Source organism: Triticum urartu, chromosome 7A (genome assembly GCF_056163025.1).
Source record: "Triticum urartu cultivar PI428250 chromosome 7A, HENAU_Tu73, whole genome shotgun sequence".
Taxonomy (NCBI): Eukaryota; Viridiplantae; Streptophyta; class Magnoliopsida; order Poales; family Poaceae; genus Triticum; species Triticum urartu.
This window is the reverse complement of record NC_141879.1, coordinates 590584203-590656291: the sequence shown is the minus strand read 5'-3', so window position 1 is coordinate 590656291 and position 72089 is coordinate 590584203. Positions and strand designations below refer to the sequence as shown.

The following is a 72089-nucleotide window of genomic DNA, read 5'->3' as shown; positions in this document are numbered from 1 at the left end:
GCTCCGATCGAGCCGCTGTGCACACGCAACGAACACTCTGCGGTCCGCACCAGCAAGCACCACTCCGTGTCCAATTTGTCCATGCATGCATGTGTAAGCCATTACAACTCTGTCTGTCTGTCTCATGTCTGATCCATCAGTTGCCATGGACGCTTGCGCTTGCAGATGCACATGTGGGGCCACGGGTCGCAGTACCGGAAGGGCCCGGAGTCGCTGCGGGGGACGCAGCCGACGGCGATGCTCCGCCTGCCTTGCTACTGCTGCGCGGCGGGCTGCCGGAACAACGTCGACCACCCGCGCGCCCGCCCGCTCAAGGACTTCCGCACCCTGCAGACCCACTACAAGCGCAAGCACGGCATCAAGCCCTTCATGTGCCGCAAGTGCGGCAAGGCCTTCGCCGTGCGCGGCGACTGGCGCACCCACGAGAAGAACTGCGGCAAGCTCTGGTACTGCGCATGCGGGTCTGACTTCAAGCACAAGCGCTCCCTCAAGGACCACATCCGCGCCTTCGGCCGCGGCCACGCGCCCTGCGGCATCGACTGCTTCGACCTCGACGACGACGACCGCGACCCTTCCTCCGAGGTTGACCACACCGTTAACACCGCCGCCGCCACCACCACCAACGGCGCCGGCAGCGACCGTCGCCATTGGAAGGCCAATTAACCGATCGAGCCGGTCCATCTCTAGGGCTACGGCCTACTGGGTAAGTATATATGCATGTGAGCTGAGGTGTGGGAGCGCAAGCTATTACTGGCAGTACGTACTATCTGTATACCTGAAGCTTGCAGGCAGGCGTATATAGTTGATAGTGCGAACAGTGAAGGGTGCGTTTTAATTTTGAAAGAAAGATGGATTATACATTTGCAGCTGGATTAATCAAGGGATCGATCGGTGCATGTATGGTTATGACTTATGAGAGAGGTGAGTGAATTTCTAATTGTTTGGGTATATAGCCTACCCTAGCTAGCTTCATTGTATGTGTAGACTTTGATTTGGTATATGGTGATACAGATTATCAAATATTAATTCAAAATTTCAAAGAAGTTATCATGCATGCATGAATGCAATGGCCACAGGCTTACTGGCTTATTACTGCTACTCACTCCGTCCCAAAATCAGCGTCGTTGATTTAGCACACAAATGTAGTACAAAGTTGTTCTAAATTAGCGGCACTTATTTTGGGATGAAGGAGTACAAATTAAGTCTTGACATCTTTTGTGTTCATCTGATGTTTATAACTAATTTTATTGTTTTTAGCACTAGTTGTGGTATATTGGAGTCTTGCATGTTTGTGATCATGCTTTAATTAATTTGAAATGATTGGAAGTTGAAAGTCTAGTTATCTATAAGTTTTTTTCCCCTTAGATACAAGAAGTGATTTACTATCGTTCTATAATTGAAGCATACAAAAGCTAATTAAGTTATCGATAAACTGATATGCGTACTTTGTGTTTCCCATTTCTAGTTTAAGGCCCATGTTATCTATTAACATGGGATATTTCCAGCTTCCTGATATTTCTAATTTCCATGCGGACCATCTTTTTGGACGAAATTATGCATGTTAAATTCTTTATTGTTAAAATTTCCTCAATAGAAAATGGCTGCAAAACTAGTATTCGCCCCGTCCGTGCATGTACCAAGATTTATATTTCACTTCAAGTTTATTCAACAATATAAAATTTGATACAACTCTGGTATTGCTGGAGATATCGATTTTGTATCAAAGATGTATGATGAAAAGCACGCATGCCTGGTCATCCCCGATTATCATGCATTCACTTGATGTTGTCTTGTGTAGATAAAAGTAGTCAAGAAAAGGAAGAATCAAAAATATCTAAGGAAATCTTTATGTAGTAATATAAGCAATGGACATAATTCTTTCTTCTTCCTTCTTTCAAAGGACTTCATAATCTAGCACGCACGAGAAAAAAGAACTGTGATTTCTTTTGAAAACTAACAATCAAAATGAAACAATTGTTGTAGGTAGTACAAATTCTTTTTGCAAAAAAAGGAGTATGTAGTACAATTCTGTTTGAGAACTTGAGATCCGTTGTTTTTGGCATACTTGGCCTGTAGCTAGGAGCCTAGGACTATTGCTTGTCTACATCCTCCTAAGAATAATTTACAGAAACCCGCAGAAAAAAGAATAATTTATATAAGTTCACCCAGTAAATGTATATAGTTCTGCAGTGGATGTCTTGTATGATCCTAGAATGACATTTGTATCAAAGGTATTTTTGCACTCTGAGGGGAAAAACATTTCCTTCCTCTTGGATCATAGGGTCGTACCAGAGGAATTTCAGTAGATATGAATTTTTCCTACATGTTTTGGAGGAAACCAAACATTCGAGGTCCAACCTCATGGAAAAAAGTCTTTGAAAGTTCCAATACATCATGCGTCTTCTCTTTCCCTTCTCTAAGGGAAAATAGTGGTTACACCCAAGTTCGGTGCACCCACACAATGAACAATAAAATAAAAACAAATGCAAAAAGAAAAAAGAAAATCTGAAACACATAATCTCAGAATTCCTGTGTTTTATAGAGCACTGAAATGCTTCTACACAAGAATTCATGCATTTTTATTACATGTAGAATTCAACATACCATAAAACTCCAATCATGCATTTTCTCTATTATACCTATGTTTTTGGTATCCTGTGTGAGCTTTTGAACTTTTCCTATATTATTGCAAGACTGAAGTAACTATCATGTAGTCTTATATTTTTCTACAAAAAGTGCATATGCATTGTGAAAATGCAGACATATTTCCTCTTTGGATTACAAAAATTTGAAAACTAGTAATATGAAAAACATAGGATTGAGATGTCACATACCATGAAATCCTGCATGATTTGAAAACACAGAAGTTCTGCAATATGTGTCTTTGGTTGACGCAGGAATTTTAGAGTTGATAAGAGAGGGTAGAGAGAGATAGAGTTGGAGGGGTGCTCTTTGTAGGAATTTTGGAGGATTTGATCCTACGGGTTTTACCTATGAAAGCCCTTTGTATCATGGGATTCGAGCTACCAACTCCCATGGAATCCTTTCCTATGCACCATTCCATACGAATCTCAGCATTAGCTGAATCTTCATTCTAATTTTTCTTCAGAAGTCCAATGCACTTCAAATTTATCTTTCTATACCCTCTCTATCAATCCCCTAGAGTTATCGTGTTTGCTTCATGTGCACTATCCAAAGTTAGATATTGCAGAATTTGTGTGTTTCTAAATCCTGTAGGATTCCATGGTATACGTGACACCACAATTAATCCTACATTTCTCCTATTCCTCCATTTTTCTTCCTGCAATGCAAAGAGGCCCTAAAGAGCATCGGACTTTTCAACGAAACATTAAAATGAGGTTTGAGCTCATGTTGAGATTCCTATGGAACGGGGGTCATAGGAACAAATTCCATATGAATTTGGTATCGAAATGGCTTCCATAGGAAAACAATCCTTCGGATTGATATCGTCCAAAAATTATTCAATCCAAAGTGGCCTTAAAGGAGAAAACAAAAGGGAATAGCTAGCTAGATATAAGCTGTGTATATGCTCCATCTCTTCCGTGCATGCATGCAGCCTCCTGGTGGATCGCAATCCATGAGAATCTCATAGCTAGTTTTGCTTTAATGCTCTCTCATCTTTTGCATAAAGACAATGCTAGGCTTTATCTCTTTGAGCACCCTCCCCTAAGCCGAGAGAGAACCCTTTCAAGGATGTGTGTGAAGCTCATGATGTTAGCTTTGCCCCGATGGCAAATGCAGTGTGCTTTCAGCTAGTTAAGAATCACGAGACATGGAACTGTATACCTATCCATGTCCATGTCCAATTTGCATGGGTTAACATGAGAAAGTTAGAGAGAAGAGGCAAAGATAGCATGATTGCACAAACCTAATTAATGGCCTATATCTGCTGAACTATGCCTTTGTCCTAGTACAGTTTCTTTAATCTTGGCCCGCCGCTGATTACAGATGCAATGATCAAAGTAACAAAAGAGGTGCTTAAAGTTTGCTCTTTTCCTCTTGCCTGTTACCCATAAGCTTTAGCTCTTTTTTTAGCCTTTAGTTTGGCTACCTTTTCCAGGTTTATACATCAGCTAATTTTCAAGATAAAAAAATTCGGGTAGACAGTAGAAACTATCTACTATCGCTTTAGTCGATTAATATTGATCAAATAAATTAATCTTAATATTTTGTTGGTGGTGATGCTAATAATGGTCTATTAGCTTGTAGCATTAGTCCAAGCTGTAATGTTGGTCTATTTGGTAATGATGATTTTTCAGTAGAATATATGCTGTTCAAATGATGGTTTCATAGAAATGATTCGTACTAGATTAACTGTATATTCACATAGTGGAGACCTGTTTACTTGTCAGACATATGACGCAGCCAATGCCAACATACAGTTTTAAGCGTCATACATGACATGGTCCATGATAACCCTTTGTTTGTTAGCTCTCAGCAGTTTCTTTCTTATAGTCGACTGCCTGCAGCAAGCCTGCATATCTTGTACTGCTCTAGATCAATGTTTTACGTAGCTTTAACCCACTTGGGTTGTCTCTGTACTCTGTTAATCCCTTCTGATCAATGAATTTGGCAAGCTTTGCCAACATTCAAAAAAAAGATTGTTTTACGTAGCTCATTCTTTTCTGAAGAAAATAAAGCCTCCCCGGCCCATTTACATGTGCATATTATTGACGTACTACGGTCCCAGAGGAAAATTAAGCTAGCATACTAGGTATAGAACCTGGCAGAACAATGGAGAACTATATATATGATGGCAAAGAAAAGCTAATTGAGTTCGGACCTCAACTATAAATTATGTTTTGGCTAATTATTATCATACTTTCTTGAAAACTAAATGACACCCCACATATTGCTGGTCTGGGGATGTAAAGTATTTCAATAAATCTAGTTGTATGGAACATGAATATTTTGATTAATATTATGAGTACTGAAACTAAAGTTATATATTATTTATTATTTAATCATTCCATTTTTTTAGAAATTGAATTCCAAATATATATTATACAACTAGTATAAAAAACGAAAGCATTTTCCCATGCAGCCACCGGTACCTTTTAAGTGGACATGTTTGCATGTTGGGAGAAAATATTGGTAGGGATCACATATTTAGATATACTAGAAGATAACCCGCGCGTTTCCATGAGAATACTGTTATAAATAGGTAGAGTGATGATGTGGTTAAATAGGTTGATGAGGTGAATATCTATGAGGATTAATTATAGTGAGATAGCAGTAAAGATTGCATGGTTTTGTTGATGTGGAAGGGACACATGCATTGGGAAAATAGGTAGCAAGATGGCAAGTTGATGACGTGGCATACACGGATGGTTTGTTAACATGGAAATCTTACATGTATAGGAAAATTGGGTAATGAGTTGTAATTATTCAAAAATAGAGAATACGATATCATCATAGATAAAAAATGATTAAACATTAATATTTCCTCATACAATATGGTTATGTTTTGACAGGGTCTTTCATTTAACTGCCAATTAGCGGACTAGGAAACTTTAGTGGTGTTCGCCCTTGAGAACTTTACCTACTTTCCTTGTACGGACAGGGTCATTTTTTGTCCCTTGGTTATTGTGATAATTCAAAAGGAAACAAAAATGTCTGAAAAACTCACAATAACACATCTATGTTTTATTTCTGAGCAAAATAACACATCAATATTGATGATTCTCTTTAGAAAATATGGTAAATATAGTTACCAATTTGGTGAACCCCCTTAGATTATTTGTTGTTCCATAAGATTGCACTTTTTTACACATCTTGTTTAGTTTTCAAATTTTGGGATACTTTCAAAAAAAAAAATAGAGGCCGGGGGTTATCCATCTTTTCGAAAAAAAATTGCATACTAGAGACTAGGCAAAGTCAACAAGGACATTCTAAAACAGCGGAGAGGGTACCGCTACTACAAACTACGTCGTCATGGTCTTCAATACTGTCCAAATCAATTACTACCAACCTCTTGCTTATTTATTACGCTCTCAAAAAATTGCTAACCTCTTGTTTATGGATCCTATACAAATTAGGAAAATTCTATTTTTTTGAAAGTATCCGAAAATTCGGAAAACTATCATTTGTGTCCCCATTTATGTCCCTTAGGGGCATCTCCAAGAGTGCTCATTTGTGTGCCCATTTATGTATTTGGGAGGGTTTATCTAACTTAAGTCACCTAACTTAGCAGTGAATAACAAGTGGGCCATCTTTCGATGGGGCCTACACGCCAGCCACGGCGAAGTCAAGTAACTTAAGTCAAAGGATTTTGTCTCCGAGGGTATGGGGGAAGTAGCTGACCCTAAGAGTGTTGCTAACAATATAGTCAGTTGTTGGCTATATGATGTTGTGATGTCTTTTATAGCCAATTTAATAGTCAACATATATAGTAGTTTAGCTAAAAAGAAATGATACTTTAATTTATTGACACATGACCCCCAAGGGCATCCGATGCGGACCCTCAAACTGCCCCTATATGTCATTTCCGGGAGTCCGGACACTTTTTATTCATTCAAAAAGTTGGCCTCTCTCTCTCCTTAACCGTGACATGCACATGCATAGAAGGAATGCTTGTTGCCTGTCTGACTGACGATCCTAGTGCGATAAAAGGCTTTCCCGTGCGTTATCTACCACTCTACTTGCTCATTAGCTTGTTTCCCTCAAGACCAGTCACTAGATTCTTTCACCGTGATCAAACAGCAGTAAGCAGCTAGCCCTGCAGCGGAAGGGGGAAATACCATGATGAAAAAAAATACGCTCCCTCGAAAGTGCTAGTACTTATTAATTTCTCTGTCTCATCGCTTCCCTTGTTGAGCGCAACAGGTGGGCACTTGTACCTTGTCAATGCCGACCCCTTCTGTTCCCATGCTTGTTTCTTCTTCCATGGTCAGTCTGCCCGCACCCCAGGCACAACGCGCTGGTCTCAGACGGAGAGAGAGGGGGGGTCCCAAGGTATAGTTGTTGTCACTGCACCGGGGCGCAGTTGTATGCGGCTTTTCAACGTTCTGCTGCCTCTCGGCGGCATTGATGCAAGGGATGGCAGCGAAGGAGCGGCTTTATTATTAATATTCTTGCTGCTGCTGCTGCTTCCTGTTGAGCTCTGCAAAATGTAGTAAAAACTCAATGTAGCTTCGCCTGTGACGTGATGATTCGTTTCCTCAAAAATTGAATAGTTTGTTTTTAGCGCGACAGGTGGAACCCTCGCCTGCTGATGAGATCTTAAAAATCAAATGATTAATTTGCTCGCTTTAAGGAATAGGAAACATTGTAATAGTGCCAAAAATGCTCTTAGGGCATCTCCAACAACAACTCCTAAATTACCTGCCGTATCCGTTCGTAGACAGGGGGGCTAATCCGCGGACACGGATGCGGGAGGCCACCATCCAACCATAGCCGCATACATCCCTTTCCTCATCTTTTTTAAGTCCGCACGATCAAATAGCCGCATGCAAATGATACAAATGTTCAAATAGCCGCATGCAGCAGTAGTTCAAATTTAAAAAAGTTCAAATATTACATCCCAAGATTATTGTCCCCTTTAACCGCCCACTGATACTCAATCAGATCTTCCTTCAGCTGCTCATGAGTTGGTTGATACCGAATTTGTTGATTTGAATAAACTCTCCAAATGTGGCCGGATTCTGGTCTGAAAATTGAATAGGATCACCCATGTTCTCAAATTTCAGAGCTACAACAGCATCATCACCCTCATTCTCTACGACCATGTTATGTATGATCACACAACATCTCATCACCTCCCACAAGGTCTCCAGATCCCATTGTTTAGCAGGTCCACGAACAGCTGCAAAATGGGTCTGCAGAACTCCAAATGCCCTCTCGACATCCTTTTTAGCTAGCTGCTTCTTGTATTTGGGCAAAGTGAGCCTTTTTCTGGCCAACTGGGTTAGAGATGGTGCTGACAAAGATAGCCCATGGAGGATAGATACCGTCAACCAGATAGTAGTTCATGTTGTAGTCATGTCCATTGATGGTATAGTGGCAAGGATGAGCTTTTCCTTCAGTCATCCTCACAAACAACGACGATTGCTGCAACATTGATGTCATTGTGAGACCCGAGCATACCAAAAAAAGTGTGCCAAATCCAAAGGTCTTGTGATGCAACTACTTCAAGATTGATGGTGGGCTTCTTAACATGACCCTGATTTTGCCCTTGTAAAGCTTTCGGGCAGTTATTCCATTTTCAATGCATGCAGTCAAGAGATCCAAGCAAACATAGCCACCCTCTTGCTTGTGAGATTGCCAAGAACCTCTTCGGTGTTTGCCACAGTTGGTTCTCTCAGGTACTGAGGTCCGAACACCTCGACTATGGCAGTTGCAAACCTAACCATGGCATCTCCTCATGTGCTCTCAGACATCTGTAGGTACTCGTCCCATGGATCAACGGTCGTGCCATATGCAAGCATCCGGAGTGTGGTCGCGTACTTCTGGTAACCAGGGAAGCCAATTATTCCCACAGCGTCCTTCTTCAGGATGAAGTAGTCATCGTAGGAGCAGACGCCATGGTACAAATGATCGAAGACAATCTTGCGCATCCGAAAACGCAGGCGAAATGGTCAGCGAATAGTGCATCAGGGGCAAAGTAGTCGGCCATCAGTGTTAAATGTCTGCGTGCCCTGTTGCGGTTGAACACTTGATGACCCTTGATCGAGCCCTTGAAATTGAGAATATGCTCCTCTGCATGCTCCATGTCTTCAAGGACCGCCTGCATCACCGTCTCACCTAAGTACTCCTCCTCGTCGGACGACTCAACATACTACTTATATATGTACTCCAAATCGGAATCCATTGCTAGAAAGAAGAAGGGAAAAAATGTTTTTGGCTCTGGTGATTCATCGAACAGTTGTGGTCATGGTGAGCATAGCAGTAACGTATGGTACCTGGCGGGTGGTCGAAGGACAGGGGTTGAACGGCAACGGAGGAGAAACGGGATGGAGCCCTGCTGGAGCGCTGGAGGTGACAGAGAAGTAGAGTTCCTGTAGGGGTGTGGCGTTGCGGCCGAGGCGATGGAGCGGCGGCGAAGGCAAAAGAGAAAGAAGGAAGGAGGAAAATAGGGAGGATGAAGTTGTGGGCTCCGGGAAGGGTTTTGGATGGGCCGGGGGTGTCGGAGTCATACGTTTCGAGTATCCGGACTCCTGCAAACCTTCCCCATGTTTATCTCCAGTTTGCGAAAGAAAACGCGTCTGGACCACCCCGCAGACCGATACAGTCTCGCGTTGGATAGCTTTCGCAGTCCAGACAGCATAGTCCGGAGGGGTGCGGGTGGTTTGCGGGTCCGTCTTGGAGATGCCCTTATATTATGGAGATGCCCTCATATTGCCCTTATTTCTGCATGACACTATCTCATCAACATATGTACGTGTAATTATACATAAATGCTTCTGCCTCTTCTTATGAGTTGTATGCATAACCCAGGAACTTGGACTTGTCTTCAGTTGTCCAACATGTATATATAGATGTAGGAGTGTGGAAACAGAATCACCACACATGGTTCCAGTAGTTCTGAATTTGTTTTTCTAACATGTGGGCTATCAGCTTTTATAAGTTATGAATCAAATTATGCATGTGATTTGAACAGCATGGTTCCAGCCGCAGTCATTATGAATAGTAAAATAATAATAATAATGTCACAAAAATAACTAGTTCTAACATGTGAAGTATCAAGTATCGCGAAGAAATGACACCCGTGGTATTCTAGGCATAAATGAAAATTTTTTATGATAAAAAATGTGATGTTTAAAGTAATTTGCAGATCTAGTTTTATTTTGTTCGCTAAAGAATACCACGGGTGTCATTTCTTCACCAGATGTCACACGTGAGTAGAACAGTTGACCAAATTTGATAACCTAAAATTTTACAAATGTTTGAATTTTTTACTATTTTTTGGATTTTATTCATAATGTATGTTTGTGGAAGCATGTTCACCACAGTATTTTTCCTAAAGGTATGTGCGTATAAAATTTATAACTTAAACATGACAGTATGTGACCTCTACAAAAATGACAAAATGTAAGTTACAGTAACATGTACTGTTTATTGGTACATGCATATGTCATTTTTTTACCGGTCGCACACAGTCATATGGAAGTTCCAAATTGTACTTCTTTCTCTAAGTGATTTAGTTTATATATTTCTGAAATATATAGTATATTTCCTTTGTTCCAATATATGAGGTGTAGTATTATTATTTTTTAAATCCAGAACTCTCTGGCTTTGACGAAGTTTTACATTAAAACTATCAATATATATAATATCATTAGATTTATCATGAAATATAGTTTCCATATTTTGTTTACTTGGTATTTTAAAAAATAGGTCTTACATTTTAGAACAAATGGAGTACATTTCTCAGCCTATAAGAATTTAAGGTACAAATGTCCTGGGATAAGAAAATTCCTTCTAATATATTGGTACGCAGATCTCCTGAGCTCTGGAAAATGCATCACGTCCTCTGGGTAAATTTTGGGGATTACCATGTCATTCTTCACTGCAATTATTAATGTCAGTTATCATGCGGGCAGCAACAAGACACATAGGCTACGGACACAGAGGACTGTCAAAAAACTAAGGATTCGTTTGACAAATCACAACAGGCTAGAATCCGTACTCCGTCTCCGTGGGCGTGGTCATGGGGATGTAGCCAGTGTCATTTTCACAGAGCGGGAGGGGATATCACCAAAATGACCTGGGCAGCAAGTACAACCCTTGTGAGCTTTGATGGGAGCACGCGTTTTTTTTCATCGTAATACAAGTTTTATTCATATAATAAAGATCAAGTTACGAACCACATAAACACGACCTATAACAAAACTAAAAAAGACAGAAGACTTTTTTTCCAAAAAAAAAGGACAGAAGACTTTAGCTTTTGCACAAAGGACTATCAACCAAGAAAACAAAGCACAATCAAGACCGAAGAATCCATTGAGCTTGACGCCAACGCCTGTCACCTGCCTCCAGCACCACCGCAGCAACAATCAAGAGAAAATGTGACAAGTCACCTCTCCAACCGAGCTTGATGCAGCTCTGTCGCTAATATGCAGCTTTCGAACCTTCAAAGTAGCCTACCAAAGACGAAGCCATTGTTGTTGAAAGAATCTGGCTGGGGGAACACCCGGACACTCCATCTGATTTCTGATCTGGCACCCCCGCTCGAAAATAATGTCGGGGAGGAAACCATACATGCCTGCCAACCACGAACCCACCACATAACCATACGCGGGCTTCGACAAACCTACTGCCTGAACAGGCCACTGATGGTGCCCTTCACCAGCCCAGGCCGGGACTCGTCCATGCCTGCCTCCGTCGCTGCCCAAAGGTGTTCGGCCGTTTGCCGGGTCGAGGCTCCTACACGCACGCCTCCATTTAGTGAGGTACGGATTCATCACTCCGAAGGATCATGGCGAATAGCTCGGATGAGTTTGTTTACAATAACATCACATTCATCATTTGAAGAATCATTCGATAATGAGGATGTTGTGGTTGCTACTTTGGTCCACAATGGGTATATTTTGAGCCAGCGCCCATTGTTTAGGGGATCGATCCCGGGCCATGCTCCGGGGTTCAATCGTAACAGAGAAAACGGCTATTGCCTACTCTACAATGATTATTTTGAGCTCACAGAACCACTATTCTTTGCCAAGATTTTTTGGCGACGCTTTCGGATGGCGAGACATTTGTTAGCCGTATTCGGGAGGGAGTGATGGGGTATGATGATTAATTCAGATGCAAGTAAGATGTCCTTGAAAAGGTTGGCTTCTCCTCTTATCAAAAATATACTGCAATTGTTCGGATGCTTGCATACAGAATTCCCGGTGACTTGTAGGTGAGTATGTCCATATGAGTGAATCCACATGCCTTGAAGCACTATATAGGTTCTGCAAAGTTGTGGTTGCAATGTTTGGCCTGGATTACTTTAGAGAACACATGCTACAGATACACCCCGTTTGTTAGCAGTCAATGAAGCGAGAGGCTTTTCGGGAATGCTTGGAAGCATATATTGTATGCACCGAGAGTGAAAGAACTGTCTATTTGCTTGAAATGGGCAATATAAGGGACATATTAAAGCTTGCACAGTAATACTTGAAGATGTGGCATCACAAGGTCTCTGGATTTGACACTCTTTTTTCCAACATGGCAGGTTCTTACAATGTCATCAACGTGCTTCAGTGATCTTAGGTGTTCGCGGAGCTTTTGGAAGGCAACTCTCCAGATGTCAACTTTGAGAGCATTGGCCACCAATACAATAAGAGATACTACCTAGGTGATGGTATCTATCCTGAGTGGTCAACTATTGTTAAAACAATCTCCGAGCCCCAAGAAGATAAGAGGGCTAGGTTTGCCAAAGAGAGTGCTATAACGGATGTGAAGTGTGCTTTTGGCGTGCTCCAATCTCAATGGGCTATTGTTCAGCACCCTGCTAGAACATGGATCACTCAAAAGATATGGGAAGTTATGATAATTTGTGTGATCATGTATAATATGATCGTAGAGGATAGGCGTGTTGACAACTCGCAGACCAAGGGTGGGATTACCGGTGTAAAAAGACATTGAGCCTGAGTATGGAGCGGCTGGCGGGGGCGTTCGCGCTGAAGATCACTTGTGCGGCTGGCCTTGGAATGTGACTTTTGTTGATTTGGAACAAGGAACGGGCAGGCAAGGTCGCGGGATGCACGGGGTCCGCCGGCTTGGCGGATACACGACCCTTGCGCTCCTCTGTGGCTGCTGTGTCCGCGTCCAACCGGCATGGCCCGGAACTGATGCATGTGTGCGCGCGTTGGCATGCGTCGATGTTCTGATTTATTCGAGATAAGAAAGAGAGCGTGGGTGGTGCCTACAATGGAACGTATAACCAATTTTAATTACTTAACCCTAACCAAAGAACTCTGTGCGCATTCCTTGGACGTCTATTGATCAAGCGCACAGTGTTGTCCTGCAGTAGCAGTTTACTATTTCTGCGCTTGTGTAAAAAAGAAAGAAATCCTATAATGGACCAAGCTTTGAGCGGTTGATCTCAACATTTTCCTTGTCGGGGGATGCTCCACAATTCCATTATTCTACTTTTGAGACGAGATAGATTCTCAGTGATCTTGGCAAAGAGCCAAAGAGGCTTGAGCGAGAAGAAAGCGTGTGGGCGACATGGGGATCAAAGACAAAAGCAAAAGATGAGGAAAAGAAGAGAGAGAAAGAGCATTTCTTGGCCTCTTCTCCCTCCCTATCTCCTCCTCTTTATATCACGCAAGGACCATGGAGGATTGAATGAAAAGAAAGAAAGCCAGGGTACGTGGAGCACACGGCCGAGATCCTACTAGCGACGAATCAAATCATGGGATCACGTAGGCAAGTTAGGTTGTGTATGTGTAGGACGATGCAGGTTGCGCTAGCCTGGAGACCGGAGGAGCTAAAAACATCGAGGCTTATATGCCTAGGGTGGTATCCAATCCAATCCACCAAAGCGCGCTCATTTTTGAAAGCAAAAGCTGTGTGTACCAGTATTTTTCGAAAAGACATGACCTACCTAGTGGGATTGGGCAGCGAAACGTTTCCTCCCCCACCAACTTTTGCAGTTCCGTCAATAATTTTTTTATATTTCATTTTCTGGCCAGCCCTGGCGATGTAACTTTGTGGCTCGGTGCGCCTCTCACTATTTTTATTTAGAAAGAAACACCGATTACAACATAGAATTACAAACACACAAACTCACGCACATGCTCACACAACGCCTACTGGAGACTGATTCGGAGTTGCAGAGCTTTAAGATTGATGATGAATTCACCACCTATGCCTTGATATAGATGAAAAAACCGCCTCCTATAAAAAGAATAATCATCGTCAAATATAGGTTATTTCCACCGTTCCTTGCTTTGGTGAACTCGTGGAAAATTCTGAACACCAAAAAAGCACCGAAAGCACCACAAAGCAACACAGATTGATAGTTGGATAGAACTGAACTTATAATTAGTTTTCATGTTACCTAGAGCTGGTATTGGATAATTTTGCATTCTGTACTTGATTTGTAAATATTTTTTTAAATTATTATTAATGAAATACCGTAGAACAATTGTCGATTGGGGGTGAAATATCCCGATGTGCAGCAAGGGTAAATTTCCAGGCTTAATGGGAATTGTTAAGAACATGTGAATTGAGCACATGTAGACCTTGTTCCTTTTAAAACGAGGTTTAGACCCGACGTTAAATTAATAACACTTACAACATTCAACCATTCAACACAATGTAACACAGAAAACAGAAAACAAGAGGATACAAGGTGCTGAAGAATAACCCCACGTATTACACCTAGCAGATCAATTGGCGTAAAATGTAGCAAAAAACTTAGATTCAGCCAAGAAATCAAAATTGATCGGAAAATTGGAGCAAGGAATGAAGCATCTCACTAGAGACTAGACGTCAATGGAGGTCATGCCATCTCCATCACTCGGGGTGTCAGGCATAAAAAAACCACTCAATGCCATTGCCCAAGAGGTGTTGCACCATCGGTCGATGAAGACGATCACCCTCGAGTTTGGATGGAAATTGACGTTGAAACCCCAAAGGGAGGTCTCCGAGCATAAGCACCTCGGTGTACCTAGCTCAACTTGAGTGCACCACCGACGAGGCCACGGATTCGGTCACGAGAAGAAGAAGCTTCTAAAGAGTGAGGTCGCTGTAGAGAGAAACAAAGGAAGAAAATGACATGTCCGAAGATGAGAGTGTAGATCAGTCTCGTTGGAATCGGCATCATGTCCATGCCGCCCATGTTGTATTTCTGCAACCGGTGGAGCAGAACCTTTTCCCATCCCCTCCCATGAGAGGGGGTCCACTAGTCAGCGAGCATGCAAACACGAACCAAGCGACAAACACCCTAAAGAAATTGCGAAGAAACATTGGACCAAACAGATGCAACACAAATAGAGACCCCTTCAACCATGTTGTCATCGCACGCCCATCAACCATGCCATAATGCTTATGCATGCCCCCTCTCAATACTTATACCCTTCTCACAAAATGAAGGCAGACATGGATTTTTACTCGAGGACAAAAAAAGGGAGAGGGGAAGGTACCTCAACGACGCCTATGAGGAGGGAGACGATACTCGCATCCGTTGTTGCCATTGTAGCCGGAACCTCAAAAGATCTCTCCCAGTCTGAGCCCCACCTTATGCGGCCCAACCATTAGCAGGTACGAGCCAGATCCGACAAGATGGAGATTGTTGAGGAAGAGCGGATGGTGACCTTCCGATCTACCCGCAACCCGCATAGTCGGGCCACCCACCACGACCGACTATGAGCGCCGACTTGCACTCGCCACCCACATGATCAAGATAGGGACGTAGCACCCGCGCGCGCAACTTGCTGCAGAGCCGACGTCGTCTCACCTCCCAAGGCCGCCTCACCCCCACACGGGAATGGATCAGCAACATCCTCGCCGCCACCATCCTTGTTGAAATGTGCGACCGAAAATAGCATGGGAGCATTATTAGAGAAAACCCTAGTAGTAACGCGGGTTTTGATGCTATCAGTAGTGCGGGTGGCCGCGCTACTACTACGGCGCTACAGCTAACAGTTAGTAGTAGCATGGTCTAACCCAGCGCTACTACTATTAACTATATCAGTAGTACTTTTTTGGCACGCTCTACTATTAAGTAGCTGTAGCACTTTTCTGTCCCTGCACTGCTGTTGTATCTTTCATTTTTTTCTGCTTCCTATTGATGTAGAACAGTACCCCGTTTCAATATACTGCAATTTCATATATACCAGATAACAATATCATTCACCACAATACCATATAGTCATACAATATCATTAAGCATTATAGGTACTCATATATAGTCAACATGCATCCTCATATGAATATAGCATATATGATAATCAGTACTAGGTAGTCTTACAGCCACACATATATAGCAGTTCTACTAGGTATAGTCATACAGCCACACACACATATGTAGTTCTAGATGATATAGACGACGATCATCATCCTCAAGCTTGGGCGGTGGGTGTTCCTGATAGTAATTAGGATGGTCTATCCAACACAAAGATTCTTACCAACGAGGAAGCTCTTCCACCCAACCGAGCTTAAGTGTGTGCGACCGTTCGTGTCCATGCTGTACGTACAGGTGGTGACAGAGCCCCTTGCGGTAAGGCGTATTCACCTTATTCATCAGGCTCGATACCACAACTCACAGATAGGCTCTTTGACAATTTCTGAATAAGAAAAACATATCAATTAATAAGTAGCCTCGCACATACTCTTGCAAATATATTTCTACTAAGTATAGATTTCTATACTATCAAAAGACACAGTACTACACATTTCTACTAAGCATGAATTCTACTAATAAGTATGGATTGTCTACACTATTAACAGTTCCTTGGATTCTACACTAATAAGCATGTCATCGGACTCTACACTAAAGCATATCATCGACTAGATTCCACACAGCATATCATTGGACTCTACACTAAGCATATCATCAGATTAACTAAGCATATCATCGGATAATTTGCATTTGTAAGTATAACAATAAAGCATATATATATTGTCAAATTACTACAGTAAGTATAACATACCATATCATGCCGATCAACCATGGTACTTGTCAGGCAGGTCACGAATGGCACCCTGACAAAGTCATCACGTGGCGGAATTATGTCCCATAGGTTGCACACCTCCTCCTCGCTCAGCCTCATTCTTTGAGCATAGATGGCTTCATGAAGTGGGTCCTCATCATCTTCATCAAGTGGGTCCTCATCATCTTCATCATCTTTCTCCTTGTTGATATAAATGACAGTCAGCTTGGATCTTTCTACTCTGAAGGAGAAGCTGATCAACTCACCACCAGTAATACCCATGCAGGCGAGGAAACGGACCCATCCATCTCCTCCAATCTGCGATATATTGCGTCCTTTCTCGACCTCTATAGTGTAGGGCCCTCAGGAGCCTCAAAGGTCACGGTGTCTCTGGTCAGCTTGTTGAATTTCAACCTCACATTGCATTGGACGATCTGTGTAAAAAAGCAAAATGACATAATGCATTAATGCCAACACTAAAAACAAAATAGTTGTTACAAGTTTCATATAATTTCTTACCGCTGCATGATGAAAACTCGGCTGGAAGTAGATGTCGAACAGCTTGCCAGTTGCAAGGCTGCTGGTGCACCTTGACTTGCATGGTCAACATGTTGGTGGTGGTGGTCGCGCCATTTTCCTAAAGCAATATGAGCAAAGATGAACGATCCATTTCACAGGAAAGAAAAACAATAAAATAAAGTTCTCAATGCATCGATCTTAATCGGAAAACAGAATATTCAGGCTTAGTAACTAAAATTAACATATAAGATGATATGAGGTTAGCAACAGACATTACATATAACAAGAACTGCCATGCTACTGTTTTCAATCTTCGTTGTCTATCTTGTGCATATAAAAAATTCAAAAAACACTGTTATGCCATCTCAAAAGTCACAAATGTGTTATGCCATCTAACCTAAACTAAACAACAAGATATCTCAACACAAGCCAAACTGAATATATTCAGGTTTATATGTGATATTAACAATAGGATCTAGAGATGTTGGAATTAACCCAATCAAAAAACAGTGGTACACTAACTTCAATATAGCATAAAAAACAAGTACTGTGAGGAACACAAGAACCACAACTAAAGCAGAGCATCGATATGCTAGCTATAATCCCTAAAAACTTGGATCAGTCAACAAGCTAGCATTAGTACTAATTAAATAAGATCGATGGATCTAACAACCACATGTAGCAACTTAGCATGGGATGATCATTAAGCTCAACATGCAAACCAACATAGCAAACTAGCTAGCATCGATAAACTCTAATGCTAGACACCGCACTCTCAACATCTCTCTCGTCACCGCACTCCACGGCCGTCGCCGTCACGGCAGACAGCAACAGAGCCTGCAACCCCTACGTGCAATTCACACCGGCCAGCGTGTCCCCCTCCACGGCCTCGTCATCGGAGTGGGGGTGGCAGCGGAGGTTGGGGCAGAAGGGGGAGTGGGGGAGGTGGCGGAGTTGGGAGCAGTAGGGGGAGTGGGTATAGGCGGCCGGCGACAGCGCGCGGGCGGCGAGAGGGGGAGGAGCATTACCTGCGGCGGGAGGTGGCGCGCGGTGGTGGCGTCGGGCGGAACCCTAACTGCAGCAGCGATGGGAGGAGGAGATCGATCGAAGTGAGGGGTGCGTGGGGGGTGGTTGGGGAGGTTTTCTTTTGGTATAGTAGTAGCGCTAGGTATGGGCCGGCGCTACTGCTAAGCCCACTAGTTGTAGCGTTGGTGGGCAGGGCACACTACAACTAAGTGGGCTTTCGTTCTGGCCCTGCGGCCCATGTAACAGCAGCGCGTAGCGTGCTTTGCGACACGCGCTACTGCAAATTACCAGTAGCATGGGGTTCCTAACAAACGCTATTGCTAAACTTCTATGTATAAGCATTTTCCTAGTAGTGGAGGGGTGGTGGTGCGCTAGGATTTTGACGCCGCCCGTGTCACCCTCAGCAAAGCATCGTGGGGCGAGCGTGTTTTTCTGGTACCACATAGGCAAGACATATACTCCCTCCGTTCCTAGATATAAGTCTTTTTAGACATTTCAAATGGACAACAACATACGAATGTATATAGACATATTTTAGAGTGTAGATTCATCCATTTTGCTTCGCATGTAATCATTTGTTGGAATCTCTAGAAAGACTTATATTTTGGAACGGAGGGAGTACTCAACAGTTCATGATAGAAAAAAATCCTAATAGAAAATTTACATTGTTTGCACACTAAGAGCAACTCCAAACGGACAGCGATTTCGTCCACTTTTTGTCCGTTTGGGTCGGCCGCCCGCCCTGTTTTTGATATGGGTCGGCAGCGCGCCCAACGCGTCGACCCATATGTGCTGGCGTGGCCGGCTGGCCGCCCCATTTTACATGATTTGCATTCAACATATTGTCAAATGAAAATGTTTCACATAGCCCAAATAAATAGTATAGTTTTACAAGCCAAATACAAATAAAAATGTTTCACATAGTTTTGCAAACGAATAAAAGAAGATACATTTATTGGTTGCCAGCATGAGCCCACATATGCTCAACCAAATCATTTTACAGTTGCACGTGAGTTTCCCAATCACGCATGTCTTCATGAAATTGAGTGAACTGCTCAAATGTTGCTGCTACTCCATGCTCAGGCACAACATTCTCACCCTGAAACTGAAAGCCTTGATCGTACAGACGTTTCGGGCGCTCATCTTCTACGATCATATTGTGCATGATCACACAAGCAGTCATCACCTCCCATAGTTTCTGCGTGCTCCAAGTATTAGCAGGATTCCGAATGATGCCCCATCGAGATTGCAAAACACCAAAGGCACGCTCGACATCTTTTCTAGCACTCTCTTGCTCTTGAGAAAATCTTTTCCTTTTCTCTCCGACGGGGTTGGGTATTGTCTTGACAATAGTGGTCCACTGAGGATAGTTACTGTCACCCAGATAGTACCCTTTGTCATAGTTGTTCCCGTTGACAGTAAAGTTCACTGGTGGGTTGTTGCCTTCTGCAAGCCTAGCAAACACCGGCGAGCGCTGAAGCACGTTGATATCATTGTGTGATCCAGCCATGCCAAAGAATGAGTGCCAGATCCAGAGATCTTGAGACGCCACGGCCTCTAGTATGATAGTGCAAGCCCTGACATGTCCCTTATACTGCCCTTGCCAAGCAGAAGGGCAGTTCTTCCACTCCCAGTGCATGCAGTCTGTACTGTCAAGCATCCCCGGGAAGCCCTGCTGGCATTCATCGCCAACAAATGGGTTGTATCTTCAGCTATCGACTCTCTCAAGTACTCAGGGCCAAACACAACAATAACAGCCTTGCAGAACTTATACAGAGACTCTAGGCATGTAGACTCGCTCATACGGATGTACTCGTCAATGAGATCACCGGGCACTCGGTATGCAATCATTCGGATGGCGGCAGTGCATTTCTGATAAGAGGAGAAACCAATCTTGCCGACGGCATCCTCTTTGCACTCGAAGTAGTCATCATAGCCGACCACTCCCTCTCTAATACGGTTGAAAACATGCCTACTCATACGGAACCGGCGGCGGAATTTGTGATGTTTGAACAACGGGTTTGTTGTATCAAAGTAGTCCTTCCAGAGAAGGAAATGCCCGCTCTCTTGGTTGCGATTCAACGCTGGAAGGTGGCCCGGAATGGAGCCACGGAACAACGGCCGCTGGCTGTTGAGGTGGTGATGGACCAAAACGACAGCCAATATCTCCTCCTCCTCGTCGGACGATGAATCGTCGGAGTCGCAAAGGAAATTGTGGAAAAAGAACTCGTCGGCGGGGTCCATTTCGTACCTTGGCAAACTGTCGAACAGCTTGCGGGCGTCGACGTTGGAGACGGCCGACGAGGGGAGTCGCGGAGCCCACAGACAAGCTAGCTGCCATGCCGACATCCGACGAGTGTGACGGCGTCCGAAGAGCGTGCCGGTCAGATGTGGCAGGGGCGGCGAGGCGGCTTCTGAAGGAAATATGCCCTAGAGGCAATAATAAAGTTATTATTTATTTCCTTATATCATGATAAATGTTTATTATTCATGCTAGAATTGTATTAATCGGAAACATAATACATGTGTGAATACATAGACAAACAGATTGTCACTAGTATGCCTCTACTTAACTAGCTCGTTGATCAAAGATGGTTATGTTTCCTAACCATAGACATGAGTTGTCATTTGGTTAATGGGGTCACATCATTAGGAGAATGATATGATTGACATGACCCATTCCGTTAGATTAGCACCCGATCGTTTAGTATGTTGCTATTGCTTTCTTCATGACTTATACATGTTCCTATGACTATGAGATTATGCAACTCCCGTTTACCGGAGGAACACTTTGTGTGCTACCAAACGTCACAACGTAACTGGGTGATTATAAAGGTGCTCTACAGGTGTCTCCGAAGGTACTTGTTGGCAAAGTTGTCAGAATCGCGATTCTGTTATACGATTCTACGACTTTACGATCCAAACTAACCCCTATGATTCTATGATTTTAGTTCTTAGAATCTATGTTTCTACGATTCTGATAGTGAAGATTCTACGATTTGCGATCCTACCATCGAAGCTCCGATCCGATTCAAAATCGCGATTCTGACAACCTTGTTGGGTTGCATATTTCGAGATTAGGATTTGTCACTCCGATTGTCAGAGAGGTATCTCTGGGCCCTCTCGGTAATGCACATCACTTAAGCCTTGCAAGCATTGCAACTAATTAGTTAGTTGCAGGATGATGTATTACGGAACGAGTAAAGAGACTTGCCGGTAACGAGATTGAACTAGGTATTGAGATACCGACGATCAAATCTCGGGAAAGTAACATACCGATGACAAAGGGAACAACGTATGTTGTTATGCGGTTTGACCGGTAAAAGATCTTCATAGAATATGTGGGAGCCAATATGAGCATCCAGGTTCCGCTATTGGTTATTGACCGGAGGCGTGTCTCGGTCATGTCTACATAGTTCTCGAACCCGTAGGGTCCGCACGCTTAACGTTTCGATGACGGTTATATTATGAGTTTATATGTTTTGATGTACCAAAGGATGTTCGGAGTCCCGGATGTGATCCCGGACATGACGAGGAGTCTCGAAATGGTCGAGACATGAAGATTAATATATTGGAAGCCTATGTTTGGATATCGAAAGTGTTCCGGGTGAAATCGGGATTTTACCGGAGTACCGGGAGGTTACCGGAAACCCCCGGGGACTTAATGGGCCTTAGTGGGCCTAGGTGGAAGAGAGGAGAGGCGGCTAGGGCTGCCCCCCCCCAAGTCTGAATAGGACAAGGAGACCCCTGTGACGCCCCCGATTTGACCGTACACTAATCATGCACGCAAATGTGTACGATCAAGATCAAGGACTCACGGGAAGATATCACAACACAACTCTACAAATAAAATAAGTCATACAAGCATCATATTACAAGCCAGGGGCCTCGAGGGCTCGAATACAAGAGCTCGATCATAGACGAGTCAGCGGAAGCAACAATATCTGAGTACAGACATAAGTTAAACAAGTTTGCCTTAAGAAGGCTAGCACAAACTGGAATACAGATCGAAAGAGGCGCAGGCCTCCTGCCTGGGATCCTCCTAACTACTCCTGGTCGTCGTCAGCGGGCATCACGTAGTAGTAGGCACCTCCGGTGTAGTAGGGGTCGTCGTCGACGGTGGCGTCTGGCTCCTGGACTCCAGCATCTGGTTGCGACAACCAGAATGAAAGGAAAAGGGGGGAAAGGGGGAGAAAGCAACCGTGAGTACTCATCCAAAGTACTCGCAAGCAAGGAGCTACACTACATATGCATGGGTATCAAATGGAGTAAGGGTATCATATGTGGACTGAACTGCAGAATGCCAGAATAAGAGGGGGATAACTAATCCTTTCGAAGACTACGCTTCTGGCAGCCTCCGTCTTGCAACATGTAGAAGAGAGTAGACTGAAGACCTCCAAGTAGCATCGCATAGCATAACCCTAACCGATGATCCTCCCCTCGTCGCCCTGTGAGAGAGCGATCACCGGTTGTATCTGGCACTTGGAAGGGTGTATTTTATTTAGTATCCGGTTCTAGTTGTCATAAGGTCAAGGTACAAGTCCAAATCGTCCTGTTACCGAAGATCACGGCTATTCGAATAGATTAACTTCCCTGCAGGGGTGCACCACATACCCCAACACGCTCGATCCCATTTGGCCGGACACACTTTCCTGGGTCATGCCCGGCCTCGGAAGATCAACACGTCGCAGCCCCACCTAGGCACAACAGAGAGGTCAGCACGCCGGTCTAAACCTAATCGCACAGGGGTCTGGGCCCATCGCCCTTAGCACACCTGCACGTTGCGAACGCGGCCGGAAGCAGAACTAGCCCCCTTAATACAAGAGCAGGCTTACGTTCCAATCCGGCGCGCGCCACTCAGTCGCTGACATCACGAAGGCTTCGGCTGATACCACGACGCCGGGATACCCATAACTACTCCCGCGTAGATGGTTAGTGCGTATAGACCAAATGGCCAGACTCAGATCAAATACCCAGATCTCGTTAAGCATGTTAAGTATCCGCGAACGCCGACCAGGGCCAGGCCCACCTCTCTCCTAGGTGGTCTGAACCTGCCCTGTCGCTCCGCCTCAAAGATCCACTCGCGGGTGCTCCTACAAGCCGACCCGTCTTTAATCACCACATGTATCATGTATAAAGTATATAGTATATACCCGTGATCACCTCCCGAGTGATCACGGCCCGATAGTATAGCACAGCAGACGGACAAGAATGTAGGGCCACAGATGGAAATACTAGCATCCTATACTAAGTAAGTAGGATTGCAGGTAAAGGTATCAACAGTAGTAGTAAGGACAGGCTATGCATCAGGATAGGAATAATGAAAACAGTAACATGCTACACTACTCTAATGCAAGCAGTATAGAGGAGAGTAGGCGATATCTGGTGATCAAGGGGGGGCTTGCCTGGTTGCTCTGGCAAGAGAGAGGGATCGTCAACTCCGTAGTCGTACTGGGTAGCAGTGGCGTCGGTCTCGGTGTCTAGCGAGAGAAGAGGGGGAGAAACAATAAATATTTAAGCAAACAGATGCATAGCGATGCATGACATGACAAGTAGCGGTGCTAGGGGTGCTCTATCGCGGTATGAGGTGATACCGGTGAAGGGGGGAAACATCCGGGAAAGTATCCCCGGTGTTTCGCGTTTTCGGACAGGTGAAATAGAGGGGGAAAGTTGCGTGTTCGCTATGCTAGGGATGCGTGGCGGATAAACGGGCTGCGTATTCAAATTCGTCTCGTCGTTCTGAGCAACTTTCATGTAGAAAGTATTTTCATCTGAGCTACGGTTTATTTTATATTAATTTTAAAATATTTAAATCATTTTTAGGATTTATTTAATTAATTTAATCAACATTATCCAGAATAGTGTCTGCTGACATCATCATGACGTCAGCATGACGTCAGTAGTTGACTTGGTCAACCAGACAGGTGGGTCCCGTTCGTCATACTCTGTTTTAATTAACTAAGAGTTAATTAGGTTAACTAGTGATTAGGTTAATCTAATTATAATTAATTAACTTAATTAATTCCTTAATTAATTAATTAATTAATTTTATTATTATTATTATTATTTAATTCTTTTCTTCCTTTTTTTTAATTAAAACGTTCTAGGGCGGTGGGGGCCCTTGTCAATGGCCCATAGGCCTATCGGGTCGGGCGTGCAGGCGACGAGCGCCACCCGAATGGGCACACGCCCATGGGCGGCCAGATCCGGCGCAGCGCCGGAGCAGGGGGAGGCCGGTGGCCACGGCGCTCCATCGGCACCCTGCGGCGGCAGCAGGCGAGCAGGGGCCGCGGCGCTGAGCAGCAGTAGCATTAGGCAGCAGCAGTGAAGCGGCGATGAGCATCGACGACGGCTCGTAAGGGAAGGGCCGGTCAGCTCCGGCGAGCGACGGGGCCGGGCCGACCACGCGACAGGGGGAAGAGGCCACGGGCGCGGCCATGGCCAGCCAGGCGCGAGGGGGGGCAAGCGGGCGCGGCCTGGGCGTCACGGGGAGGCCGGAGATGGCGATGCGGGGCCAGGGCACGGCAGCTGCAGCAGTGGGAGGCGCGGGCGCGGGCGCGCGGGCCATGGCTGGCGGGAATAGCGGCACGGGGCGCGCAGGGAGGAGGCTCGCGGGGCGTGCGCGGGGTGGAGGGGGCTCGGCCCGGCGAGCGGTGGGCAGCGGCAGCAGAGCAGAAGCGGGGGCGGCGCGGGGCAAGGTCGCGGTGGGCAGCGGCAGCAGCGCTGCGGTGCGCGGCGAGCACGAGGCCACGGCACGGGGCGGCGAGCGGCCCGGAGCGTGAGCTCCGGCACGCGGGCGCAACCGAGCTGCGCGGCCGGTGAACGGAGAGAGAGGAGGGGCGCAGCGACAGGGGTAGGAGGAGGGCGGAGGCCATGGCCTCACCGGGCTTGGTAGGGTCAAAGGAGCGGGCTCGGGGGAGGGCAGTCCGGCGGGGGAGGGCTCCGGGCGCCGGCGTCTGCGTGCGGGGGCGAGGGGATCGGGAGTTCCCGATCCAGATCCAGGGGGGTGGTGCGAGTGGGGTGGGGGTGAATGGGGGAGTGGGGGGTTACGGTTAGGGTTTCACCCCCTCCTAGGAATAAGGTAGAGGCGGGTCGGCCGGCTGGGCCAGGTGGGCCGGCCTGGCCGGTGAGCTGGGCCGCCTGGCCCAGTTGGCCAGGGGGGCCATTTTATTCTTTTTTTTGCTTTTGTATTTTCTATTTGCATTTCTGTTTTTAAACCTTTTAAACTATTTAGACATTTTATAAAAATGTGTTTGCTGCCCCATAATTACCTGTGTAATATTTGGCAACCACCGAACATTTTTGTTTCAATTTTTGAAAACTTTTATTGCCGACATTAATTTTAATTTTAAATTTGAAGTTGACGCGGTTTGAACTAACAGGCGTTTAGCAACAGTAATCGGGATGATATGGCATGATTAGCGTGGGATTTCTGTAGCAAGATTATCCGGGCGTTACAAATCTCCTCCACTACAAGAAATCTCGTCCCGAGATTTAGGAGGTAGAAGGAAACAGTGCGGGGTATTCATCACGAAGACGATCCTCGCGTTCCTAGGTGGCTTCGTCTTCAGAGTGATTCGACCACTGGACCTTGACGAACTTGATCGCCTTCTGACGTGTGCGGCGTTCAGCTTGGTCAAGAACGCGGACCGGATGCTCTTTATAGGAGAGGTCTTGTTGCAATTCAAGCACTTCATGATCCACTGCTCGGATTGGGTCCTTGAAGCAGCGTCGAAGCTGCGACACGTGGAACACATCGTGAACCTGAGAAAGGTTCGGCGGAAGCTCCAGTTGATATGCCACCTTTCCACGCCTTTCGAGAATAGTGAAGGGACCGATATAGCGAGGAGCTAGCTTTCCCTTGATCCCGAAGCGGTGTGCACCCTTCATTGGTGTAACTCGAAGATAAGCCTTTTCGCCAGGTTGATAGACCATGTCTTGGTGATGACGGTCATACTGACTTTTCTGACGTGACTGAGCAGTCTTGAGATTCTCGCGAATAATGCGAACTTGTTCTTCGGCCTGTTGGGTAATATCCGGACCAAAGAGTGGACGCTCCCCAGTTTCTGACCAGTTCAGAGGGGTTCGACACTTTCGTCCATATAGCACTTCGAAGGGGGACATCTTCAGACTAGCTTGATAGCTATTATTATAAGAGAACTCGGCATATGGAAGAGATTCCTCCCATTTCTTGCCGAATGATATTACACTAGCTCGAAGCATGTCTTCGAGAACTTGGTTGACACGTTCAACCTGTCCTTGCGACTGAGGATGAAATGCAGTACTGAACGACAGATGAGTTCCCATAGCTTCTTGGAAACTCGCCCAAAACCTTGAAGTGAATAAACTGCCACGGTCTGAACTGATAACCAGTGGGATACCGTGAAGTGAAACAATTCTGGCCATGTAGAGAGTAGCAAGCTGACTAGCAGTGATTGTCTCTCTGACCGCCAGAAAATGGGCAACTTTGGAAAGCCGGTCAATGATGACAAGAATAGCATCATTACCTTTCTGAGATTTGGGAAATCCAGTGACGAAGTCCATTTCAACGTGGTCCCATTTCCATTCAGGAATAGAGATAGGTTGCAGAGTTCCAGCAGGCCTTTGATGCTCTGCTTTGATTCGGCGACAAACGTCACACTCAGCAACATAACGAGCAATGTCCTGCTTCATATTAGACCACCAGAATCTTTGACGAATATCCTGGTACATCTTTGTACTAGCAGGATGGATGGACAGAGGCGTATCATGGGCTTCTTGCATAACCCTTTTAGTCTTATCCAGGTTTTTCTTCGAACATGGTACCACTAGGCGGCCTTTGAAATACAAGGCGCCATCGTCGGCGATCGTGAAGAATGAGGGCTTTCCTTTTTTGAGGTCGCGCTTAATCTTGAGGACTTCATCGTCACATTTCTGTATCCATTTGATGGTGTCCACAAGATCTGGTTTCGCAACCAGGGTATTGAGAGAACCCTTGGAAACAACATGGAGGTTCTGTTTGGGGAAACCTTCGGGAGGGGGAGCGAGTGATCCCGGGGGAACAATATGGAGGTTCAGCCTTCTAAATTCTTCGACAAACGAGGGCTGAACTTTGTGAACCTGGAGGTGGTTGCAGTAAGACTTGCGGCTCAGGGCATCAGCCATTACATTAGCCTTGCCGGGGGTATATGATATATCCACATCAAAGTCTGCAACAGTCTCCATCCATCTTTGCTGACGTAGGTTCAAATCTGGCTGAGTAAACAGATACTTCAGACTTTGATGGTCGGTGAAGATCTCGCAACGATTACCGAGGAGGTAATGTCGCCACTGCTTCAGTGCATGAATGACAGCAGCAAGCTCGAGGTCGTGAACTGGGTAGTTTTCTTCGTGAGGGCGCAGTTGACGAGAGGCATAAGCAATCACTCTGCGCTCTTGCATTAGGACACAGCCTAATCCTTGACGGGAAGCGTCGCAGTAAATGACGAAGTCCTTCTTAGTATCAGGTGGAGCAAGTACAGGGGCTGAAGTCAACTTGTCTTTGAGCGCCTGGAAACTTTCCTGACACTTGTCTGTCCAGTCAAACTTGACACCCTTATGCAACAAATTAGTCGGAGGTCTGGCAATCTTGGAGAAGTTCTCGACGAATCGACGGCAATAGCTGGCGAGGCCGAGAAAACTTCGGACTTGCTTCACATTCTTCGGAGGAGTCCAATCGAGAATAGCCTGAACTCGTTCAGGGTTGACGGCAATACCATTCTTGGAGATGACATGCCCAAGATAGGTTACTTCGGGGAGTCAGAATTCACACTTGGAATACTTAGCATACAGTTGATGCTCTCGAAGCTTTTCTAGCACCAGACAAAGATGTCTAGCATGTTCTTCCTCGTTCTTGGAAAATACAAGGATATCGTCCAGATAAACCACGACGAACTTGTCGAGGTAATCCATGAATATATAGTTCATCAGACGAGAGAAGGTGGCGGGAGCATTCGTTAAGCCGAATGACATGACGGTGTACTCGTATGATCCATACCGAGTCACGAAGGCGGTTTTTGGGATGTCCTCCTCACGAACACGGATCTGGTGGTAACCCAACCTCAAGTTGAGTTTTGAGAACACTGATGAGCCAGCCAGTTGATCATAAAGATCATTGATCCGAGGAAGAGGGTATTTATTCTGAATGGTAGCTTGGTTTATAGGACGGTAGTCTTGGACCAATCGGTTTGTCCCATCCTTCTTCTTAACAAAGAGAGAAGGTGCTCCCCAAGGAGAGCAACTTGGGCGAATGAAACCTTTGACAAGAGATTTGTCGATTTCCTCCTTAAGCTCAATGAGTTCATGCGGCGGCATCTTGTAGGGTCGTTTAGCTATAGGGGTAGTGCCGGGTTTCAAGTCGATGATGAATTCGACAGCTCTAGCAGGAGGAATCCCTGGAAGTTCTTCTGGGAAGACGTCTTGGAATTCACGAACGACGGGAATGTTTTCAATGCCCTCGAGTGGTGCAGCGTTCAACGCGTTCAAGGCATAAAGTCGTGCCTCGGCGTTCTGAACTAGATGAGCTTGGTAAGCTATTATTTCGTCAGAAGGGTGTAGCAGATGGACGACCTTAGTGGCACAAACTATAGAAGCAGTATGCGCTTTCAACCAATCCATTCCCAGAATGAGGTCGATGCTACAGGACTTTAGTACGATGGGGGAGGCAAGGAATTCCAGTCCTTCAATTTCAACGGGAACGTTGTGACTAACCATAGAGGTTTGACACTGGCCCGCAGGGGTGTGTACCACAATCGCAGTGTTCATCTCTTCGTATTTGATGCCATGCATGAATGCAAACTCAGCTGATATGAAAGAATGTGATGCTCCTGTATCAAATAAAACAGATGCTGATACTGAATTTATGAGGAGTGTACCCATCACGGTAGCAGGCTGGTCTAGAACTTCATTGAGATCAACATGGTTGGCATGAACACGACCATAAGACTTGGCACTGTTGTTGCGAGGCTGGTTGCTTCCACGGCCAGTTGCTGGGAGGGACAGTTGATTCTGGTTCTGATTGCAATCCCTAGCACGGTGACCTGGTTGTCCACACTTGTAGCAGAGACCATTATTGGGAGTGGGAACATGAGCTTGTGGTGGTGGAGCTGGAAGTCTTGTCTGCCTAGTTGGAGGAGCAGGCAGACGAGGTGCAGCATAGGTCTGCCTTGGGGCAGGTGCATTTGGCTGGTACATACTGTTGGGAATCCATATCTTACGCTTCTGTGAAGGCGGGCCCGAAGATGAGCCCGTGTCACGGTTGCGCCTGTGAGAGCCCTGATATTCTTGCAGACCAGTTTCGACATTGATGGCCTTGTTCACCAGGGTGGCGAAATCAGCAAAGTCATGCACTAGAAGTGCGAGCTTGATGTCAGCTTGAAGGCCATCACGGAACTTCTCCTGTCTGCGTGCATCAGTTGCAATGTCTTCTTCAGCATAGCGGGACAAGTCAAGAAACTCCCGCTGATAAGCTTCAACAGTCTTGCTGCCTTGGGTGAGGTTGCGGAATTCACGCTTCTTCCGGTCCATGACTCCCTGAGGAATGTAGCGAGCACGGAAGGCAGCTTGGAAGTCTGGCCAGGTGATGATTGTTCCAGCTGGCAGAGTACGCCTGTGGCTGTCCCACCATTGAGCTGCGGGTCCTTTCAGGAAGAAGGAAGCAAAGGTGACATAGCTGGAAAGGGCTACATCAGCAGACTCCATCTCATAGGTGATGTCACGGAGCCAGTCATCAGCATCCAGAGGCTGAGTTGAGCTGCGATACACGGTTGGGTTGAGGCGCATGAAATCCTGCAGAGTCACTTGGGTTGGCGGCTGGTTCATATTGGGGCGAGGAAACTGAGCCATAATATTCTCCATGAACTGACGATTCAGCTCAAACTGTTGCATCATCCCAGCCATGTACTCAGGCGGTGGTGGGGCGTTGCCACCACGACCACGACCACCTGGTCTAACCATCCTGCTAATATTTAACAGGGGTAGTTCAGCATTGAGGAATTGTAAAAACAAGAATCATTCATGATGAAACATGCACAACAAACGTAGCACGATAGATACTACATAGTAGTCGGCATATCTTACAAAAGAGATCATGCATAGAGTTCGTTACACAGTGTTTAGTACATAGGCTAAGACATCATAGGCGACACACAGGCTCGCGGCGAATGCAGCTAACACTAATAAGCAAGTCTACATCAGTCCCATGCGGTACTGCGGAGGTAGGTGTAGCCCGATAGCTGGTAGTGACGCGAAGGGAAGACCTCCACGCGAGTAGCCTGGGGTCCACGGATACTCTGGTGCGGAACCCGATGCGCAGGTGGCAGGAGAGGACCCAATGCAGGAGAGTAGCCTCCCACATCTGGCCAGCCGACGCCCTGGGGCATCACGGTCCGGGCAGGGTAGATCGCAGAACGCGACAGATCACCAGAGCGGACAGAGGGGTGCAACAGCGTCAGAGCACGATACAGGTGCTGACGGGTGGTGTACAACTCGTGGCGAAGAGCCCGGTTATCTCTAGCCAGCCCATCAGCATGCAGAACCAGGTTCTGATGGTAGAAGGGCTCTCGGGTGACAGTGGAGTAGGCAGCAGTGTAGTATCCCTCCGCGCCAACATCGGATGCGATAGCAATGTGCCTGAAGGGGGAGGTGTCCAACTCCTGATACTCTCCACGAAGACGTGTCAGAGCAGCATAAGCAGCATCGTGGACCGCCATGTCGATGGTCACTCCAACACCATGAGCAGTGTGCAGCACGGTAGTGGAGTCATACTCCCGAGAGTAGAGGTGGACGATGGCACGGTACTGCTCCTGGTTGAAGTCCTGATACTCCTCATAGACGGTGTACTCAGGGTGCCAGTGATAACCCAGATAGGTCATCATCTCAACTAACACAACAGGTGATCCTGAGGCACCAATGGCCCTCGTGTGGCGCACGACCTGCCTCGTGGGTTCCATCTGAAAACAAAGATGTTTTCACAGGAGTCAAATGACAATGTGGATAATGTTCAAGTACTACTCTAAAGAATAACTAGGGCTTATCCAACTTTGGGGTGAATGTCGTAACGGGATTCTAGTGTCAGAGTTAGTAAATTCGTTTAACCCGAGCAGAAGAGAGTTCAGAGTCCCAGAGTAAAGGTCGAGGAGTAAAAGATCCTAGTACCACCCGATGGCGACGTGGGCCCGTAATGCACACAGCCAAGTTAGTAAAAGTTTTTGCAATGTCTAGACTCGACTTCGGCCAAGGAGTGTGGAAGGGGGGTTCCTACAGGCAGTCGGCTCTGATACCAACTTGTGACGCCCCCGATTTGACCGTACACTAATCATGCACGCAAATGTGTACGATCAAGATCAAGGACTCACGGGAAGATATCACAACACAACTCTACAAATAAAATAAGTCATACAAGCATCATATTACAAGCCAGGGGCCTCGAGGGCTCGAATACAAGAGCTCGATCATAGACGAGTCAGCGGAAGCAACAATATCTGAGTACAGACATAAGTTAAACAAGTTTGCCTTAAGAAGGCTAGCACAAACTGGAATACAGATCGAAAGAGGCGCAGGCCTCCTGCCTGGGATCCTCCTAACTACTCCTGGTCGTCGTCAGCGGGCATCACGTAGTAGTAGGCACCTCCGGTGTAGTAGGGGTCGTCGTCGACGGTGGCATCTGGCTCCTGGACTCCAGCATCTGGTTGCGACAACCAGAATGAAAGGAAAAGGGGGAAAAGGGGGAGAAAGCAACCGTGAGTACTCATCCAAAGTACTCGCAAGCAAGGAGCTACACTACATATGCATGGGTATGAAATGGAGTAAGGGTATCATATGTGGACTAAACTGCAGAATGCCAGAATAAGAGGGGGATAACTAATCCTTTCGAAGACTACGCTTCTGGCAGCCTCCGTCTTGCAACATGTAGAAGAGAGTAGACTGAAGACCTCCAAGTAGCATCGCATAGCATAACCCTAACCGATGATCCTCCCCTCGTCGCCCTGTGAGAGAGTGATCACCGGTTGTATCTGGCACTTGGAAGGGTGTATTTTATTTAGTATCCGGTTCTAGTTGTCATAAGGTCAAGGTACAAGTCCAAATCGTCCTGTTACCGAAGATCACGGCTATTCGAATAGATTAACTTCCCTGCAGGGGTGCACCACATACCCCAACACGCTCGATCCCATTTGGCCGGACACACTTTCCTGGGTCATGCACGGCCTCGGAAGATCAACACGTCGCAGCCCCACCTAGGCACAACAGAGAGGTCAGCACGCCGGTCTAAACCTAATCGCACAGGGGTCTGGGCCCATCGCCCTTAGCACACCTGCACGTTGCGAACGCGGCCGGAAGCAGAACTAGCCCCCTTAATACAAGAGCAGGCTTACGTTCCAATCCGGCGCGCGCCACTCAGTCGCTGACATCACGAAGGCTTCGGCTGATACCACGACGCCGGGATACCCATAACTACTCCCGCGTAGATGGTTAGTGCGTATAGACCAAATGGCCAGACTCAGATCAAATACCCAGATCTCGTTAAGCATGTTAAGTATCCGCGAACGCCGACCAGGGCCAGGCCCACCTCTCTCCTAGGTGGTCTGAACCTGCCCTGTCGCTCCGCCTCAAAGATCCACTCGCGGGTGCTCCTACAAGCCGACCCGTCTTTAATCACCACATGTATCATGTATAAAGTATATAGTATATACCCGTGATCACCTCCCGAGTGATCACGGCCCGATAGTATAGCACAGCAGACGGACAAGAATGTAGGGCCACAGATGGAAATACTAGCATCCTATACTAAGTAAGTAGGATTGCAGGTAAAGGTATCAACAGTAGTAGTAAGGACAGGCTATGCATCAGGATAGGAATAATGAAAACAGTAACATGCTACACTACTCTAATGCAAGCAGTATAGAGGAGAGTAGGCGATATCTGGTGATCAAGGGGGGGCTTGCCTGGTTGCTCTGGCAAGAGAGAGGGATCGACAACTCCGTAGTCGTACTGGGTAGCAGCGGCGTCGGTCTCGGTGTCTAGCGAGAGAAGAGGGGGAGAAACAATAAATATTTAAGCAAACAGATGCATAGCGATGCATGACATGACAAGTAGCGGTGCTAGGGGTGCTCTATCGCGGTATGAGGTGATACCGGTGAAGGGGGGAAACATCCGGGAAAGTATCCCCGGTGTTTCGCGTTTTCGGACAGGTGAAACAGAGGGGGAAAGTTGCATGTTCGCTATGCTAGGGATGCGTGGCGGATAAACGGGCTGCGTATTCAAATTCATCTCGTCGTTCTGAGCAACTTTCATGTAGAAAGTATTTTCATCTGAGCTACGGTTTATTTTATATTAATTTTAAAATATTTAAATCATTTTTAGGATTTATTTAATTAATTTAATCAACATTATCCAGAATAGTGTCTGCTGACGTCATCATGACGTCAGTAGTTGACTTGGTCAACCAGACAGGTGGGTCCCGTTCGTCATACTCTGTTTTAATTAACTAACAGTTAATTAGGTTAATTAGTGATTAGGTTAATCTAATTATAATTAATTAACTTAATTAATTAATTAATTTTATTATTATTATTATTATTTAATTCTTTTCTTCCTTTTTTTTAATTAAAACGTTCTGGGGCGGTGGGGGCCCTTGTCAATGGCCCATAGGCCTATCGGGTCGGGCGTGCAGGCGACGGGCGCCACCCGAATGGGCACACGCCCATGGGCGGCCAGATCCGGCGCAGCGCCGGAGTAGGGGGAGGCCGGTGGCCACGGCGCTCCATCGGCACCCTACGGCGGCAGCAGGCGAGCAGGGGCCGTGGCGCTGAGCAGCAGTAGCATTAGGCAGCAGCAGTGAAGCGGCGACGAGCATCGACGGCGGCTCGTAAGGGAAGGGCCGGCCAGCTCCGTTGAGCGGCGGGGCCGGGCCGACCACGCGACAGGGGGAAGAGGCCACGGGCGCGGCCATGGCCAGCCAAGCGCCAGGGGGGGCAAGCGGGCGCGGCCTGGGCGTCACGGGAAGGCCGGAGATGGCGATGCGGGGCCAGGGCACGGTAGCTGCAGCAGTGGGAGGCGCGGGCGCGGGCGCGCGGGCCGTGGCCGGCGGGAATAGCGGCACGGGGCGCGCAGGGAGGAGGCTCGCGGGGCGTGCGCGGGGTGGAGGGGGCTCGGCCCGGCGAGCGGTGGGCAGCGGCAGCAGAGCAGAAGCGGGGGCGGCGCGGGGCAAGGTCGCGGTGGGCAGCGGCAGCAGCGCTGCGGTGTGCGGCGAGCACGAGGCCACGGCACGGGGCGGCGAGCGGCCCGGAGCGTGAGCTCCGGCACGCGGGCGTAGCCGAGCTGCGCGGCCGGCGAACGGAGAGAGAGGAGGGGCGCAGCGACAGGGGTAGGAGGAGGGCGGAGGCCATGGACTCACCGGGCTTGGTAGGGTCAAAGGAGCGGGCTCGGGGGAGGGCAGTCCGGCGGGGGAGGGCTCCGGGCGCCGGCGTCTGCGTGCGGGGGCGAGGGGATCGGGAGTTCCCGATCCAGATCCAGGGGGGTGGTGCGAGTGGGGTGGGGGTGAATGGGGGAGTGGGGGGTTACGGTTAGGGTTTCCCCCCCTCCTGGGGATAAGGTAGAGGCGGGTCGGCCGGCTGGGCCAGGCGGGCCGGCCTGGCCGGTGAGCTGGGCCGCCTGGCCCAGTTGGCCAGGGGGGCCCTTTTATTCTTTTCTCTTTTTTTGCTTTTGTATTTTCTATTTGCATTTCTGTTTTTAAACCTTTTAAACTATTTAGACATTTTATAATAATGTGTTTGCTGCCCCATAATTACCTGTGTAATATTTGGCAACCACCGAACATTTTTGTTTCAATTTTTAAAAACTTTTATTGCCGACATTAATTTTAATTTTAAATTTGAAGTTGACGCGGTTTGAACTAACGGGCGTTTAGCAACAGTAATCGGGATGACATGGCATGATTAGCGTGGGATTTCTGTAGCAAGATTATCCGGGCGTTACAACCCCCCCCCCCCCTTGCTCCTTTATATACAGGGGCAGGGGGCACCCCATTGACACAACAATTGATCGTTTGATCTTTTAGCCATGTGCGGTGCCCCCCTCCACCATAGTCCACCTCGATATTGCTGTAGCAGTGCTTAGGCGAAGCCCTGCATCGGTAGAACATCAACATCGTCACCACACCGTCGTGCTGACGAAACTCTCCCTCAACACTCGGCTGGATCGGAGTTCGAGGGACGTCATCGGGCTGAACGTGTGCTGAACTCGGAGGTGTCGTACGTTCGGTACTTGATCGGTCGGATCATGAAGACATACGACTACATCAACCGCGTTGTGCTAACGCTTCCGCTTTCGGTCTACGAGGGTACGTGGACAACACTCTCCCCTCTCGTTGTTGTGCATTACCAAGATCTTGCGTGTGCGTAGGAATTTTTTTGAAATTACTACGTTCCCAAACAGTAGCATCCGAGCCAGGTTTTATGCGTAGATGTCATATGCACGAGTAGAACACAAGTGAGTTGTGGGCGATATAAGTCATACTGCTTACCAGCATGTCATACTTTGGTTCAGTGGTATTGTTGGATGAAGCAGCCCGGACCGACATTACGCGTACGCTTATGCGGGACTGGCTCTACCGACGTGCTTTGCACACAGGTGGCTGGCGGGTGTCAGTTTCTCCAACTTTAGTTGAATCGAGTGTGGCTACGCCCGGTCCTTGCGAAGGTTAAAACAGCACCAACTTGACAAACTATCGTTGTGGTTTTGATGCGTATGTAAGAATGGTTCTTGCTAAGCCCGTAGCAGCCACGTAAAACTTGCAACAACAAAGTAGAGGACGTCTAACTTGTTTTTGCAGGGCATGTTGTGATGTGATATGGTCAAGACATGATGCTAAATTTTATTGTATGCGATGATCATGTTTTGTAACCGAGTTATCGGCAACTGGCAGGAGCCATATGGTTGTCGCTTTATTGTATGCAATGCAATCACCCTGTAATGCTTTACTTTATCACTAAGCGGTAGCGATAGTCGTGGAAGCATAAGATTGGCGAGATGGCAAACGATGCTACGATGAAGATCAAGGTGTCGCGCCGGTGACGATGGTGATCATGACGGTGCTTCAGAGATGGAGATCACAAGCACAAGATAATGATGGCCATATCATATCACTTATATTGATTGCATGTGATGTTTATCTTTTATGCATCTTATCTTGTTTTGATTGATGGTAGCATTATAAGATGATCTCTCACTAAATTTCAAGATAAAAAGTGTTCTCCCTGAGTATGCACCGTTGCCAAAGTTCGTCGTGCCCAGACACCACGTGATGATCGGGTGTGATAAGCTCTACGTCCATCTACAACGGATGCAAGCCACAGTTTTGCACACGCAGAATACTCAGATTAAACTTGACAAGCCTAGCATATCCAGATATGGCCTCGGAACACTGAGACCGAAAGGTCAAGCGTGAATCATATAGTAGATATGATCAACATAGTGATGTTCACCATTGAAAACTACTCCATTTCACGTGATGATCGGTTATGGTTTAGTTGATTTGGATCACGTGATCACTTAGAAGATTAGAGGGATGTATTTCTAAGTGGGAGTTCTTAAGTAATATGATTAATTGAACTTAAAAATTTATCATGAACTTAGTACCTGATAGTATCTTGCTTGTCTATGTTTGATTATGGATAGATGGCCCGTGCTGTTGTTCGTTGAATTTCAATGCGTTCCTTGAGAAAGCAAAGTTGAAAGATGATGGTAGCAATTACACGGAGTGGGTCCGTAACTTGAGGATTATCCTCATTGCTGCTCAGAAGAATTACGTCCTGGAAGCACCGCTGAGTGCCAGGCCTGCTGCTGATGCAACTGACGACGTTAAGAACGTCTGGCAGAGCAAAGCTGATGAGTACTCGATAGTTCAGTGTGTCATGCTTTACGGCTTAGAACCGGGACTTCAACGACGTTTTGAACGTCATGGAGCATATGAGATGTTCCAAGAATTGAAGTTAATATTTCAAGCAAATGCCCGGATTGAGAGATATGAAGTCTCCAATAAATTCTACAGCTGCAAGATGGAGGAGAATAGTTCTGTCAGTGAACATATACTCAGAATGTCTGGGTACCATAATCACTTGGCTCAGCTGGGAGTTAATCTTCCGGTTGATAGTGTCATTGACAGAGTTCTACAATCACTGCCACCAAGCTACAAGAGCTTCGTGATGAACTATAATATGCAAGGGATGGATAAGACAATTCCCGAGCTCTTCGCAATGCTAAAGGCTGTGGAAGTAGAAAGCAAGAAGGAGCATCAAGTGTTGATGGTCAGTAAGACCACCAGTTTCAAGAAGGGCAAAGGGAAGAAGAACGGGAACTTCAAGAAGAACAGCAAGCAAGTTGCTGCTCAGGAGAAGAAACCCAAGTCTGGACCTAAGCCTGAGACTGAGTGCTTCTACTGCAAGCAGACTGGTCACTGGAAGCGGAACTGCCCCAAGTATTTGGTGGATAAGAAGGATGGCAAGGTGAACAAAGGTATATGTGATATACATGTTATTGATGTGTACCTTACTAGAGCTCGCAGTACCACCTGGGTATTTGATACTGGTTCTGTTGCTAATATTTGCAACTCGAAACAGGGACTACGGATTAAGCGAACACTGGCAAAGGACGAGGTGACGATGCGCGTGGGAAATGGTTCCAAAGTCGATGTGATCGTAGTCGGCACGCTACCTCTACATCTACCTTCGGGATTAGTATTAGACCTAAATAATTGTTATTTGGTGCCAGCGTTGAGCATGAACATTATATCTGGATCTTGTTTAATGCGAGACGGTTATTCATTTAAATCAGAGAATAATGGTTGTTCTATTTATATGAGTAATATCTTTTATTGTCATGCACCCTTGAAGAGTGGTCTATTTTTGATGAATCTCGATAGTAGTGATACACATATTCATAATGTTGAAGCCAAAAGATGCAGAGTTGATAATGATAGTGCAACTTATTTGTGGCACTGCCGTTTAGGTCATATCGGTGTAAAGCGCATGAAGAAACTCCATACTGATGGACTTTTGGAACCACTTGATTATGAATCACTTGATACTTGCGAACCGTGCCTCATGGGCAAGATGACTAAAACGTCGTTCTCCGGAACTATGAAGAGAGCAACGGATTTGTTGGAAATCATACATACAGATGTATGTGGTCCGATGAATGTTGAGGTTCGTGGCGGATATCGTTATTTTCTGACCTTCACAGATGATTTAAGCAGATATGGGTATATCTACTTGATGAAGCATAAGTCTGAAACATTTGAAAAGTTCAAAGAATTTCAGAGTGAAGTTGAAAATCATCGTAACAAGAAAATATAGTTTCTACGATCTGATCGTGGAGGAGAATATTTGAGTTACGAGTTTGGTCTACATTTGAAACAATGCGGAATAGTTTCGCAACTCACGCCACCCGGAACACCACAGCGTAATGGTGTGTCTGAATGTCATAATCGTACTTTAATAGATATGGTGCGATCTATGATGTCTCTTACAGATTTACCGCTATCATTTTGGGGATATGCTTTAGAGACGGCCGCATTCACGTTAAATAGGGCACCATCGAAATCTGTTGAGATGACGCCTTATGAACTGTGGTTTGGCAAGAAACCAAAGTTGTCGTTTCTGAAAGTTTGGGGCTGCGATGCTTATGTGAAAAAGCTTCAACCTGATAAGCTCGAACCCAAATCGGAGATTTGTGTCTTCATAGGATACCCAAAGGAGACTGTTGGGTACACCTTCTATCACAGATACGAAGGCAAGACATTCGTTGCCAAGAATGGATCCTTTCTAGAGAAGGAGTTTCTCTCGAAAGAAGTGAGTGGGAGGAAAGTGGAACTTGATGAGGTAACTGTGCCTGCTCTATTGGAAAGTAGTTCATCACAGAAACCGGTTTCTGTAACGCCTACACCAATTAGTGAGGAAGTTAATGATGATGATCATGGAACTTCAGATCAAGTTACTACTGAACCTCGTAGATCAACCAGAGTAAGATCCGCACCAGAGTGGTACGGTAATCCTGTTCTGGAAGTCATGCTACTAGATCATGATGAACCTACGAACTATGAAGAAGCGATGGTGAGCCCAGATTCCGAAAAATGGCTTGAGGCCATGAAATCTGAGATGGGATCCATGTATGAGAACAAAGTATGGACTTTGGTTGACTTGGTCGATGATCGGCAAGCAATTGAGAATAAATGGATCTTCAAGAAGAAGACCGATGCTAACGGTAATGTTACTGTCTACAAAGCTCGACTTGTTGCAAAAGGTTTTCGACAAGTTCAAGGGATTGACTACGATGAGACCTTCTCACCCGTAGCGATGCTTAAGTCTGTTTGAATCATGTTAGCAATTGCCGCATTTTATGATTATGAAATTTGGCAAATGGATGTCAAAACTGCATTCCTGAATGGATTTCTAGAAGAAGAGTTGTATATGATGCAACCGGAAGGTTTTGTCGATCCAAAGGGAGCTAACAAAGTGTGCAAGCTCCAGCGATCCATTTATGGACTGATGCAAGCCTCTCAGAGTTGGAATAAACGCTTTGATGGTGTAATCAAAGCATTTGGTTTTATACAAACTTTTGGAGAAGCCTGTATTTACAAGAAAGTGAGTGGGAGCTCTGTAGCATTTCTAATATTATATGTGGATGACATATTGTTGATTGGAAATGATATAGAATTTCTGGATAGCATAAAGGGATACTTGAATAAGAGTTTTTCAATGAAAGACCTCGGTGAAGTTGCTTACATATTGGGCATCAAGATCTATAGAGATAGATCAAGATGCTTAAATGGACTTTCACAAAGAACATACCATGACAAAGTTTTGAAGATGTTCAAAATGGATCAAGCAAAGAAAGGGTTCTTGCCTGTGTTACAAGGTGTGAAGTTGAGTAAGACTCAATGCCCGACCACTGCAGAAGATAGAGAGAAAATGAAAGATGTTCCCTATGCTTCAGCCATAGGCTCTATCATGTATGCAATGCTGTGTACCAGACCTGATGTGTGTCTTGCTATAAGTCTAGCAGGGAGGTACCAAAGTAATCCAGGAGTGGATCACTGGACAGCGGTCAAGAACATCCTGAAATACCTGAAAAGGACTAAGGATATGTTTCTCGTTTATGAAGGTGACAAAGAGCTCATCGTAAACGGTTACGTTGATGCAAGCTTTGACACTGATCCGGACGATTCTAAATCGCAAACCGGATACGTGTTTACATTGAACGGTGGAGCTGTCAGTTGGTGCAGTTCTAAACAAAGCGTTGTGGCGGGATCTACATGTGAAGCAGAGTACATAGCTGCTTCGGAAGCAGCAAATGAAAGAGTCTGGATGAAGGAGTTCATATCCGATCTAGGTGTCATACCAAGTGCATCTGGTCCAATGAAAAATCTTTTGTGACAATACTGGAGCAATTGCCTTGGCAAAGGGATCCAGATTTCACAAGAGAACCAAGCACATCAAGAGACGCTTCAATTCCATCCGGGATTTAGTCCAGGTGGGAGACATAGAAATTTGCAAGATACATACGGATCTGAATGTTGCAGACCCATTGACTAAGCCTCTTCCACGAGCAAAACATGATCAGCACCAAGGCTCCATGGGTGTTAGAATCATTACTGTGTAATCTAGATTATTGACTCTAGTGCAAGTGGGAGACTGAAGAAATATGCCCTAGAGGCAATAATAAAGTTATTATTTATTTCCTTATATCATGATAAATGTTTATTATTCATGCTAGAATTGTATTAATCGAAAACATAATACATGTGTGAATACATAGACAAACAGATTGTCACTAGTATGCCTCTACTTAACTAGCTCGTTGATCAAAGATGGTTATGTTTCCTAACCATAGACATGAGTTGTCATTTGATTAACGGGGTCACATCATTAGGAGAATGATATGATTGACATGACCCGTTCCGTTAGCTTAGCACCCGATCGTTTAGTATGTTGCTATTGCTTTCTTCATGACTTATACATGTTCCTATGACTATGAGATTATGCAACTCCCGTTTACCGGAGGAACACTTTGTATGCTACCAAACGTCACAACGTAACTGGGTGATTATAAAGGTGCTCTACAGGTGTCTCCGAAGGTACTTGTTGGGTTGGCATATTTCGAGATTAGGATTTGTCACTCCGATTGTCGGAGAGGTATCTCTGGGCCCTCTCGGTAATGCACATCACTTAAGCCCTGTAAGCATTGCAACTAATGAGTTAGTTGCGGGATGATGTATTACGGAACGAGTAAAGAGACTTGCCGGTAATGAGATTGAACTAGGTATTGAGATACCGACAATCGAATCTCGGGCAAGTAACATACCGATGACAAGGGGAACAATGTATGTTGTTATGCGGTTTGACCGATAAAAGATCTTCATAGAATATGTGGGAGCCAATATAAGCATCTAGGTTCCGCTATTGGTTATTGACCGGAGACGTGTCTCGGTCATGTCTACATAGTTCTCGAACCCGTAGGGTCCGCACGCTTAACGTTTCGATGACGGTTATAATATGAGTTTATATGTTTTGATGTACCGAAGGATGTTCAGAGTCCCGGATGTGATCCCGGACATGACGAGGAGTCTCGAAATGGTCGAGACATGAAGATTGATATATTGGAAGCCTATGTTTGGATATCGGAAGTGTTCCGGGTGAAATCAGGATTTTACCGGAGTACCGGGAGGTTACCGGAACCCCCCGGGGACTTAATGGGCCTTAGTGGGCCTAGGTGGAAGAGAGGAGAGGCGGCTAGGGCTGGGGCGCGCGCCCCTCCCCCCAGTCCGAATAGGACAAGGAGAGGGGGCGGCGCCCCCTTCCTTCTTCTCCTCCACTCCTTCCCCCTCCCAAGTCCTAATCCAACTAGGAAAGGGGGAGTCCTACTCCTGGTGGGAGTAGTACTCCTCCTGGCACGCCTCCTCCCTGGCTGGCCGCACCCCCCCCCCCTTGCTCCTTTATATACAGGGGCAGGGGGGCACCCCACAGACACAACAATTGATCGTTTGATTTTTTAGCCGTGTGCGGTGTCCCCCTCCACCATAGTCCACCTCGATATTGCTGTAGCGGAGCTTAGGCGAAGCCCTGCATCGGTAGAACATCAACATCGTCACCACACCGTCGTGTTGACGAAACTCTCCCTCAACACTCGCCTGGATCGGAGTTCGAGGGATGTCATCGGGCTAAACGTGTGCTGAACTCGGAGGTGTCGTACGTTCGGTACTTGATCGGTCGGATCGTGAAGACGTACGACTACGTCAACCGCGTTGTGCTAACGCTTCCGCTTTCGGTCTACGAGGGTACGTGGACAACACTCTCCCCTCTCGTTGCTATGCATCACCAAGATCTTGCGTGTGCGTAGAATTTTTTTTGAAATTACTACGTTCCCAAACAGCTTCTTGATCACAGGCGGCTGTGCGGTGGGGGAAGCGGCGGTGGGAAGCAGTTTGCTCCCCAGCGGCAAAACGGCGGCGGAGGGCGAGGGGGGGGGGTGACGTTGCTGGGTGGATGTGTAGGCGGCCGTAGCTGGAAGAGTTGCCGGAAAAAAATGGGCGGCGGCGTCGGCGACGAAGGAGGCGGAAGGGTTGCTTGTTGGCCGCAGGGTGAGACGGGAGGCCAATGTGCCACAGACCAACGGGCCCGGGGAGAGGAATAGGCGAGCGCGCGCGCGTCCATCGCGTGTCCGCGTCGAAGTAAATCCGGCTTAAAAATGGGTCGGGAATGGGTCGTCCGCGGACGAAAAACGGACGCACGTTCGTTTGGGCCAGCGCGTTAGGGGCGCCTTTTGTGTCCGCACTGACCTAAACGGACGGCCACGGATGAAATGAGTCGCCTCGTTAGAGTTGTTCTAAAGTCCCAAATGGGTTTCCTGGAAAAAAAAAGTGCCAAATGGGTTCATTTCAGAACCGTTGAAGACCTGGATTCCCACATCGCGGTCATCCTTATGTGCAAGCTAGCTGATGCGTGCTTTAGCCGCACGGAAAACGGATTGCATGGACCGCGTTGGATACCATATTGCCAATGTACTATCCTAGGACGTTGAGAGGTTGGTGCCTGTCTACGTAGCCTTTTATTTAGAGAATAGTCTACGTATACGTAGCTGCTGCTACACCTTCTACGTCCAAGATCCTGACCGGACATACCTGGGGGAGGATTTGGAGAGGGACAGAGCCGACGCCAGAAATGGTTTTTCCGACGGATTCTTGCCAGCAACATAAAAATGTAGGGAGCATGCAGCTTGTGGACGTTTCGGCCCTTTGGGCTGGTAGTGCCGAATTTGGGCCTTTCTCTATCTCCCAAGGCTTCGGATCGTCGGCTTAATTAGACAGGCTTTCATTACAACCTACTGGGCCTAGTACCTACCACCCTGGGCAGATGGGCTACATATAGGCTCGTGGACACTTCCTAAAAAAATGTTCGTGGTCACTAGACGAAAATCGGGAGCAACTAGTGATTTCGACGAAAATTTGCAAGAACGGGAGGAACAAAACATTTGCAAATGGCGAGAGAACACAGCAGGATGAAACAACTCGATTCACATATAATAGGATTACTATCAAACAGAAGCTACATATAATTAATAAATATGGCACGAATCAGATCAGATTAATAATAATAATAATAATAAAATAAAAACAGCGCCGCATCGTTCACGCCCATGCATGCATGCAAGCGCGCGCGTGCCACCAATGCGACGCTGCCCCCTCCTCCCCCTCTTCTCCATCATCACAGCAGCAGCAACCTAGACCGAACGAACAGAGACAGACGACGCCGCGTCAATCAGTGGTGGAGGTAGTAGGCGAGGAAGGAGACGACGAGCGCGACTGGGGCGGTCACGGCGGTGGAGGCAGAGGCGCCGCTGGCGGCGGGGCCAGGGGCGCCGCCGGGGGCGCCGGGGGCACCGGTGGGCGCCTCGGAGGCGAGCACCGCGGTCGCCGAGGCGGCGACAACAAGAGCGGCGAAGAACACCTTCTTCATCTCCATCGATTGGGTACGTACGTACGGCGCGGCGGAGGTCGGCCGGGCGAGCAGGGGAGCGGCCGGTTTATTCCTCTCCGATCGAGCAGCGAGCGAGACCGAGTTTATTAGCTGGGCTCTTGATTAGCTTAGCCTTGGCGAAGCAAGGGGGCATGGGTTTTATAGTACGGGGCGGTTGGGCGCGAGCGGTTCGGAGCGGGATTAGGTCGAGTGATTGTCTAATTTGGTGTGGGTTACAGCTAATTGTGGCTGGAGATCGGGGAGGGCGCCGCTGGACACGGCTGTTGGTGCCTAATTTCGTGCGGTCTTGTGAAGAGAGGTTTGCGGCGGATGCGTTGTCGGAGAATGTATGCGCTGGATCCGCCGGACGCCAGTGCGGATTACCAGCGAGAAGTAATCATCAGTCAGTGTGTATATTGCGATGGAAAGACTAGCCCGATCGATCAGGGACGGAAAAGCTAGCTTTGATGCAACGAGAGTGTACATCTTTTCTGAGGCGAAATGTGATGGTACAGCTATGCAAGGCTGAGGGCATCTGGAAGAAATTATTGGTTCCATATAACGAGACGTCGTCCGCTCAGGGCCCGCTAGCTCTCCCCTTGAAGCCATGACTCAGTTATTACACGCTACATCATCTCAAGCCATGCATTGAAGGGGCTTGAGAAGATGTGGTCCGCTCATACCCCTGTATAGTCTTTTTTTGAGATCATACCCCTGTATATGTTAGAATAAGTTGTGTAGAGATAGGAGAGTAGTTTTAAACTTGTAATCTTCTCTCTTATCTCTTCTTCTGTTTTCTCTTTCTGTAACCGATTGAGTCGATCCTGATCTCTCTCTCTCGATCGATCTCTACTTTGTAAGCCACTGCATGTCTCTTATATATATAATGCGGCCCAGACGAAGGGTTCTACACTTCCTCAATTACTTTACATGGTAACAGAGACTCTTCCTCGTTAGATCAGGAAAGATCGCATCTAGCTACCTCTTCGACCGAGCGAGATGCCCACCACCTCCGCCGCCATGACGGCCAGCACCGTTGGTGCGCTCACCACCTCATCATCCTCCGCTTTTGCCTCCTTCTCCACCTCCACCAACACCTCTCTCCTCGGATCACCACCCTACGAGAAGCTCATGAGGGGTAACTTCCTGCTTTGGAAGGCCATCGTGCTGCCCCAGATCAAGGGCGCACAGATGGAGCACCACCTCGACGCGCAGAGCCCGCCACCGCCGGCCGCGCTCACTATCACCAAGGACGGCAAGGATGAACAGGTCCTCAACCCCGCACGATCCCTCTGGTACGCGCAGCAACATCAGCTCCAAGGATTCTTGATGGGATCTCTGTCCCGCGAGATCCTGGCACAGGTCGCAACGCTCTCGACGCCGGCCGAAGTATGGCATGCCATCCATGCCATGTTTGCTGCCCAAAGCCAAGCTCAAGCAATCAACACCCGCATTGAGCTCACGAATCTTCAAAAAGGTAACATGACAATGGCTGAATATCTTGGAAAAATAAAGAGTCTTACAGATGAAGTAGCTTGCACCGCCGCCGCGCTCTCCGATCCGGAGATCGTATCCAAGATTCTTGCCGGCCTCGACATGGACTACAACCCTGTGGTCTCGGCTCTTGTTGCACGGGTGGAGCCCATCACGGCTCAGGAGCTGTATAGCCAGCTTTTGAGCTTCGACGCTCGCCTTAGTCTCCTCCACGGCACCAACGTTCGACAGTCCTCCGCCAACTCTGCCTCCTGTGGTCGTGGCCGTGGGCGCGGTCACCAGGGGCAACGAGGCGGCGGGCGCGGGCGCGGCAACAGCGACTACACCAACAACAGCGGCAGCAGCGGCTACAACAACAGGGCAGGGGGTGGTGGCTTCAACGCCAACAACAGCCGCCGTCCCCCTTCCTCCCGTGCGAAACCTCGCTGCCAGCTCTGCAAGAAGGCGGGCCATGAAGTTATGGACTGCTGGCATCGGTACGATGAGAACTTTGTTCCTGATTCCCGTAACGTTGCTACTGCCATGCGTGAACAAGGAGGAGAAGGGGTTTGGTATGTTGACTCTGGTGCAACGGACCATGTCACAAGTGAACTAGAGCAACTCGCCCTCCATGAATAGTATCATGGCAACGATCAAATTCACACTGCAAGTGGTGGAGGTATGGATATTCAACACATTGGTCAAGCTTTTATTAATTCCCCTACGCTTAAACGTGATCTAATCCTAAAAGATGTTCTTCATGTTCCTCAAGCCAACAAAAATCTTACATCCATGTCTCGTTTAGCCAATGATAATAACATCTTCTTTGAAACTCACCTCGTTACTTTTTCATAAAGGATCGGGCAACGAGGGAACTCCTCCATCACGGTAGATGCATTGGAGGTCTCTACCCCATCACATCCGGAGCACTTAGTCGCAAGCGTCGTCAAGTCCACTCCGCCATCAAGCCCTCCTTGGCCAGATGGCATCAAAGATTAGGGCATCCGTCATCGCTCATAGTTCAACAAGCAGTCAATAAAGGCAATCTCTTATTGTCCCATAGTTCAGTTAATGAGTTTGTTTGTGAAGCTTGTCAATGTGCCAAGAGTCACCAACTCCCTTATCCCAAGTCGAATAGTGTATCTCATGCTCCTTTGGAACTTATATTTAGTGATGTATGGGGTCATGCCAGAGATTCTTTTGGCAGAAAAAAATATTATGTCAGTTTCATTGATGACTATAGCAAGTTTACTTGGATTTATTTGCTCAAGTACAAATCTGAAGTTTTCTCTGTGTTTCAAGAGTTCCAAAAACTTGTTGAACGTCACTTTGATCGGAAAATTTTGACAGTCCAAAGTGACTGGGGAGGGGAGTATGAAAAACTCAACTCTTTCTTCCGTAGCATAGGCATTGAACATCATGTATCTTGCCCTCATGCTCACCAACAAAAGGGCTCCGCTGAGCGAAAACATCGCCACATTGTTGAAGTTGGTCTCTCACTTCTTGCTCATGCATCTCTGCCTCTCAAGTATTGGGATGAAGCATTCATCACTGCCACCTATCTGATAAATCGCCTCCCTAGTAAAGTCATTGCCAACACCACTCCATTGGAGCGTTCGTATCATCAAAAACCTGACTACAACTCTCTCAAAATATTTGGGTGTGCTTGCTATCCCAATCTACGTCCATACAATCGCCATAAACTCGAATTTCGTTCTACTCAATGTGTGTTTATTGGCTATAGCAATCTTCATAAAGGTTACAAATGCTTAGAGGTTGCAACCGGGCGCATCTATATTTCTCGCGACGTTGTTTTTGATGAGACCCTTTTTCCGTTCGCCAAACTTCATCCTAACGCCGGAGCCCTTCTCCGTGCTGAAATAGCACTCCTTTCCGATCACGGGGGTGAATTAAAAAAACTGACCATGTGCAAAATTCCGTTGAAAATAGTGGTTCTGATGATGTTTGTGCAGAATTGGGCCATGATTTTATGTGTGCAGGACAAGACAGGAACGGCATAGAGCACGAGGCGGATTCACCTGGCAGCAGCAGCAGCGCGCGATCCAACGCTGATCTGCCTGCCAGTCCTACCTCTACCGTCGAGCGATCCGACGTAGATTGGCATGCAGCCAATCAGGTGGACGCCAGCGTGGGTTCCCCCACTCCCGAGACGGTTGTGGCCGACAGCACGCTCCTGGTGGACCCTGACAGCGGGGCCAGCCCACGCGCGGAAGAAATCCCGTCTTCACGTGATGTGCGCGGTACCGAGCCAGCCGTCGACAGCGCCGTCAGCGGGGCGCCTGCGGGGTCAGGATCGCCCTTGGATCACGCGCCTGGATCCTCTGCAGATCCTGCGCGGCTATCCTTCTTGGATCAGGAGCCAGGATCTTCTGTGCCTGGCTCTACAACATCTCCTGCGCCTGGATCTTCTGTGCCTACAGCATCTACAGTACCAGAACCTCCTCGTCGACATACTCGATCACAGTCAGGTATTGTTAAAGAAAAAGAATATACTGATGGTACGGTCAGGTATGACAGAGTAAAGCGTGCTTTTCTTAGTCACATTGGTGAACCAACTCATTTGCATGATGCTCTTACACACAAAGAATGGAAAGAAGCTATGGATCATGAATATGATGCACTCATGAAAAATAAAACATGGCATTTAGTACCACCAAGGCAGGGTCACAATGTCATAGATTGTAAATGGGTATACAAGATAGAGAAAATCTGATGGAAGCATAGACAGATACAAGGCTAGACTAGTTGCCAAAGGTTTGAAACAGAGATTCGGTATTGATTATGAAGATACTTTTAGTCATGTTGTTAAGTCAGCTACTATTCAACTTGTACTGTCTATTGCTGTTTCCAGAGGTTGGAGCCTACGCTAGCTAGATGTTCAGAACGCGTTTCTTCATGGTGTTCTTGAGGAAGAAGTGTTCATGCGGCAACCACCAGGATATGAGGACCGAAGTACACCACACTATGTATGTAAGTTGGATAAAGCCTTGTATGGTTTGAAACAGGCCCCGAGAGCTTGGTACTCAAGGTTGAATATGCAGCTACAACAACTTGGGTTTACATCATCTAAAGCAGATACCTCATTGTTCTTTTATCATAGAGATAAGATCACTATATTTGTGCTTGTCTATGTTGATGATATAATTGTTGCTAGTTCAAGTGCACATGCTACCACTTGTTTGCTTAAGGATTTGAAGTTGGAATTTTCTCTCAAGTACCTAGGTGATCTTCATTATTTTCTTGGCATAGAATTTAATCAGATAAAGGATGGTATACTTCTTACACAGGAAAAATACACCAATGATATACTCAAGAGAGTGGGATTGGACAAATGTAAACCTTTAAGTACAGCAATTCCAACTTCAGAGAAACTTACAGTTGAAAGTGGAGAGGCACTTGGACCGGAAGATGCAACAAAATATAGAAGTGTTGTTGGTGCTTTACAATATTTGACTCTTACTCGTCCTGATATTTCTTACTATGTCAATAAGGTATGTCAATATTTACATGCACCTAGAACAACTCACTGGACTGCAGTAAAAAGGATTTTAAGGTACCTCAAATATTCAGAAGGTCTTGGACTTCAGATTACAAAATCATTGTCTCTACTTGTTACTGCATATTCTGATGCAGACTGGGCAGGATGTGCTGATGACAGGAGGTCCACAGGTGGTTTTGCTGTGTTTCTGGGAACAAATCTTGTGTCATGGAGTGCAAGAAAATAGGCTACTGTCTCTAGATCAAGTACAGAAGCTGAGTATAAAGCACTAGCTAATGCTATAGCTGAGGTAATGTGGATACAGACTTTGCTATATGAACTTGGAATCAAAGCTCCACAGGCTGCGAGGTTATGGTGTGATAATATTGGTGCCACTTATCTCTCAGCTAATCCTGTTTTTCATGCACGGACCAAACACATTGAAGTTGATTTTCACTTTGTCAGAGAAAGAGTAGCTCGAAAGCTACTTGATATTCGTTTTATACCAACTGGTGATCAACTTGCTGATGGCTTCACAAAACCTCTCACTACAAGAAGGTTGAATGAGTTCAAGAACAATCTTAACCTTGGAAAAGTTCATTCGGTTCAGATTGAGGGGGAATGTTAGAATAAGTTGTGTAGAGATAGGAGAGTAGTTTTAAACTTGTAATCTTCTCTCTTATCTCTTCTTCTGTTTTCTCTTTCTGTAACCGATTGAGTCGATCTTGATCTTTCTCTCTCTCGATCGATCTCTACCTTGTAAGCCACGACATGTCTCTTATATATACAATGCGGCCCAGACGAAGGGTTCTACGCTTCCTCAATTACTTTACAGTATAGTCATGTAGCTTAATAACAAGCAGGGTGCATTATATAACGCACTGGAATAGCGAAAATAGTACTACGTTCTTTTTTCAAAACTGGTAGTATGATTATTAGTTCCACACGCCTCAAACTTCTCTTTTCTTTCTCAAAGCAAAGGCAATATAGTTAATATGAGCCTAAATTAAAGTCATTGAAGGGCCCTTCGCCTCTCTCGCCATTGTCCATGCAACTGGGTTTCCTAGCCTCCCGTCGGCACGGGCGTCTCCGGTGGCCTTAGGACCATGGAGGCACGGTGGATCTTGGCCCTTCCCGCTAGAAAGGTTCATGCCTTGTTTTTAGGTGATTTATTAAGGTCGATTAGGATTTGTCTCCTGCTCAGGAAGGTGAGACGACGGCGGCTGCCTCATCAAGATGAAAAAAAAAGGTCCTCTCTGTCTAGCCCCCCTCCAGACGGTGCGTCTAGCGTCATCGGAGGCGTGTGGGGCCGTGTCTTTGATGTATCTCATGGGATTCGATCAACGTTGGTTTTCGATGGATCTCCGTGGATCCAATCTTTTTTTGCCTTCATTCATGTGTCTTCAGTTGAATCCTTTCGATCTACGCTTCTCTTCATCGACGGCAATTGTTGTTCTCAGGCGTTGATGTATAGGGCCTTAGCATGATGATTGCCCGACTATTTACGACAACAAGTTTTTGCCCGGCTCCGGTAAAGGAGGGGCCATAACAGCGACGCGTCTTCGTCTCACTCCAGTGATTGTTGTTGCCGCTGAGTGGTCTACGTATCTAGATGTACTTCACGACAGATGATGAATAGGTCGGAAGTTCTCCCGCCAAAAAGGCAAAGGCTATATATGTGTGTTGGATTTGTCTCCCTTGCAGCCATGAGTTGTGGGTGCAACTACTCCACGGGATGGCGACCAAATGCATGCTACCGCCAATGCTATAGGTGACCTATTGCGAGAAATATTGTAGCGTCGCGTCTGGTGCTCGACTTCGGTTCGTCTTAGTGGGCCTGCCCAGTATAAGCTTCTATGGACCGGTATAGAACTGTTACTTTGTCTAAAAAAAGATCTGTTACAGAAACTTTTTATCTATGTGTTTTTTCAGCGACTTTCTTTGGATTTTATTGGTATTTTAATCTTTTATTTGTTATTTTTTAATACATGTCCATTTTCTTTCAATGCATGTTGTATATTTTTTATATATGTTGAACATTTTTCAAAGATATGATGAACAATTTTCATATTCATTTATCCAAATACATGTTAATCATTTTTCTAAAATAGATGTTGAACATTTTCTTGAAATGTCACAATTTTTTTTTTGAAATGCATAAACACTCTCTAAAAAACTTTCATGAACAGTTTTTTTAAATGTCATAACTTTTTTGTGATTGGTACAAAACGCTGTTTTTGAATTACTCGAATAATTGTTTTACATTGTATTAACATTTTTAAATACCACAAACATTTTCTAAAAATTGCGGGACTAGATGTTTTACACTGCTTTAATATTTTTAAACTCGTGAGGAACGTTTAAGCAAATTATTTTGAAACATATAATACTTTTTACAGTATTTTTCAATGAAAACAACAGTACAAAACAGAAAAGGGGAAGACAAAAAAGAATAATAATAAAACTAACGAACCTAACGCTTCTGGGCTGGTCCATCGTACGCCCTGCTTGAGACGAGGCGGCCGTTGGTCTCGCTCAAAGCGCGGCCTAGACGCGCCCGCACGCTCCTATGGTCTCGAAACTAAAACGGACCGGCATCCACGTATGCTTTAACAATTTTACCGTGGGTTTCCTTGGTGTTTTTATCATAGCTTTGAAAAATGTTCATCATATCTTTGAAAATGAATTTTAAAAATGAATATCTTTATATGATGAACTATTCAAAGATATGCTAGGAAATAAAAATACCCAAAAATGTATAGTCAAAAAATGGATGTCAATTTTGAACAGTGTTCATGAGTATTTAAAGCGCTGGGAGAAGACACAGGAAGCCTGTTTGGGGTTTAGGGTTTAGGGGGCCTGATTTTTAAAATTTTGATTATTTTTTTCTAAATTACACAATTTGGGACTTCAAAAACGTTCTGAAAATTTTAAAAAATTTGATTCTTTAATTAAAATGTTTAATAAATCATAAAATATTTGTGGATTCTAAAAAACCGTGAATTTGTAAATTAATGTTTGCTTATTCGAAAAATGATCGATTTTTTTAAAATAAAAATTGGGAAACTAAAAAATGGTCACGATTTTTTTTTAAAATCTCATGTATTAAAAAAATTAACATAATTGAACAAAATTTCGTCAATTCAAAAAACATTCATGAATGAAAAATATCCTAAATATTCAATATTGTTCGTGACTTACAAAATAGTTTATTCATTCATAAAATGTTCACTGATTCAAAAAGTGAGCATGCATTTCAAAAAATGTTCGTTAAATCAAAAAATGTTCGTGGATTTCAAAAATTGTTCAACCAATTTTAAAAAAAATGTTCGTCGATTCTAGAAATGTTCGCCAATTTAAAAAGCTGTTTAGAAAAATGTTAACAATTTTAAACAAAAATGTTTGCGAATAGTATAAAATGTTCTTGATTTTAGAAAATGTTTGAAAATTTGTTAAAGTGTTCATGAATTTGATAAATAATGATTTCGAGTATGTTCACGAGTTAAAAAAATGTTTATGATTTGAAAAATAATTCATGATTTCCCGAAGTTGAAAGTGACAGTGTATCTTGGGGATGTAGCAAAACGTGTTCTTAGTCATTGGAGAATATGAATTTTTTTCATGTTGCAACGCATGAGCGCTTTTGCTAGTAAAACTAACGAACCTAAGGCTGCTAGGCCGGTCCATCATACGCCGTGCTTGAGACATGGCAGCCGTTCGTCTCGCTCAAAGCGGGACCTAGACGCGTCCGCATGCTACTCTCTGCTCGAAACTAAAACGGACCGGCATCCACATATGCTTTAACGCTTTTACCGTGCCGGGGGGGGGGGGGGGGGGGTTTACTTGGCGCTTTTTATCAGGAAAAAAATCATATTTGATTTAAAGATATGCTAGGAAATAAAAATACTCAAAACTGTATAGTCAAAAAATGTCTGTCAATTTTGAAAAGTGTTCACGATTATTTAAAAATATTTAAGAATTTATGAAATATTCGTGGATTTGAATAATGTATTCGTCTAATTTTTCCATGTAAAATTGAAAAATATTTGTGGATTCAAAAAGGATCAAGAGTTTAAAATATGTCTGTGAATTTAAAAAATGTTTGTGGATTTATAAACATACGTTGGGAAATTGAAAACACTTGCGAATTTTTAAAAATGCACACTAATTTGTCAACATGTTCATGAATTTGACAAATGTTCATGGATTTATTGATTTAGAAACATACGTTGGGAAATTTAAAACACTTGGGAATTTAAAAAAATGCACACTAATTTATCAACATATTCATGAATTTGACAAATGTTCAAGTATTTACTTTTCTGCATAATTTCAGAAAAATACAAAAAATTGAAAAATCATAGATTAAAAAAATCTTTACAAGTTTAAGAAATCATTCATTAAATTGGGCAAGTTCATGAATTTAACATTAGAGAAGGAACAAAAAAACCAAAACCAATACCAAAATATTATATGGATAAATAGTCAGACAAAATCCACAGGAAAAAGAAAAAGGGACAAAATGTTTTTAAAACCAGATGAAACTTTCTAAACCAGAAGGAGACTGAAACTAGCCGGCACAATGGCGTGGGAGGTACCCATATCCATATGATCGACAACTGACTCCATATGCATATATTAGGAATAGCGCACTGCGGTGTGGCTTCACTCAGGACCTAAGGTACCTGCTCTTTGTGATGCAGACTTAGGGGGTGTTTGGTTCAGGAATTTTTTAGTTCCAGAGACTAGAAAAAGTTCCTAAAAAGTCCCTAAAAACCAAACGGGAGGGACTTTTTCTATAGGGACTAAAAAAAGACTTTACTATATAGTCTTTTTTGATTAGTCCCTGGGACTAAAAAAAGTCATAGGACTTCTGAACCAAGCACCCGCTTAGCCGCTGCTTGATTTATAAATTCTCTTTGCCCCGCAAAAAATAAAAAATAAAAATTTGTTGCGTGTGATACCTCCGCAGAAAAAGATGGGCCTCGACGGAACGTCGTACGACGCGAGGCGCTCTCGAACGCACTTCACTATCCCTGTCGGAGAAAAAATTCACGAAGCTGAAAGATAGAGGGCCCACTTCTGAGACAGCCGCAACGCACTATGCTGCACGCATGACTGGCTGCCGCCGTCGGCTTCGGGGTTTGCGTAAGTTTCACGGGCAGCCCACGCTGACCGTCAGGAAGACACGCAGGATACTCTGCATCGCCGAGCTACCACCATGCTAGGCTTAGAGCATTACTAATAGAACTCTCAAACCCTCAAATCTTTTAAGCAGTTTTAAGAGTTGAGAAATATCATTTTTTGACATTTTTAAGAGTTGAAAAACAAGGACAAATATTAGAACCCTCAAACCCAACCTTTAAACTGCTTTAAGGATTGGATTTGAGGATTCTAGTCTCTACCTCGACCTCAACCTTTAAATCTATCATTTGACATCTCACAATTTATGATAACAAGAACACAATCAACTTTTAAACAAACTACCAAATGACAATCATTGATGCATGGTTTAATAGTTTACATCACAAAATCATAATCTTCCTCCTCTCATTGGCACCATCACCAAAAAGTTGCACCTCGGCGCCATCTCCTAGACCACAAGCGGGCTTCATCAAGCATCTCCATCGGCACCGGTGGAGTCGTACACACCGCCATCACCACAACTATTTATCGGAGTGTCACCTCGAAAAGTAGAGGACGCAACACGGAACATCCTCTTCCTCTCCGCGATGTCCTCCTTGTAGTCCTTCCGCCATTGCAATTGGTCTTCATCCATGCCCTTCTTGGACATCATCATGTGCTCTTTCTCTTTCACCATGAGTTTTTTCCATACCTTTGCCTCTTTGAGCTTGATCATCCTCTTCTCCAATTCGGTCTTGCGCTTTGCTTCTTCACGTTTTGCTTCAACTTGTGCAAGCTTGACCTCTTTCTTTTTCTCGGTGATAAGAAGCTTCGTCTTTAATGTCTTTGTTGTCAATTCCTCTCTTGCCTTCATCATGTGGTCCATCTTCTCCCTTAGGCTTGACGCCTCTTCTTCCATCTTCACCCTTAGCTTGCCCTTCTTGGTTCCCTCGGGCTTGCCCAAGTTCCTCTCCTCCTCATCTTCACTATCATCCATCCTTAGCATTGTCGACTTCTTGGGTGCAGTCTCTTGATCCCTCAACTTCCACTTGTCAAAGATTTGAAGAATTGACCAAACATGCTTAAATGGGAATGGCTTGCCCTTGGAAGCGGCCATCTCCTTGTACCTCATGCCGGCAATTGTCTCCTATCAACCACACATAAATCACATAAGAACCCACCAATAGCATAGTGCACACACATAATCAAAATAGTGAAGAAATATGTACTCACATAGTCACTCTCCACGGTTCCACTAGGTGATGCATCTATCACTTGGTCCATGGCCGTACTCCAACGAGAACAAGCGGGCTTGATCAACTCCCACCGGCCTTGAAGCGACCGGAAAGAGTGATGGAAGAACCCACTATTCTTCGGCTTGATCTTATAATAGACGTCCTCGATCCTTTGCCAATACCGTTTACAGGTTTGATCGGTGCCGGTGGTTGCATCCATTCCCACAGCTGCCCAAGCACGAACCAAGAGGACATCTTCCGCCTCGGTGTAGTTTGTCGACCGCGCGTGTGGGCGGGAAGCGGCGGTGAATGCCTCCTCCCCTATCTCGGCCACCTCCTCCTCGTCATCCCCTACATCCTCCTCATCTTCCTCCTTCTCCTCCAAGTCGTCACCAACCCTAAAGGGGTCTAGAGGCGGAGCTCCGAGGTCCACCTCCGCGTTTTGGAGGAGGTCCATGAACGAGGATGGGTTTGCCATTTCTTCGAACACCTTGTGCGCGGCGGGAGAAGGTTCGGCGACGGCGGCCGCCGCGGGCTTCTTCTGCGCCGCGGGCTTCTTCCGCGGCTTGGTCACGGTCGGGGACGAGCCGGCGACCTTGGAGGCCACCCCTCGCGGCCCATGAGAGGCCGACTTCGACCGGCTCTTCTTGGTGGCCGGGGCGGGCGGCGGGGAGGCAGCGAGGGCGGGCGCCGGTGCGATGACGGTAGTCGGGGCGGTGACGGTGGTCGGGGCAGCAGGAGGTGGTGCGAGGCCCGCCCGCCGCCGCTTGGCCCCGACGTGGGTCGCCGCCACCACGTCGGCCACGGTCGGTTGGGCGGGGGCGGGGGCGGGGGCGGGCGCCGGGGCGGGCGAGGCGGGCGGGACGGGCGCGGCGGGCGGGGGCGCGACAGCGGGGGGCCCCTCCATGGCCGGCGCGGCAGGAGGCGGCGGGAGGAGGAGGCGGTTGGCTCCCGCGCGAGCGAGGAGCGAGCGAGGAGGAAGAGTGCGGGTTAGGGGACGATTTTCCTCTCAACTCCTACTTCTACAGATTGCAAAGTGGTTTAAGGATTGAACCTCTAAATTTTTTTACGGGTTTAAGAGTTTAGAGGTTTTAGTCTACGGCGTTTTCTTGACGAAAACTATAAAAAAAACGGTTATTTTTAGGGGTTTTGAGGGTTTGAGAGCTCTACTAGTAATGCTTTTAGGAGGCCTTGTGATTCCCTATAGCAATGATAAATGAAATGTCTTACCAAGGAATCACGTGTCAGTCTGCCAACAACAATCTGCGTGTCAGGATTCAGAAAAGTGCCATGAATAATTGCTGCAATAGCTGAAGTTTTAAATACGTGTCTAGTACCGGCCCGAAATCCCGAAAGTGGCCCGGGCTATTGCGTGCATCTCACAACTCAGAAGCTCTGTATAAATCGTGCTTGGCGTATAAGTTGTTTTCGCCTGCGCCGACAAAGAAAATTGCAGAAAAAAATGGCAAAATGACACATACGTTTTGTCCGAAAAATGACACAAAGTGTCAGTGCTGCGTGTTGACAAGCATCATAGAGCCGGAGGGGTGGAAAACATGGAAGAGATTGATGGATGGGGCAAACATGAAAATAGACAAATTCGATCCTTTTCTGAAACTTTGGCACAAAAAGGACTTGATCTTAAAATATTTCATAAAATTGCCGTTTTTATGATGCCCGGGTCTAAGGTGTCGTGCTAGGACAGTGGCGGAGTTACGGAACCACAATAAGGAGGGACGACTGTTGTTGAGCCTTGTCAGGGAAGGTCAGACTGCCATAATACACTATTTTCCTAGCAAATAATCATTTGTTCATATGTATATTTGGCTTAAATCAACAATGGCACCTGTATCTTCGTCACTATGCTCAACACCACAACATCGTTAATATAGGTAACCGCACTATCTAGCATGACTCCTGGGCTAGGGCGTCATGCTATATAGCACGGCCCTCCAGCCCGGGGAGTCATGCAAAGAGGGTGAGATTGTTTAAAGTATTCAAATTCGGTTTATTTTATGTCAAAATTTAAAAAACAGTTAGATTTATCTATTTTTGCGGGATAAAACCATCTACAGTGGGGCGCCTCAACCCTTCTCAAATCCCCGGGCGGACGATTTGGTCACTGATCAGTCATGAAATTTTGACTCAAATGGGCCGCAGACGCCCGAGATGACCGACACCTCTCATACTTAGCTCAAATATAGGGCGGATACGGTGGCGCCCGGATGTGCCCTGATGCGTCCGCCACGTCGGCCCCGGTCCATGCTGGTCCACCCGACCTCACATATATTCCTCCACATCCGCTCACCACACCAAACCATAGCCACTTCGCTCCACTTCCCTCCGTCACCCAAGCTCATCTCCGGCGATCTCCTACCGTCTCCAGCATGGCGGGCAGCGGATCTGACTCTGACCAATCCGGATCCGTCGACTAGGATGTCATCCCGTGCTGGTTGGAGGAGGCAATGGCCGTCCGCATTACACTCCGTCTCTCCAGGGAGGACAGCGTCCGACAGACAGCAGGGTCTGTCCGGTGCGACTCCATAGCGTCGTTTCATTGGGTGCTTGGATCCTCTGGGGCTGGATCATTGTGGTCCTGGCAGCCAGAAAATCTCTCCTTCTCGATCACCGGTAGAGCAGAGTATGAGTCCCACCGGGACTGGAGTGCCCACCGTGGGAAGAAGAGGATAAGGGCCGCCGAGGCCCGTATCGCTGCCGACATGGCGGCGGCAGAGGCGACTGATGCCACAACGCGGGCGGTCGCAGAGGAGGAAGCCATCCATGCCCGCATTGTGAAGAAGCGGCAGTGAAGGAACACGTGTGCCCTTGCCCGAGAGGATAATCGGGTGATCCATGCCATGGCTGGACTGTCACCGAAGAAGGACAACGACGACGAGGACAACTTCGGTGATAAGCAGATTCGATTCGATCTGTACTGCGTCTTTAATCGGTACTTCCGCGACAAACACGGCAAAGGCGCTCGGAAGGGAAAGGGCAGCCGTGGGTAATCTTCTTCATCATAGTCAAGCATATTAAATTTTGGTAGTCCGATGGCATGTTTAATGATGTAGAGCCGGACGATATGTGTAATGCATCGATATAGTTGCATGAGTTTGTATGAATTTAACATATGATAATTAAGGTGTCCGATCGTGAGGCGTACGTCCTCTAGCGTTTGAGTGTCGGATTTGCCGGCTGTTGATGCTCTAAATGGGGTCGTATGACGTGATGCTCTTCAAAATTTCTACTCCGTACTACACAGAGACAAGGAATGGCTCAATCACTCATGTTTCGGCTAAAGAACAGAAAGGGCCCGTGCATATGTATTTTTCCAAGTTCAGAATGCAATCAAAGCTTGCGCAATCGCGTTCAGCTTCGGCGACCGAAAGCAAGGACCGGAACACGTACCCGAGCAGAACGCGGAAAGGATACACGTAGCCGACTTGATCATGGCCACGTGTGCAACACTAGTCCAACTAAAGAATGCGATCCAGCCACGCATACACGGATAAACACTGCGCGTGGGGACCACGAACGACTGGTTTGACGGGCGGTGGGACCCAGGTTTACTGAACAGAGTGGCTGACAACCTGCCGCATCATCAGCGTCACAGCGTGGCCACGCCCAGCAGCTGCTCCGTCTCCGACCTGCGTTGTGCAGCCCCACGGCTAGCTCGAGTCTCCTTTTACCTGGCGCTGCTGGGCATCGGACGGGGCTGTCGAATGGAAACCCAGAGAACCGATAGACAGTGAACCGTAATCACGAACAGTGTATCTTTTTCATTGATATATAGTTATGCTTCTATGTAAATTGAGGGGATGCAACCAGGTCAGAGGATGCGCTTCGTTACATACAGATGCACTCCGTGCTCTCACCGCGCGTTTGGCAAAATTTGGAAAGGGAAATGAGAGTTTAATGTAGAGAGTTGTATTGAGATTAGACATGTGATGAGTTGTTTTATTTCCAATCCCTTCTTTGACGCATGATGAAAATTATGTGTGAGAGTTTAAGGAGAAACTGTATTTCCGTATTTGGTTCGTGGGAATTGACAAGGAAATAGATAAAGAAAATTAACGCAAGTTACGGTGAAGGGTTAAGATTGACTCATTAAAACAATTCCCTTCCAACTCTCACCCCCTCGTCTGTTAATAAAACGGTGGGAGTTAGAGTCTCAAATCCCGTGACTATTCCTTTATAAACTCCCAATTCCTTATAAACGACTGTTTTTTTTTAATACCTCTGACGAACCGAACCAAGCAGTCTAATCATCCTTGCCCGTCCCCCTCTTTTGTCAACCGTTGAAAGAGCATAGCCCAGGAATGAATCATATCGATCCAAGGTTGCAAGGAAAGAAGAAAGGTAAACCAGACCATATGAATCTTCTGATGAAGTCAATCAGAGAGGACGGTTAGGTTCTTTGTTGCCTCATCTGCTTAGCTTATAGAATTACACGGTTTATCACAATAGACATTCCAAACAATGGTTGGACGATCAATACCATCGAACTATTCCATTCCACTGCTGAATGACGGAAACGGAAGCTTTTTCTTACTGATGGACTGATCCTGGGAGTTTAGACTGACGGTTAGATGGTTGTTCGCTTGTGTGCTTATTTTCCTTCCCCACTCAAAAACAAGTGTTACAGAATGTTCTTCAATTCAAATAAGTATGATCCCGTCCATCCTTCCAGAGCTAGGCACCTGCTTCAGAATGAGAATCTTCGACAGAGATCGTTCCTTCAGTTTAGCAATCAATTAGATTCATACTGACTTAGCTTGAAGCATGGCTTGCCGTTTCGAGGCTCGATGCTACTCTTGGGAACATTATTGATACGTCGACTTTCAAGCATCTCGTAGTTGAGCGGTACTGCCATCAACAGTACCAAGATGGAAAGGGACTGCTGAACATGGATAGAACGAGAGTCGAACTCGCATGTCTCTCTTTTCCTGTTAGTTAGGAAAGAAAGCCGATATAAACAGCTCCATATTAGCGAATTGCCTCTGACTACTACTCCCAGGCTGGTCAAACTATAGGATTCCCATTCACTTAGTAAACTTATTGGACAGATGGGTCAACCACTTGACCGAGGGGAGTAAGGTTCGTCACCACAGTCTCGATAGAAGGTCGACTTTAAAAACAAAGCGAAGACAAAGCAACGAATGAAAGGAAGGACGGCTCGCTTCGCTTTACAACCAGGGCGGGTCTCGCTGTCGGATCAATGCGCAGGACGCACGATCTACAAACAACAATAGAGAGAGCCAACCAAGAACGAAAGAACCTGGAAACAAACCCGCGAGCGAATACCAAACAGAGTAAGAAGGAGGAAGGGCCGAAGGCGGCTTACTAAGCGAGAAGGCTCCAAGCAATAACGCATTAGAAGGGAACTTGCTGCTTTGCAACCTAAGTGGTATGGCTAAGCTTACTCATCAAGGGACGATAGATAGAGCTGCTCTTGTTGCTAATGGAGAAAGATTGGAGTGAAGTTTAGTATGCTTTCTAAGATCAGAGGAGGAAAAGAATGAAGGTGTGGGCGGGAAGGAGGAGGCAAGGCCCCCTCAATGTGTATTCGAGTACTCATTACGGAACCACCGATTGATCCGATTAGACTTCCCGCGGGGTAGCGCGGGGAACTTGCTGAATCAACTCCTTGGAATCGGAGGCCTGACTGAGGGTCAATCCAATGGTAACCTCAACCTAGGAATGCCTGTTTCACTTCCTTGACAGAGCCAACTGAGATGCTCTGTCTCGATGTTGACCTAACATGGATTGATTCTAAATTATGAATCAAAAATCCTGATCTCGCAAAGGATCCGCAATAGCTGTGTGTACTCGAGGACTCTTAGGGAAAGAAAAGCACTTTTCTCTCTCAGCAGTTAGACCGGCTATGGGTGGGTTGGTTATATACTGCGCCTTCCTTCTCCGAACCTTTTGGTATGTATTGCCCCCTAACTATAGATCAGATCTACCGGACCAGAAACTCAATTCCGCACTGCTGCTGAGTCGTCGGACTTATCCACCTCAGGGATTCATGGAATTTCCGTTTTTGAATTGCATTGGGGGAAATCTACCAAAGCTAGGCAGATAGATAGACTCATTTCCCGCTACTAAGGGAGAGCAAGAAACTAAATCAAATGATTGTTTTTTTCACCAGTGCCCTTTTTTTGCGGGTACTAAGAGTCCTCTCACTACCAACCAGCAGACATCATCATCTGGCTGGGTCTTGCCGGTATCATGGAAACAACAACTAACTATGGCTCTTGGCCTAGACAACGTCCTAGGTGTAGGGGAGATCAAAGATTTGAAGTCTCGTACCCCTTTAATTCCCATTCCCTAGCTCTAATTACCTCCAACCAAACATGCTGCCAGGGAATGCGACGGCTAACCAAGGGAGGTTCTTCTTAATTAGCACATGTTAATTACTAGTTTGTAACACATTTTCCTAATCTTCGTTTGTTCATTAATCATCATCTTTAAGAGAGTCTCCTTAAAAGCTTCCATGGAAAAAATGAGTATACTATTTAATATGTTATCAAAACTCCTACAAACATAATGGAAAAATAAGAAGGAAATGAGGCGACATAATAATAGTTATTGTCTCATTTTAAAAAAATACGGGTTTAAACATTATACTAGACTAGAAAGGTTGAGCGTGCTTCGTTGCGCCGTTAGTGTTGTTAGGGTTTCATAATTCTTGTTTGTTATTTGGTTTGGCGCGTGGGGAAGATGGCGTGTATTTTTCCTTCTTATAATGCGACGTTTTGGTGGGCTTTCTTGACAGTGTGGTTCTATATTATTTGCTAACCAATTTATACTTATGTGAGAAAGTTTTTTGTGTTAGTGGCCGCATGTATCTGTACTAATGCTAACGCTAATAATATAAAAAGGGCGAGTTGCGGATATCCACCATATCTCATCCGTGCAACTGCATCTATCCAACGGTCTATGTCGCTCCGGTGTTTATCGTAAACATATTTAGCATCCTCTCCTAGTTAGTAACAGACCTACTATAATCGATATCTAATTAATTAGGGATTTCTATATTCATACCCCTCATTCCTTAGTTTTGCTTAGTTTTGCCCCTCCCATCTAATATTTCTCACTTTTCCCATCCACTACTTAGCCCACCATCACGAATGCCCAAATGGGGGCTTGCCGTCAGGTCAAAGCAGTTGACTGTTACTTGGCTCACTTACCGACACATGGGAGCCTTGTGACCGTCTCCCAAAGATATGGTTGTGCAGCCTCAAAAGAGGTTCATGCTAGCTTGGTCACATGGCAGCTCAGTACCCACCCATGGCCTCTCCGGTCTGTCCATTGTAACCAGGGCCAACAAAGGTGAAGGGTGTAGCCAAATCTTTCAAGGTCCGCAATTCCAAGGCCGTCCAAACGTCTTGAGCGACAGACAATCTTTGAGTTAACCAGGGAGTGCCCTCCGGATGTTTGCGCTTGGTCCTCTTTATGCTAGAGAAAGGAACGAATGATTTTATCAATTTTTCACAGGATCCTTTTAGGCCGGCTGAGAGTGGCAATGTGGAAGGTTGCCATGGCCGTGAGAACTGATTTTGCCACGGCGACTCTTCCCAGCTTGTTTAGCACCTTTCTTTTCCAACTCAGCAATCTACCCACAATCTTGTCAATGAATGGTCAAAGGTCAAACCTTCAGAGCCGACAGAAGTGTAGTGGTAGCCTGAGGTAACGGCCCTGAAAACTGGAAATCTTTGGAGGGAATACAGAGAGAATGCCTGGAGGTCAATGCCATCGCACCATATCGGGAAAATTTCGGTCTTTGATCGGAGAGAAATCAAGGCTATAAAATCACACATAATAAATCTCAGAAAAGACTCAGTAACTTTCAATGAATAATCTGATCATAAACCCACAATTCATCGGATCCCAACAAACACACCACAAAAGTTTACATCGGATTGATCTCAGATGAGATCATTATATTGAAGATCAAGATCAAGATAGATAGATAGATAGATAGATAGATAGAGAGAGCTACTTCCTACTAGCATGGACCCGTACGTCATGTGGGAACTACTCACACATCATCATGGAGGCAGCTAGGTTGATGAAGATGGCCTCCGTGATGTATTTCCCCTCCGGCAGAGTACTGGAAAAGGCCTCTAGATGGGATCGCGGAAGAACAAAGGCTTGCGGCAACTGAATAATTGTTTTGGGACTTGGTATGGAGGTTTATGGTGTTGGGGAACGTAGTAATTTTAAAAAAATTTCTACGCACACGCAAGATCATGGTGATGCATAGCAACGAGAGGGGAGAGTGTTGTCTACGTACTCATAGACCGTTCGCGGAAGCGTTATATCAACGCAGTTGATGTAGTTGTACGTCTTCACGTCTGACCGATCCAAGTACCGAAAGCACGGCACCTCCGAGTTCTGCACACGTTCGGCTCGGTGACGTCCTTGCCTTCTCGATCTAGCAAGAGGGGCGAAGTAGTAGATGAGTTCCGGCAGCACGACGGTGTGGTGACGGTGTTGGTGAAGAACAATCTCCGCAGGGCTTCGCCTAAGCACTACGAAAACTATGACGGAGGATAAAGTAGAGGGGACGGGGTTGCCGGCACACGGCTTGGTGTTTCTTGATGTGTCTTTGGTGCTAGCCCTGCCCCTCTATTTATATGTTGAGCCCTGGGGTCGAAACTTGGAGCAAAAGCCTCCTCAAAGTCGGTTTTGCCCGAAAGGCAAGAGTCCCACTCGGACTCCAGGACCAAATGCCACAATCCTTGGCGTCTGGCCTAGACACCATGGGTATAGTTCACATCACCATGTGATTAATACCCATAGTTCACATCGTCATGTGACCAACACCCAAAGGGTTTACTAGAGTCAATAATCTAGTTCACATCGCTATGTGATTAACACCCAAAGAGTACTAAGGTGTGATCATGTTTTGCTTGTGAGAGAAGTTTAGTCAACGGGTCTGCAACATTCAGATCCGTATGTATTTTGCGAATTTCTATGTCAACAATGCTCTGCACGGAGCTACTCTAGCTAATTGCTCCCACTTTCAATATGTATCCAGATTGGGACTTAGAGTCATCTGGATGAGTGTCAAAACTTGCATCGACGTAACCCTTTACGACGAACCTTTTGTCACCTCCATAATCGAGAAACATATCCTTATTCCACTAAGGATAATTTTGACCAATGTCCAGTGATCTACTCCTAGATCACTATTGTACTCCCTTGCCAAACTCAGGGCAAGGTATACAATAGGTCTGGTACACAGCATGGCATACTTTATAGAACCTATGGCTGAGGCATAGGGAATGACTTTCATTCTCTCTCTATCTTCTGCCGTGGTCGGGTTTTGAGTCTTACTCAACTTCACACCTTGTAACACAGGCAAGAACTCCTTTTTGACTGTTCCATTTTAAACTACTTCAAAATCTTGTCAAGGTATGTACTCATTGAAAAACTTACCAAGCGTCTTAATCTATCTCTATAGATCTTGATGCTCAATATGCAAGCAGCTTCATCGAGGTCTTTCTTTGAAAAATTCCTTTCAAACATTCATTTATGCTTTGCAGAATAATTCACATTATCTCTGATCAACAATATGTCATTCACATATACTTATCAGAAATGATGCAGTGCTCCCACTCACTTTCTTGCAAATACAGGCTTCACCGCAAGTCTGTATAAAACTATATGCTTTGATCAACTTATCAAAGCGTATATTCCAACTCCGATATGCTTGCACCAGTCCATAGATGGATCACTGGAGTTTGCATATTTTGTTAGCACCTTTAGGATTGACAAAACTTTCCTGTTGCATCATATACAACTCCTATTTAATAAATCCATTAAGGAATGCAATTTTGTTTATCCATTTGCCAGATTTCATAAAATGCGGCAATTGCTAACATGATTCGGACAGACTTAAGCATAGATACGAGTGAGAAACTCTCATCGTAGTCAACACCTTGAACTTGTCAAAAACCTTTTTGTGACAATTCTAGCTTTGTAGATAGTAACACTACTATCAGCGTCCGTCTTCCTCTTGAAGATCCATTTAATCTCAATGGCTCGTCGATCATTGGGCAAGTCAATCAAAGTCCATACTTTGTTCTCATACATGGATCTCATCTCAGATTTCATGGCCTCAAGCCATTTCGCGGAATCTGGGCTCATCATCGCTTCCTCATAGTTCGTAGGCTCGTCATGGTCAAGTAACATGACCTCCAGAACAGGATTACCGTACCACTCCTGTGCAGATCTCACTCTCGTTTACCTACGAGGTTTTGGTAGTAACATGATCTGAAGTTACATGATCATTATCATTAGCTTCCTCACTAATTGGTGTAGTAGTCACAGGAACAGATTTCTGTGATGAACTACTTTCCAATAAGGGAGCAGGCACAGTTACCTCATCAAGTTCTAATTTCCTCCCACTCACTTCTTTCGAGAGAAACTCCTTCTCTAGAAAGGATCCATTCTCAACAATGAATAACTTGCCTTTGGATCTATGATAGAAGGTGTACCCAACATTTTCTTTTGGGTATCCTATGAAGACGCACTTCTCCGATTTGGGTTTGAGCTTATCAGGTTGAAACTTTTTCACATAAGCCTTGCAACCTCAAACTTTAAGAAACGACAGCTTAGGTTTCTTGCCAAACCATAGTTCATACGGTGTCGTCTCAACGGATTTAGATGGTGCCCTATTTAACGTGAATGTAGCTGTCTCTAATGCATAACCCCAAAACGACAGTGGTAAATCGGTAAGAGACATCATAGATCGCACCATATCTAATAAAGTACGGTTACGACGTTCGGACACACCATTACACTATGGTGTTCCAGGTGGCGTGAGTAGTGAAACTATTTCACATTGTTTTAACTGAAGGCCAAACTCGTAACTCAAATATTTTACTTCTGCGATCATATCGTAGAAAATTTTATTTTTGTTACGATGATTCTCCACTTCACTCTGAAATTATTTGAAATTTTCAAATGTTTCAGACTTGTGTTTCATCAAGTAGATATACTCATATCTGTTTAAATCATCTGTGAAGATCAGAAAATAATGATACCTGCCGCGAGCCTCAATATTCATCGGACCACATACATCAGTATGTATGATTTCCAACAAATCTTTTGCTCGCTCCATTGTTCCGGAGAACAGAGTCTTATACATCTTGCCCATGAGGCATGGTTCGCAAGCATCAACTGATTCATAATCAAGTGATTCCAAAAACCCATCAGTATGGATTTTCTTCATGCGCTTTACACCAATATGACCTAAACGGCAGTGCCACAAATAAGTTGCACTATCATTATTAACTTTGCATCTTTTGGCTTCAATATTATGAAAATGTGTATCACCACGATCGAGATCCAACAAACCATTTTCATTGGGTGTATGACCATAGAAGGTTTTATTCATGTAAATAGAACAACAATTATTCTCTAACTTACATGAATAACCGTATTGCAATAAACATGATCCAATCATATTTATGCTCAACGCAAACACTAAATGACATTTATTTAGGTTTAACACTAATCCCGAAAGTATAGGGAGTGTGCGATGATGATCATATCAATCTTGGAACCATTTCCAATACACATCATCACTTCACCCTTAACTAGTCTTTGTTCATTCTGCAACTCCCATTTCGAGTTACTATTCTTAGCAACTGAACTAATATCAAATACTGAGGGGTTTCTATAAACACTAGTAAAGTACACATCAATAACATGTATATCAAATATACCTATGTTCACTTTGCCATCCTTCTTATCCGCCAATTACTTGGGGTAGTTCCGCTTCCAGTGACCAGTCCCTTTGCAGTAGAAGCACTTAGTCTCAGGCTTAGGACCAGACTTGGGCTTCTTCACTTGAGCAGAAACTTACTTGCCGTTCTTCTTGAAGTTCTCCTTCTTCCCTTTGCCCTTTTCTTGAAACTAATGGTCTTGTCAACCATCAACGCTTGATGTTTTTCTTGATTTCTACCTTCATCGATTTCAGCATCACAAAGAGCTTGGGAATCGTTTCCGTTATCCCTTGCATATTATAGTTCATCACGAAGTTTTACTAACTTGGTGATGGTGACTAGAGAATTCTGTCAATCACTATCTTATCTGGAAGATTAACTCCCACTTGTTTCAAGCGATTATAGTACCCAGACAATCTGAGCACATGCTCACTGCTTGAGCTATTCTCCTCCATCTTTTAGCTATAGAACTTGTTGAAGACTTCATATCTCTCAACTCGGGTATTTGCTTGAAATATTAACTTCAACTCCTGGAACATCTCATATGGTCCATGACGTTCAAAACGTCTTTGAAGTCCCAATTCTAAGCTGTTTAAGTATGGTGCACTAAACTATCAAGTAGTCATCATATTGAGCTAGCCAAACATTCATAACGTCTGCATTTGCTCCTGCAATAGGTCTGTCACCTAGCGGTGCATCAAGGACATATTTCTTCTGTGCAGCAATGAGGATAAACCTCAGATCACGGATCCAATCCGCATCATTGCTACTAACATCTTTCAACTTAGTTTTCTCTAGGAACATATCAAAATTAAAACAGGGGAGCTAAACGCAAGCTATTGATCTACAACATAGATATGCTAATACTAGCAGGACTAAGTTCATGATAAATTTAAGTTCAATTAATCATATTACTTAAGAACTCCCACTTAGATAGACATCCCTCTAATCCTCTAAGTGATCTCGTGATCCAAATCAACTAAACCATAACCGATCATCATGTGAAATGGAGTAGCTTTCAATGGCGAACATCAATATGTTGATCATATCTACTATATGATTCACGCTCGACCTTTCGGTCTCAGTGTTCCGAGGCCATATCTGCATATGCTAGGCTCGTCAAGTTTAACCTGAGTATTCTGCGTGTGCAAAAACTGGCTTGCATCCGTTGTAGATGGACGTAGAGCTTATCACACCCGATCATCACGTGGTGTCTGGGCACGACGAACTTTGGCAACGGTGCATACTCAGGGAGAACACTTTTATCTTGGTATTTAGTGAGAGATCATCTTATAATGCTACCGTCAATCAAAGCAAGATAAGATGCATAAAAGATAAACATCACATGCAATCAATATAAGTGATATGATATGGCCATCATCATCTTGTGCTTGTGATCTCCATCTCCGAAGCACCTTCATGATCACCATCGTCACCGGCGCGACACCTTGATCTCCATCGTAGCATCGTTGTCGTCTCGCCAATCTTATGCTTCCACGACTATCGCTACCGCTTAGTGATAAAGTAAAGCATTACAGGGCGATTGCATTGCATACAATAAAGCGGCAACCATATGGCTCCTGTCAGTTGCCGATAACTCGGTTACAAAACATGATCATCTCATACAATAAAATTTAGCATCATGTTTTGACCATATCACATCGCAATATGCCCTGCAAAAACAAGTTAGACGCCCTCTACTTTGTTGTTGCAAGTTTTACGTGGCTGCTACGGGCTTAGCAAGAACCGTTCTTACCTACGCATCAAAACCACAACAATAGTTTGTCAAGTTCATGCTGTTTTAACCTTCGCAAGGACCGGGCGTAGCCACACTTGGTTCAACTAAAGTTGGAGAAACTGACACCTGCCAGCCACCTGTGTGCAAAGCACGTTGGTAGAACCAGTCTCGCATAAGCGTACGCGTAATGTCGGTCCGGGCCGCTTCATCCAACAATACCGCCGAATCAAAGTGTGACATGCTGGTAAGCAGTATGACTTATATCGCCCACAACTCACTTGTGTTCTACTCATGCATATTCCATCAACACATAAAACCTGGCTCTGATACCACTGTTGGGGAACATAGTAATTTCAAAAAAAAATCCTACGCACACGCAAGATCATGGTGATGCATAGCAACGAGAGGGGAGAGTGTTGTCTACGTACCCTCATAGACCGTTCGCGGAAGCGTTATATCAACGCGGTTGATGTAGTTGTACGTCTTCACGTCCGACCAATCCAAGTACTGAAAGCACGGCACCTCCGAGTTCTGCACACGTTCGGCTCGGTGACGTCCTCGCCTTCTCGATCCAGCAAGAGGGGCGAAGTAGTAGATGAGTTCCGGCAGCACGACGGCGTGGTGACAGTGTTGGTGAAGAACAATCTCCGCAGGGCTTCGCCTAAGCACTACGAAAACTATGACGGAGGATAAACTAGAGGGTACGGGGTTGCCGACACACGGCTTGGTGTTTCTTAATGTGTCTTTGGTGCTAGCCCTGCCCCTCTATTTATATGTTGAGCCCTGGGGTCAAAACTTGGAGCAAAAGCCTCCTCAAAGTCGGTTTTGCCCGAAAGGCAAGAGTCCCACTCGGACTCTAGGACCAAACGCCACAATCCTTGGTGTCTGGCCCAGACGCCATGGGCCTTGGCGTCTGGCCCAGGGCCAGACGCCAGGGTCTCCGGCGTTTGGCCCCCTGGCCTCTGTGAAATTCCTTTTGCACCGACTTATAGCCCCGTGGGCCTGACCCCTTGGCCAAACCATATCATCCAATATATGAATCTTTACCTCCGGACCATTCCGGAGCTCCTCGTCATGTCCGTGATCTCATCTGGGACTCCGAACAACATTCAGTCACCAATATACATAACTCATATAATACTATATCGTCAACGAACATTAAGCGTGCGGACCCTACGGGTTCGAGAACTATGTAGACATGACTGAGACAACTATCTGGTCAATAACCAATAGCGGGACTTGGATGCCCATATTGGCTCCTACATATTCTACGAAGATCTTTATCGGTCAGACCGCATAACAACATACGTTGTTCCCTTTGTCATCGGTATGTTACTTGCCCGAGATTCGATCGTTGGTATCTCAATACCTAGTTCAATCTCGTTACCGGCAAGTCTCTTTACTTTTTCTGTAACACATCATCCCGCAACTAACTCATTAGTTGCAATGCTTGCAAGGCTTAAGTGATGTGCATTACCGAGAGGGCCCAGAGATACCTCTCCGACAATCGGAGTGACAAATCCTAATCTCGAAATACGCCAACCCAACAAGTACCTTCGGAGACACCTGTAGAGAACCTTTATAATCACCCAGTTACATTGTGACGTTTGGTGGCACACAAAGTGTTCCTCCGGTAAACGGGAGTTGCATAATCTCATAGTCATAGGAACATGTATAAGTCATGAAGAAAGCAATAGCAACAAACTAAACGATCAAGTGCTAAGCTAACGGAATGGGTCAAGTCAATCACATCATTTTCCTAATGATGTGATCCCGTTAATCAAATGACAACTCATGTCTATGGTTAGGAAACATAACCATCTTTGATAAACGAGCTAGTCAAGTAGAGGCATACTAGTGACACTCTGTTTGTCTATGTATTCACACATGTATTATGTTTCCGGTTAATACAATTTTAGCATGAATAATAAACATTTATCATGATATAAGGAAATAAATAATAACTTTATTATTGTCAGGACCCCGATCCTAAGTCACACCGATCTAGCATGTAACACTTCATATCACTTTGCGGCCTCACGCATGGTATTTACGCCTGGGACCGTTTGCGCCTTTTGGCTCACGTATATGATAGTGTTGCTAGCCTCCATATGACAGAGAACCCGGGCCGACATGACTAGTCGTGAATCCAAAGTAGCACTAACTTACAGGGACAGTCATACATGAATCAACCTCGAGCATGTCGGTCAACAGCGTATGAATCCGGGCTATAGCACTAGGCTAACAGGACTCCGGGAACCCGGGCTGTAGCAGGCTAGGCAGGACTCCGGATGTCACCGCGTGACATTTCCCCGAAGGGACAGACACAGGAACGAAGTGAATCACATGCCGGCCAGTCAAGTGTTCCGGAGCAGTAGTGCTGGGCTAGCAGGACTTCGGTGAACCGGGCTGTAGCGGACTACTATGGCTCATGGAAGCACAAGACTACATTTCCCCACAAGAGAGGCTACCAGAGGTAAACAACTAGCTTGTCGGATCCCACACATAGCAATACACGTTACACGTACGCATAACATGCAAGTATGTGCTGTACAACATGGCATCACAACATAACTCAAACTCATATAGATAAAGGCCCAGAAGAGCCACATAGCATTCAATACAAACAGGGGTCTCATGACCCATCATTCAGAGCATACAAGCAACGGAAGCATTACATGTCTGAGTACAGACAACTACAAAAGGAAAAGACTAAGAAGCCTGACTAAACACGACCCTCCCAAGGGTACAAGATCGTAGCTGGGATACAAGCTACTCGTCGAAGTCACTAGTGTAACCAACTGCAAAACATAAATAAGCAAATGTGAGTACGAAGGTACTCAGCAAGTCTTACATCAGAACTATCTACATATGCAACATTATCAACAAGGGGGTGGTGGAGTTTCAACAGAAGCAAGCCAGCTTTGACTTAGTGGCTAGCCTATACTACGAGTATCAGAAACTTCTTGAGGTGAGAAGACGCACACAAGTCCACATATTCACCATATCAATACTCCACTATGGATCCGTTCCCGTATCCCTGCGAGAAGGCCATCCATAGCACTACGCTTATCTTGCGGATTTTAGAGTATACACTTCA

The 72089-nt window shown here is 45.7% G+C and overlaps 1 protein-coding gene across 1 annotated transcript in view; it reads left to right on the top strand.

The window, feature by feature from the left end:
* Positions 1-1054, top strand: part of LOC125523959 (zinc finger protein WIP2) — a 2654-nt gene extending 1600 nt beyond the window's left edge. The window contains exon 2 of the mRNA XM_048689032.2: positions 166-1054. Coding sequence (XP_048544989.2) covers positions 166-663 — 498 coding nt within the window. The 3' untranslated portion in view covers positions 664-1054. The remainder of the gene's footprint in view (positions 1-165) is intronic.
* The last annotated feature ends 71035 nt before the right edge of the window (positions 1055-72089 follow it).